General features: G+C 34.5%; 11 protein-coding genes and 1 non-coding gene across 14 annotated transcripts in view; 6 read left to right on the top strand and 6 right to left on the bottom strand.

Annotated features, from left to right (window-relative positions):
• Nucleotides 1–4,198, top strand: part of LOC125841310 (protein HLB1) — an 11,119-nt gene extending 6,921 nt beyond the window's left edge. The window contains exons 12-14 of the mRNA XM_049520418.1: nt 676–795; nt 2,334–2,519; nt 3,773–4,198. Coding sequence (XP_049376375.1) covers nt 676–795; nt 2,334–2,519; nt 3,773–3,883 — 417 coding nt within the window. The 3' untranslated portion in view covers nt 3,884–4,198. The remainder of the gene's footprint in view (nt 1–675; nt 796–2,333; nt 2,520–3,772) is intronic.
• A 624-nt stretch (nt 4,199–4,822) lies between these two features.
• LOC125841147 (metal-nicotianamine transporter YSL1) lies at nt 4,823–7,673 on the bottom strand. Its single transcript, XM_049520161.1, has 8 exons — nt 7,524–7,673; nt 7,066–7,446; nt 6,815–6,987; nt 6,634–6,728; nt 6,426–6,560; nt 6,059–6,248; nt 5,855–5,969; nt 4,823–5,776 (listed from the first exon to the last, which is right to left on the bottom strand). The coding sequence occupies exons 2-8, from the start codon at nt 7,436–7,438 to the stop codon at nt 4,839–4,841; spliced, it is 2,019 nt and encodes a 672-aa protein (XP_049376118.1). The 5' UTR covers nt 7,439–7,446; nt 7,524–7,673; the 3' UTR covers nt 4,823–4,838.
• An 8,680-nt stretch (nt 7,674–16,353) lies between these two features.
• Nucleotides 16,354–17,329, top strand: LOC125841748 (uncharacterized). Its single transcript, XM_049520921.1, has one exon. The coding sequence runs from the start codon at nt 16,524–16,526 to the stop codon at nt 17,256–17,258; it is 735 nt and encodes a 244-aa protein (XP_049376878.1). The 5' UTR covers nt 16,354–16,523; the 3' UTR covers nt 17,259–17,329.
• Nucleotides 17,330–18,260: 931 nt separating this feature from the next.
• On the top strand, nt 18,261–29,299 carry LOC125841280 (uncharacterized). Of its 2 annotated transcripts, XM_049520379.1 has the most exons (23): nt 18,262–18,713; nt 22,008–22,262; nt 22,344–22,468; nt 22,577–22,621; nt 23,327–23,408; nt 23,503–23,571; nt 23,775–23,945; nt 24,028–24,093; nt 24,762–24,830; nt 24,938–25,009; nt 25,091–25,152; nt 26,088–26,366; nt 26,859–26,992; nt 27,128–27,222; nt 27,289–27,327; nt 27,414–27,473; nt 27,622–27,723; nt 27,901–27,952; nt 28,061–28,113; nt 28,271–28,335; nt 28,435–28,486; nt 28,712–28,814; nt 28,900–29,299. In XM_049520379.1, the coding sequence occupies exons 1-22, from the start codon at nt 18,546–18,548 to the stop codon at nt 28,769–28,771; spliced, it is 2,175 nt and encodes a 724-aa protein (XP_049376336.1). In that variant the 5' UTR covers nt 18,262–18,545; the 3' UTR covers nt 28,772–28,814; nt 28,900–29,299. The 2 variants fall into 2 exon arrangements, with proteins under 2 accessions (XP_049376337.1, XP_049376336.1); XM_049520380.1 differs by lacking the exon at nt 27,289–27,327 and having other exon boundaries at nt 18,261–18,713.
• A 1,303-nt stretch (nt 29,300–30,602) lies between these two features.
• LOC125842498 (uncharacterized) lies at nt 30,603–33,616 on the top strand. The gene is made up of 6 exons (XM_049521799.1): nt 30,603–30,911; nt 31,028–31,231; nt 31,414–31,493; nt 32,135–32,210; nt 32,867–32,968; nt 33,055–33,616. The coding sequence occupies exons 1-6, from the start codon at nt 30,786–30,788 to the stop codon at nt 33,181–33,183; spliced, it is 717 nt and encodes a 238-aa protein (XP_049377756.1). The 5' UTR covers nt 30,603–30,785; the 3' UTR covers nt 33,184–33,616.
• Nucleotides 33,617–34,093: 477 nt separating this feature from the next.
• LOC125841535 (uncharacterized) lies at nt 34,094–37,724 on the top strand. The gene is made up of 6 exons (XM_049520690.1): nt 34,094–34,413; nt 35,010–35,310; nt 35,920–36,078; nt 36,703–36,998; nt 37,175–37,288; nt 37,397–37,724. Exons 1-6 carry the CDS (start codon nt 34,216–34,218, stop codon nt 37,406–37,408), a joined length of 1,080 nt encoding a protein of 359 aa, XP_049376647.1. The 5' UTR covers nt 34,094–34,215; the 3' UTR covers nt 37,409–37,724.
• Nucleotides 37,725–37,871: 147 nt separating this feature from the next.
• On the bottom strand, nt 37,872–40,540 carry LOC125841536 (uncharacterized). The gene is made up of 3 exons (XM_049520692.1): nt 40,116–40,540; nt 38,613–38,973; nt 37,872–38,168 (listed from the first exon to the last, which is right to left on the bottom strand). Exons 1-3 carry the CDS (start codon nt 40,485–40,487, stop codon nt 37,966–37,968), a joined length of 936 nt encoding a protein of 311 aa, XP_049376649.1. The 5' UTR covers nt 40,488–40,540; the 3' UTR covers nt 37,872–37,965.
• Nucleotides 40,541–46,380: 5,840 nt separating this feature from the next.
• Nucleotides 46,381–51,362, bottom strand: LOC125878228 (oligopeptide transporter 7-like). The gene is made up of 7 exons (XM_049559435.1): nt 51,160–51,362; nt 50,463–50,956; nt 50,286–50,383; nt 47,863–48,432; nt 47,452–47,707; nt 47,129–47,311; nt 46,381–47,018 (listed from the first exon to the last, which is right to left on the bottom strand). The coding sequence occupies exons 1-7, from the start codon at nt 51,194–51,196 to the stop codon at nt 46,407–46,409; spliced, it is 2,250 nt and encodes a 749-aa protein (XP_049415392.1). The 5' UTR covers nt 51,197–51,362; the 3' UTR covers nt 46,381–46,406.
• Nucleotides 51,363–52,929: 1,567 nt separating this feature from the next.
• LOC125878230 (probable serine/threonine-protein kinase WNK10) lies at nt 52,930–56,507 on the bottom strand. 2 transcript variants are annotated; one of them, XM_049559436.1, is made up of 7 exons: nt 56,018–56,491; nt 55,106–55,143; nt 54,769–54,996; nt 54,448–54,668; nt 54,203–54,360; nt 53,730–54,123; nt 52,930–53,652 (listed from the first exon to the last, which is right to left on the bottom strand). In XM_049559436.1, the coding sequence occupies exons 1-7, from the start codon at nt 56,102–56,104 to the stop codon at nt 53,009–53,011; spliced, it is 1,770 nt and encodes a 589-aa protein (XP_049415393.1). In that variant the 5' UTR covers nt 56,105–56,491; the 3' UTR covers nt 52,930–53,008. The 2 variants fall into 2 exon arrangements, with proteins under 2 accessions (XP_049415393.1, XP_049415394.1); XM_049559437.1 differs by lacking the exon at nt 55,106–55,143 and having other exon boundaries at nt 56,018–56,507.
• A 149-nt stretch (nt 56,508–56,656) lies between these two features.
• TRNAV-AAC (transfer RNA valine (anticodon AAC)) lies at nt 56,657–56,730 on the top strand. The gene has a single exon. It is a non-coding gene; the product is annotated as a tRNA-Val (tRNA).
• A 381-nt stretch (nt 56,731–57,111) lies between these two features.
• On the bottom strand, nt 57,112–60,953 carry LOC125841696 (plant UBX domain-containing protein 10-like). The gene is made up of 4 exons (XM_049520862.1): nt 60,066–60,953; nt 57,990–58,160; nt 57,688–57,891; nt 57,112–57,497 (listed from the first exon to the last, which is right to left on the bottom strand). The coding sequence occupies exons 1-4, from the start codon at nt 60,855–60,857 to the stop codon at nt 57,267–57,269; spliced, it is 1,398 nt and encodes a 465-aa protein (XP_049376819.1). The 5' UTR covers nt 60,858–60,953; the 3' UTR covers nt 57,112–57,266.
• Nucleotides 60,954–61,365: 412 nt separating this feature from the next.
• LOC125842692 (uncharacterized) lies at nt 61,366–65,794 on the bottom strand. Its single transcript, XM_049522022.1, has 5 exons — nt 65,538–65,794; nt 63,449–63,521; nt 63,104–63,257; nt 62,638–62,679; nt 61,366–62,509 (listed from the first exon to the last, which is right to left on the bottom strand). The coding sequence occupies exons 1-5, from the start codon at nt 65,615–65,617 to the stop codon at nt 61,629–61,631; spliced, it is 1,230 nt and encodes a 409-aa protein (XP_049377979.1). The 5' UTR covers nt 65,618–65,794; the 3' UTR covers nt 61,366–61,628.
• Between the last annotated feature and the right edge of the window lie 2,917 nt (nt 65,795–68,711).

The following is a 68,711-nucleotide window of genomic DNA, read 5'->3' as shown; positions in this document are numbered from 1 at the left end:
TTATTTTGTTGTATTTGTTTTATTACACTTGAAACTTAGGAGTATATTTGAAATTATATGCAGCTAAAGAGAAGTGCACCCAAACAAGAGATACAACTTATTTTTTGATAGATTTGAAATCTTATAAGAATCAAAATGAGAGTTTCGTTTATCTTTTTAACAATATAGATGAGGGGAGAAGGTTTCCATTCAAAAAGAGTGGAAAGCATTTTGGCATATCATGGAATAACAATTTTTCATTATGATGATCAAAATTCAAAATGGTTGAGTATAAAAAATGTAGTACTCCTTCTTTATTCGTATATTCAAGGGAGCTCTTTAGCACAGCAAAAGCAAAAGGAGAAGGGTCAATGAAAAGTTGGTTTCACCTCTTAAACTAATCTCTCTCTCGCTCTCTCTGGTCGTTGAGAAAATAGAGAAACTAATTTTGTAATTCTAATTTTAATCATTACTAAGTTGGATCCCTTCCCTTTCTTTACTAAAAAAACCTCTTGCTTTGCCGTCAAATATCATTTTCAGTAGTCTAGTGAAACAAGTGCTCTTATTATGATTAATATTGATTATTGAGATAAGCATGTGTTGAAGCTTTTTCTTCTTTGGGTATATTTGATCTTACTAGGCCTGTAAGTTTGTCAAATAATGCAATCAAGTTCTAAAAGCACTTCTCTGTTTCAGCTACCTCTGCCCTACCTAAAGGTCGGATATCTTACGTCACCACCTGCTGGTAATCCACTCACACCACACAGTGACTGGAAGCGTTCTCAGTTTGTTTTGAATCAGGAAGGACTTCAACAGGTGAAAACATTCCATGCCTCAGTTTGTTAACAATAAATGCACAGTACTTTTATGTACACGATCCTGGTTCTTTTTTCTTCACGGAGAGTTTGAAAGTCTAGCTTCATATGGAAACTGTCTTGCATTCAATTTTTTTCATGCTATGAGGTTTCACCACAATTATAGTAGCATAGCTAAATTAAGCTAGCGTTTGGCCATAGATTTTCCCATATAATTTTGGGAAATCAGATTTGGGTGAAGTTTGGATTGAAGTTTCAAAATGTTTTTGGCCAAAGTTTTTGGAAACATGTCACCTTTTTTTTTTGAAAAACATGAAACATGACTTATACCCATAAGTTCTAAAAACTAAGCTAAAATATCCATAAGTTCGGCACAAAATTATCATTTTTATAATAAACTAGATAATACATTATCCTAAAATCATAATACAATATTTTAATAAAAGTTACTAATAACACAATTACTAGCTACTATAATTCGTCATATTAAAATTTGTTACGAAGATCCATTAGTGAAAAACTAAATAATAACAATAGTACTAACTAGCTATATTTCAATATAATCTTTCCACATTCTACGAATACTCTCTTCACGGTGAGCATGCATTTCCAGATTAGATGACTGAAAAGGTTAGATAGGAATTAGTTGGGGTCATAAATAGATGAGCTTCTTTATAAAATATAGAAGTTTAGGGTAAGTTTTAAAATTTTAAAGGATATCATTAGCTATATTTTGGTCCCAAAACAAGTTTTTAGTAGATTTTGGAATTTGGTTTTCAAAATTTCACAACAAAACTAGACAAATTCTATGGCCAAACAGATTTTGCCAAAAAAAAAAAATAATCTATGGTCAAATGGGTCCTAAATTGTTTTCAACTATGGAAAAGTATGACCAGATCCGTGGTTGGACCTTATTATTGCTTATCATTATTTGCATGATCCTTTTGAACTTCTAGCCTTTCATATCAGTTATGTAAAGCTTACCATGTCACAGGTTTGTGACTATTTGCATTTGCTATTTTGTCCTTGTCATCAAGTTCTAGTCTCCCACTTGAACTTGAGAATGCTCTATTTCCCTAAAGGTCAACCTTAAATCCATTTGATGCACACAAAGTGATATGTTCTTCTTTTATATCGATCAAGTAGATGACAAGATATTTTTGCCTTTTAGTTGTGATGAATTGTGACCATTTCATCTAAAAGCTTAAGTTGTTAAAAAGAACACATTTTCATGTTCTTAGTTATGACTTCAACACGTTCCTTCACATGCTATTTGTTTCATGGCCAAGCACATGAAAATTCTTTTTGATAATCGGTGGCAGTGAGACTCGAGCATAGGAGATCAACCTTCTCTTATACCATGTTGAAGTGTGTGACCAACTCATCTAAAAAGTTTAAAGCTATACCGAAAGAGAACACATTTATGTTCTTAATTACGTCTTCAACATGATGGATCTGAATGTTCTTGCATGTCTAAGTTGATACATAATTGTAGATTCCTTACTAGTAATTAACTAATTCCTTTTCCTGCTTGGACAGATCAGCAAAGTTGATCAAAGACACATGTCAAGTAGCCTTTCATCAAATTCAGCAGATATGAGTCCTAGTAGACAAGCAATTAAAGTTGATGTGCCAGATATCATCTCTGTATCAGCCTGTGCAGATCTTACATTACCACCTGGTGCAGGCCTGCGTATTGATACGATTCATGGGCCAGTTTACATGGTAATTCTTAAAGCTTTCTCAACTTACATTTTCCACTTGTGATGTCTCCTGCGGCTACTTCTGATAGTTATTTGAGCTCATGGATAAATATGCCTTAGAGAGCAGTAGAAATTTGATTGCTATATTCTCTAACTTGATGATAATCAGGGTCAGAACACAAATCCAGTCCTATACAAACCTATAAATTGGAGACAGCAGTACATATGTTTCTTAATTATTTGAGACAGTCATATTCTCTGTCAACACAGCCAATGAAAATTACAAGTCATTTATGGATTATTTTAAATGGAGGGTGACTAGTTATAATTCATCAACAAAAGCTAATGTTTTCTACATAGGGTGTTTTGATTGCTTCCTTTAGCAGATGATTTGATATTCTTAAAGTCATTGCCTCCTTTGCAAAATGGGCCCATCCTTTCATAGTGCCTTTGCCTATGTGTTTGGAATTTATGGAATATTATTGCCATCAAGCCTGGACCTACCCTTTACTGTCCTTGACCTGTTTGCTGTGATGACCCACTCACCTTTCTTCATCTTGTGATGGAAATTTGTTATCGTTTAGGAATGAATTGACTTTTATGATCTATCTACGTCCACTTTTATTATGTTAAATCTACTTTTCTCTCTGTGGTCATAGTGAGAAACCTTCCATGATTGTAATGCCCTTCTTCCCTCTCTTACTCTCATGCCACAAAAAGGCTTACTTTGGTAACATCTGAAAACTGCATTTGGGTTGTCTTCAGATATTACCTTCTCTTTGAACAGATCCATTTGTCATATCTTTATCAGTTTATCTCACATCTAACCCGCTCAATTACATTTTCACTCCGGACTTTCCGAGTTGGAGATAATTACCTTTAGATAGGACTTGTTTTCAGGTTTGTACAAAGATGTTGTGGTAATTTCGCAAACTTTAAGCTACCATTACAAATGGTGCTATACTGCTATCTACATTTGATCTGTTCAGAAAACATATAAAATGGTTTCCCAGAGGTGAACATGAACATTGTGTGCAGATCGTCATTCTCCTTATTCCTGAAACATAACTCATTAGTTTTATGTTCTCCATGAGTTCCTTCCTGTAGGTGAAGGGGTGAGAGTGGGAAAACGAAGTTTTAAATATGTTCATTTTAAGATTACTCTATTGATTGGAACACCTCCTAAATTTTACATTCAGTTTTGGAGTTATAGTATTTTACATTCCCTGGAAAATTTCCTTTTGCATGATCTTGTGACATTCTTCTATTTCTCAGATTGCTGATTCATGGGAATCTTTGGACTGGTGGCTTGATGCAATTCGTTTGGTTTACACGATAGGTGCAAGGGGCAAGAGTGACGTTTTGGCAGGCATCATCACTTCATAAGCTTTTTGCATGTAACTATATGATCAACCTCAAAGGTGGGATTCCTGCTCGAGAAAAGCCTGATTTATTAGCCTCTGGAGTCTGTTGCTAATGTACACTTGTATATTATTTGATTTTTCACATGAAATGAGGTTCATTGAAGTTCCTCTTTTAAGCGGACGTACGTCACAGGACTACAGATATTTGAGCTTGTACTGATGATGTTTCATAGATGTGGATTAAGGAAGAGACTTTTTTAATTAAATTCTTAGAGGGTTCTTCTTGTGATCGTCTATCGAGTTGATTTGCTTATTTAAATTGAACGAGGAAATGCTGCATAGCTGTTTTAGTTATGCATTTGGTAAGGATTTAAGATATATTCAGAGACATTGTAAACACGATTGATCCTTAATCATAGCAAGTTACTACCATTTCTCAGGTTATTCATGTGTTTTTACTGTAGATACCTGCAATTGACTTTTAATTAATCTGATAGAAAGCAAAACACTCTAATTGTTTAAAAATCAATCCCGCACCCTCTATTTACTCTAAACTAATGAATGCAAGCTTGACAGTTGACACACATACTTATGCCTAAAACATGGTTAATTAATGTGTACTTTCAATGTAATTACCCTCACCTCTCTTTCTAACGTCTTATTCTATGTTCTCTCTCTCTCTCTGGAAACAAAGGATCCAGATAGCAATTGAGGATTTGTTTGAATGGATTTTAGTAATTATGTTCTTGGATGTACAATGCTTACAGAAAACTTGTAATATTTTGCACAGGATATCGAAATTTATTGTAAATGAATGCCACCCATTCTCATTATAAATATCATCTGTGAGATACAACTTTATCAGTTCCTACACTAACAACACAGAAAAAACTAAACGAAACGAGCTGTAGGTGACTTTAAAATTCTCCTGTAAATCAGTACATTAGTTTTTTCATTTTTATGGGCACTGAAATTCTTCAAGAAGCCAAGAATTTCATGCAGATTGGAGGAGCTACCCTGGCCAAAGCAAGTATAGATGCAGGAAGAATCCACAGACCTTCTCCACAGATCAAACCAGAAGCAACTGCTGGAACCATCACCTTAGCCTTTTTAGAGTTAAGTTTATGCCACACAAACACAACCAAACTCCCTATACACATATCAATACCAAAATAACCACCAATTAGAAAAGGCACCGCCATCGCCATAGGCAATGGCATCCACTTCCCTATCTTCTCTGGAGAAAGATCTTTCACCAAATTTATCGCAACAGCAAATGCAAAGAACCCATAACACAGCTGCAAGCAATGTTGAGGTAATGCCGAAACACCTTGAACACTGAGAATCGCCATGTTTCGATAGATCAATGCATAAGGTGCTTTGAATTCACCATTTGGATTGCCAATATCAAATGCATTGTAGAACAAAAAGAAGCATAATGGACCTATCACACAGCCTAAAGCTGTCCCTATAGCCTGGCTAAGAAACATAGTTTTTGGAGATGTCAATGTTAAATGCCCTGTCTTAAAATCTTGCATTAAAATGCAAGAAATGTTAACTACTGACTTTATCAAACCACAACCAGCTAAACCAGCAATGACACCATGTTCTTTACCAGCCAATGCAGCCATCATGAAAAGTCCTACTTTACCATAGTTATATGCCATGTTTATGTCAGTCAAACCTGAGCCATACGCGTTGCAGAAAGCTAAAGACGGAGCAAAAAGATAAGCTAGGATCACCCAATACCATCTGATCTCATGGAAAATCAATGGAATCATAATCACAGCAATAGTCCCCAATGCTAAATACCCTACACCTCCAATCCACATTGGAATTCTTTCTCTAACAAACGCTTCATCGCATTTCACATCCTCTGATTTCTTCTTCTGCCTCACCCCTGCTGCTGATATATCTAGTAATCCAAGTATTTGATTAATCATCATACATACATACATTACAGTACTTATAATAAAGCTAAATTGAAGTTTACCTGGACTTAGATTTTTGCGTTTGTACCTCTCGTGAACACTAGACAGTGTGAAATACAATATCTTGACAAAATTGTAGAGCCCATCACCAAGGAGGAGCGCGATGGAGATGAAGACCTATATACCAAGAACCATATAGTACTATAAAATGAAAAAATCTGTAGCAAATTCAGATTAAAATTTGGAGAAAGATTATAATAATTAACCTTGTAACCATTAAGGCTTTTCATACTGGATTCTGATATATCAGCAGGGAACCATTCTCCTTTAAGTTTTGCAATGAGAGGCCACATAACACCCCATGAAAGAATTGCCCCAAGAAGCAATGATATGTTTACTATATGCGGACATATCATTCCAGTTCCCACATAAGTCAAGCTAAAATCAAAGTAAAATCTACACCACAACAGAATCTATATGTTAGGCCATCCTCAAGTTTAAGCAGAAAAAGAAGAAGCAAAATACATCGACAACCCCTAGTAAATTTCATGTAGACACTCAATATGAGAACCTGATAAAGTGTTCCTATCAGATACTTTCAAGGGGTATTCAGCCAAAAGGAAAAAGACATACGTTTGTTTCCATGCTTTTAATCCAAAAGTAGGAAACTGTTGAAATCCACAATCTTGTTTGCCAGTATAAAACCACTGAAAGAGAGCCCAGCTAAAACTATAGGAAAAAAACTTGAGGAAACCTTTCACTTGCTTTCTGCAAAAATAATCAACAACTTTTAATAATTTGACATTACTATAAAAAGAAAGCTTTTTCAAAGTAATCTTACCTAGCTTTTTTATCATTCTTTCCATGAAATCCATTAATTAGAACAGCAGTTGCCATTCCAGTTGGAAAAGTCAACTTATAATCCACTATCAAGACCTGTGTATAATTGCAAAACAATGTTGATTTCATCAATTAATTATGTAAATTTAAATGATTAAAAAAATATTAAGAATGTAAAGTACCTTTCTAAGTGGAACTAATACAAAAAGTCCAATAAAGCAAACTACAAGAAGATATCCAATCATCCAACCAATTTCAAGTTTCTTATAACTATCTGATGTATTTCCAACTGTTCCAACCCCTGCTAATTCATATGTTTTCTTATCCATTCCCAATAAATAAGATCCTAGTCCACCTGAAAATTCAAATATATTATCACAAAAAGTCGCGAAAAACATAATCAAAACAACACATTATGATAATATCATAATACCTCCAAGAGCAATGCTGTAACACGCGACAGAACATGTTTGTATCATAGTATTTTCCTGTCTTGTGAAAGGAACAGAGACGAACCCGAGCTTTTTAATGATCTTAGTCCATGCCTGAATGAAAACATAGGCAAGAAGAGCAGCTGATACATTGAGATTAGGATTGATCCCAGTTGTGAGGTTCATTTTCATTTGTATCACACTGTAAATGCTACCAATAATTGTACTAGCAATTATTCCTCGTAAAGTGATCTGTTTTGTCCAAGGTTGAATTCTCATCGCGCTCTCAGCCAACTCTTCTTCCTCCTCCCCCTCCACGCGTTCCTCCATAGCTAAATCACGAACTTGCTCTAATTCTGTGTTGTTATTATTCATGACTTCAACTGCAACAATTCAAAAAGAGTCATAATTTAAGAATACTACATAATTACTCCTATTTTTTCAAAAAAAAAAATAATACCTTGAGGAAGAGCTAGCTAGATGAAATGTTAGCTTCAATGGTACAAGTTACAAATAAAATTAATACAAGTAAAAAGGGAATATAATGAAGTACAGCTACTAATAGTTTTTGGGAATATTTTTACCAAAAAAAGATATTAAACTGAGAGAATGACACTTTTTATTATGAAGTGAACAATTCCTAGAGATTTTTTATATGGGATCTGGTCCCAGAATTTTGGATTTTGTACATTTTTTTTACTCATATTATTGCCTCCATACTGTAAGTTGACTATTTTATTTTTGAGCCGAGTCTATCGAACATAACTTCTTTATCCCATAAAAATATGGGTAAGATTGGTATATATCCTATCTTATTTAGAATTAACTTTTGAAATTATACCGAGTATGTTATTGTTGTTGTTTGTAGCGTAAGTTGACTAATTTTATGATGAATATTAAGAATTTTCTCATGTTACTATGAAAGAAAAATATATATTTATGTATATACCCACAAACACACAAAAAGGAAGAAAAAATAACCACCATATATGGAGAGAGTTTATTTAACAAGTATCTTGCTGGCATGCAGACCTTATTATTGACCTTCTACATGCATTATTGGGATCATGGTTGGATGAGTCGGAATTTAAAGCTGGTGGGTTCGAGATTTTAATATTTTTTTCAAGTTATTAAAGTATAAGTTAATAATTAGTATATATTTAATAAATTTTTAAAATATAAATAAATGAAAATTATTGATTTCGACTTCGCTAATCCGTAAATAATACTTAGGATATAATTTAATTTCTATGCACTAATATGATCAATAAAGCTATGATAGAACTTGAAATTTTACTTTTGAAAGAAAATAAAAAAGACAATGAAATTCAATATGTTTAAATATGCAACATAATTTTTTGAAGAAAAGGTGTCAATGTTTCGATAAAAATGACTCTGCTATCTATGATAGTATAATATATATGATGTGGATCATATAAAATTATCTTATAGTTACAACTTACAAGAAACTTTTTAGAAGTAATATAACATTTTATATAGGCATAATAAATTAATGTGCCCTTTAACTTGGTTTTATTTCATATGTATGTCCTCCAACTTTGGGTGTTCATAAGTAGGTACACTCAAACTTGTATAAAGTTGAACACGTAGACACATGAGTCCTACGTGGCATAGATACACATAAGACACCATGTAGGATGCAAATTGCTATGTAGAATGTCACATATGATGTATTTGTCTATTTGTGCAACTTTATACACGTTTAAGTGAAACACTTGTGCACACCCAAAAGTTGACCAAGTTAAAAGGTAAATTTATATATTATGTCTTTTATATACAATTATGTTAATACTTATAATATAATCTTTTTTGATTGTTTCAATATTATATAAATAAATAAAACATGAATCCATAAAGATAATGTACTAGTAGAGGAGGTTCTTCCATCATAAAGTAACCCAACTTTTGGTTCATGTCTCTTTCTTTCTTTCTTTTGTGTTATTTTATTTATTTTTGATTTTGGAATCTACAAATAAACTAAATTTGAGCTCTTTAAAAATAAACCTTTTTAACATTTTTGGACAAAGATGTGTATTAACCTGTAGTTCTCAAAAGGCTATATAAATATATTCGAATATCATGATTGTGAATTATTTTCGAATATAATGAGTGATATGTCAATAATATATGAATAAAAATAAAAGATGAATAAGAGAGGTGGGCAGTGGAAAATTCATTCATCTTTATCTGATTGGCTAAAAGAGTCAAAAAGATTCTTCCTGTTGGTTGCTTGACAAATGACAACTAATTAAATATTCTTTAGAAATTAAAATATGTTTGATTAATACCAAAATTACATAAATAATCAAATTTAAATTAATATGTATGTGTACATAGTTAAGTAGTAGTTTTGTATAAAATGGTAGTAATAAGTACCCTCCATTTATAATTAGAAATTCTGACTTCAAGGATTGCGAATGAAGTCGTTTCTAATAGAAAATATTTTATATTAAAATGAAACTAAATTAATTGAGTTTCAAAATAAATATATTCCATTGAAGAGAAAAAAAAAAATGATGATGCTTTAAATTGGACAAGTTGGAACTACCTGTTCCAGACAAAAATAATAAAAGAAGAAACTGAATTCCTCTCATTTTAATTTGTTCATTTCTAGAAAAAAATTATCTCTCTTTTTACATTTCTTTAATTCTAGACTATAGATTAAAAAATATTTTGATATATATTATATTTTTTCAATTTAAGATAATAAAATTCAAAAATCTTCTTAAATTTAATATCAAATTAAAACAAAATAAATAAATGAAAAGGAAGGGAATATCTAAAACATCATACTCCCTCCGTCCCTTTTTAGTTGTCCACTTTAGAAATGGCACACAGATTAAGGCAACAATGATTAGCACAGTGAAGTTACAATTTTACCCTTATGACAACTTTTCACTTCAAAATTACAACCACTTATTTGAATTCAAGTGAAATAAATTGGAGGGAAACAACATACACTTTTACAATTTTCAAGAAGTGTAAATAAGGGTTATAATAGGAAAAAATTTGTTGTCCTTTCTTGATTTGTCAAAATGGACAACTAAATAGGGACAACTAAAAAAGGAAATATGGACAAGTAAATAGGGACGGAGGGAGTACTATATACAGACTAGCTAGGGAGAACAAAAGTTCAGCCTAGCTAACTAGCCGAATCCAAACACTAGNATGCTTTAAATTGGACAAGTTGGAACTACCTGTTCCAGACAAAAATAATAAAAGAAGAAACTGAATTCCTCTCATTTTAATTTGTTCATTTCTAGAAAAAAATTATCTCTCTTTTTACATTTCTTTAATTCTAGACTATAGATTAAAAAATATTTTGATATATATTATAATTTTTCAATTTAAGATAACAAAATTCAAAAATCTTCTTAAATTTAATATCAAATTAAAATAAAAAAAATAAATGAAAAGGAAGGGAATATTTTTTTTGGGGAAGTAAAAGAGTAAAATGTGTCACAGTATATATAAAACATCATACTATATACAGACTAGCTAGGGAGAACAAAGTTCAGCCTAGCTAACTAGCCGAATCCAAACACTAGTGAAAATATTAATTACTTATTACATATAGTCATATACTTCAAGAATAATATTTTACTTTGATATATATACACTAGTGAGTGAGAGAAATAATTGGGATATAAAAATAATCTTGTTTCATTTTGACTGATATAATTCAAACAAGTGGGCTATAAATATCTATCTATAGGTATGGCCCCAAATTGGACTTTTTGTATTTGACTATTTGATTAGTAAAACAAGATCCAAACATTGTTTAATGCCATAATTAGAGTGTTTAAACAATTACTTAGGAAACATTTAGCTGAAAATTAGGCATAAGAAAGAGAGGAAGACGTGGGGACTGACACCTAGCTACTTAATCATCCTCCTTTCTTTACTCTTAATCAATTATTACATGTAGTACAAAATTTGTACTAATCCACTTTAGTTCTCAAGCTTTTTCAGATTAGAGATCTTCATTTTTGCGTAAAAGTGATCTCATTTTCTCATGTCCACCTTGTTAAGTTAATATTCAGATCTATTTGCTTTGTTATCTTTTACTTGTTAAATATATTTTAAAAAAACAAAATTTTCTTATACTTAATTTACATGATCAATTTAAAAGAAATACTCTCCTAATTATTTTCTCCAATTTTATCCTTAAATGACTATTTCTAAAATGTATTAAAATACTTGTAATCAAATTTAGATTTTCACAATATATAGTGAAAAATATATTATTTGACAAGTTTATAATAAATAGCTAAAAGTCAATTTTATGTTGATCGTCAACTTACCATAATTAATGCTCAATGACATACATGGAATTTGTGCAAATGGTATATACTATCTTCTTTGGTATGGCAAATCAACTTATATGCTTTGCAAAGCTCGAAAAGGTAGAGTTGATCTTTTCCATACTTTATTATTAATCTCGTAATTAACAGTGTCAAGTAGCTTCTAATTACAGTTAAATTAGTATATAATTAATGGATTGATTTATCTTTTTATTTGTGCCTACCCACTACTTTTAGTGGAGTATCATCATCATCATCTCCTTGTTGAAAATAACAAGAATAAAGAATATTATAAAAATCAGAAAGATGATAGTACACAAAAACAAACTATAATAAAATGCAGTTAAGATTATTGTACTTAATAATTTGAGTCAATGAATGTTTCAGTTATATGGGTATGGGGCATGGTACCATAATACTATATTTAGATATTTGAACTAAGCTATTCTAATTGAACATCTTAATTGATCCTAATAAAGTGTTTTAGTTAGATATTTTCAATTCAAATCTTGAAAGAAAAATAATTTGTGTGTGTTTTCATTTGTCTATTAAATAATTAAGTTAACCACATAAAATATGTTATCTCTGTATAATATATCAACCTCATAGATATCTTGAGTTTACGACTTGTTAATACAAATGCGTATAATCAAAGAAAATAATATGATATGAAAGTTTGTTTTTTTTATCCACAAACTAGTTATATATGGTCCAAGTTGAAAACACCCACAAAGACACTCAACATGCATGTGTTAGCCATGAACTAAAGAAAAAAAAGAGTTGAAAACATCCACTATTAGTTAAACTAGATCCCTCCTATAGTAGTGTGGGGTTAAATTTTGAGTCCACATTTTTAGAAGCATATCGAATCTATTGACTTGACTAATCCGAATTTTAGTCGTATACTATACACTTTTGAAATATGATCAATCACAAACTTTTTGTTAAGAAAGAAAAATTTATACTTTTACTATTTTATCATATTTTCATACGCGTGCATTTGTTTCTTTGACTTACATAGAAAGAAAAATAAGTATTCGATCGAGTGAGAATCAATAGAACACATCCTTGTTGCGTATAGAGAAAATTATTCTCATAATTTCTACAATGACTTTAATGGTTACAGGAAAATGTTTATAGAAGAATATATAAAGGAACAGAAATAAAAAGGTGTTTTATCTTGGATTTGAACAATTGCATAAAATGTCTACCTTAGAAATAGAATACAAACAAAAAAAAAGAATATGATATTTGATAATTGATAGTTGATTGATTTGTAAGGGAGGAAAACACACGCCACTTGATGGATGCTTCCACAATGTTTCACTCTTTAAGTCAATGGTTTATATCAATTTGCAACTATAGATAACTCATAACATTCCCCACTTAGCTACTAATTTTATTCACCTCCCTTCATTTCCTCCATTATTATTTTTCCTTTCTAGAAGTTAAGTCTCTTTCAGGTTTAATTTCATCTCTAACTATTAATTTACTTAATTATTCATATAACAGAAATTTAGAAAATCTGATTTTATATCTTAAGAATTTGACTCAAAAGAGGTAAAAGGATCGAGTGAAAGAAAAGAGAAATCTCGATAACTCAAAAATCGCGAAGTCCGTACCTTTATATATAAGATCAAAACTGAATGCTAGGACAAATTTGATATATTGTCATCTTTGATCTTTATTATCAAACAATTTCATGATCAATGAAGTTAATTAAGAAACAAACACGCTCTACCTCCATACTTGTCCAATATATACCTAATACCTTCTCTCACTAAATACTTGGTCACACGTCCGTCAAATCTTACAAATAAATTTTGTTAAATAGGAAATAAAAAACGTTCATTGTTGAGTTTTGACAAACTTAAAAGTGAACCCAAGAACCTTTTAGCTTTTTTCTCCTTTTCTTGTTTGGTGACGATACTTGAATAGCCATCAATCAGTTATTAATTAGTTGATACTACATGATATATATAATTATATATAAAGCTCCAACAATTAGCTTAATGTTCCCAAAAAGCACAATTGAAGATACAAAAAAGTATAATGAATATATTTAGGTAAAGCTACACGATACTTTGAATTTTGATGGGGTGATATTAACATTTAACATATATTGGCACGACAAGTGTTTTTCCATTTTAGGGGAAACCGTCCACTAAGAATTTATCAATTTCAATATCGTGAACTTAAAATCTCGTACATCCCACTAGATGATATGATTTGAACATTATGTTAATAACTTTAGAGGTGACCATTCCACTGTACAAGTTAGTTGGGGTGGGGGGATTCCCTCACCTCCCCACTATCCATAAAAAAGTGGCATACCAAGTTACCAACTTTATATTTGTCCAATATCTCCCATAGAGCTGGAAACAATGTGATGTAACCATATACAAATCTTACCAATAATATATTGTGTTCATCCCTAAGCCTTAACATATGTGTCTAATAATAATAATAAAAAGATTTAAAACAACTTAGGTTGGTAACTCTCTTGTGATTTCCAGTCACTTAGATTTACTAGTATCCAATTTCAGTGCCATGACCAGACAAAATTATTCAAGGCCTAGGTAATCCATTTCACAGAAGGATGGCCCAATATACATTTTTGAAGTGGACCTGGTGTTGTAATACCCATAACTTCAAACAGGCCCAAACCAAATGTTTCTAGTATTTGCACTGCTCTATTTATTAATTGGCAAATCCAAAGTGAAATGGCAATAGCCAGTGCCAGCGTAATCAGAATTTTCAAAATATAACACATGAAGAAGATTCAATATCTATTATAGATACATTAAAAATAATTTTAACTTTATATAGTTTCCGATAAAAGAGGTTTGGATATATCACTGCCTAGTCCCTTTGAAGGGTATATAGATTTCTTAACTGTTTCAATCATTGCTGAAAAATCAAAAAGACAAAGTGCAGAGCAAATTGCGCACAAGTACACACTATGAGTACAATGTATGGCTACTTTTTGCGACTACGGTTAAGAAAAAGCCTTAGCACGCGGCATATCAAAACTCTGTTGGCCTTCCTACTTTGTCACCTTCTATACTCTTTTAGGCTCAATTTATTATATATGCTCTCATTTATTTTGTGATATATAAATAGATTAAAATCCTCCAAAAATTTTCATATTTTTATTAGTTTCAAATTACATTACCCTATAAATATGACACCCCAATGAAATACAGGAGATATGTTGAATATATAAATAAGCAAGTCTTAATAATTAGTGACGCGTTTTAAAGTCATGTGGACCTAGACCCAAAGCAGACAATATTACTAAACGGTCTGAACCGTTAAAATGATATCAAAGTCAGTGTTAGCCTTGGCTAGAGTTCAACTGACTTTAGATAATTCTCGACAACGCTTATGTGATGCCCCTTCTTAAAATTAGTGGAGAGATATTGTGTATATAAGTAAGCATGTTCTACATGCAACCTTCTCGATATATGAATTATCGACAGACAAGTGTCATGTCCCGCCACTATCGGAGCCAAATTTTGCAGCGAAGAAGGCATAGAGGTTTCTAGAGACAAGTAGAGAACTCTAGAATGCCTTAGACATTTCAAGAAGGCCTTGGAGACTTCTAGGCTATGTAGAATTCTCTAGAAAAGGGGCCAATGTGTAAATACTTTAGGGACTTCTCATGTAAATATTAATTACACTTTAGTCCTTGGAGAGTAGTATAAATAGAGGTGCCACCATTTGCAAAGGCACCAAGCAAGTTTGTAAGCAATCTTCCAATGCTCAATACAAAGCCTTCTTAAAAAAGCCTTCTTTGTTCTTTCCAAAACTTTCCTTAAACATTCTCTTAGCAATCCTAGCCCTAAAGGCTTCCTTGAGTTTACAAGATCTCGAAAGATTAGTGAGTAAACCGTCAAGGGCCACACGGAAACTTAGCCATCACTCTAAGTCTGTGACAACGTGGTATCAAAGCAAAGGTTCGATACTAAGGGAATGGCAACCGAAGGGGAGATAAACGCTGCTAGCACCNTCACCTTCTATACTCTTTTAGGCTCAATTTATTATATATGCTCTCATTTATTTTGTGATATATAAATAGATTAAAATCCTCCAAAAATTTTCATATTTTTATTAGTTTCAAATTACATTACCCTATAAATATGACACCCCAATGAAATACAGGAGATACGTTGAATATATAAGTAAGCAAGTCTTAATAATTAGTGACGCGTTTTAAACTCATGTGGACCTAGACCCAAAGCAAACAATATTACTAACGGACTGAACCGTTAAAATGATATCAAAGTCACTCCCGTATTAGCCTTGGGCTAGAGTTCAACTGACTTTAGATAAATCTCGACAACGCTTATGTGATGCCCCTTCTTAAAATTAGTGAAGAGATATTGTGTATATAAGTAAGCATGTTCTACATGCAACCTTCTCGATATATGAATTATCGATAGGCAAGGCTGGCCTAGATTACCAACTTCGAATGAAGGCAAATTTGACCCATTTTTCTGAGTTTTGAATATAAAAAAAATTGACAAGAAAGGTATTTTTGAATTATTTACTAGTTACAAAGTATTTTGAGCCAAAAAAATGTATCGATAAAGATATTTTTAAGCAAAATGAATAAATTTAACTAATTTTGAATAGTTCATGTATTTGACTCTTTCCCTTGCTTATACGGTGGTTAAAAATGATATCTTAGATTTAATGTACTTCAGCTAAGAGTCTTTTGAAAACCTATCTTCCTTCACGAGATAATGATAAAATTTACATACACTCTATCCTTTTCAAATCCACTCATTAAGTAGGTTGTTACCTTTATTATATGGTGTCGTTTAAGAGAGAATAGATCAAAATCCTTTTTAAAAAAAATCACATTTTTATTATTTTCATACTTACAATAGGTCTTAATTTACATAACAAATGAAGTACTATTTAATTCGGTAAAAATTGTCGTTTCGTCAAACTGCACCTTCCACGTCCCTAACCTATTCTGTCTGCTGAGCATATGAAATTGTCAAAACCGTGTGCTCTCCAGACTCCAGCCCCAAGATTCATTCCAAAACAAACGTCGCCTCATTCCTTAGCCCTTCATAAAACCCCTTCTTAATTCATTCCAATCAACAAAGCAAAATTACGCAAAAATGTGTAAAGGATTTCAACCAAACGAGAAAGATCGCCTGAAAATCAAAGGCTTTTATCTCCATTTATCATTTTCATCACCGACTGAAACCGTCTCACCCGATTCTCTAACTCTGCATTATCTCCCTCGAATTAGTGAAAGTCCATTAGAGATTAACGAATCCAAAATCCGATCTAATTCCCCCGGTTTCGTTACGCTCCACCGGGTCGTATCAGCTGAGAAAGTAACAACAAAAGGTGTTATTTACGGAAGCAGAGACAGAGTTAAAGCGAGTGAAGGAGTAAAATTCGAAATATTCATGGCTGATGTAAAGCTCATAAAAGGTATTTTCATGAAAGATCTAGAGAACTGGAGAATCGATTGCAAGTGCGCTTTGGAAAACGACGATTTAAAAGTGAAAGGAGCAGAGGTGTGTGTGGCAGTGGAAGGACGCACCGCCGCGGAGGTGATTACTGAGAAGGTGGAGATGACGGTGAGGAAGAGGAGAACACGGCGGAGGAGCTGTTTTCAGAAGCTGGAGGAGATTCCTGAACAAAGGGAAGTTGAAAATGATGAGTCTACTTGTTGCTGCTCGGAGTGTGAAGGTGAAGAAGACGATTCGGACGGCAGCGACACGGCGGAGGGAGTTGGGTGGGCAGTAGATGTAGGGATATGGATGATGTGCCTTGGGGTAGGGGTGGGCTATTTGGTCTCTAGAGCTTCTTCAAAGAGCTTAAGAAGAAGGAGATTCATATAATTATAAAACATATAGTTTAGTTTAGTTTCCTGCTAGTAATTTCTAACAAATTGGATGTAGCAGCAAGTTTTGTACAAATCCTCATATTGCTAATGAACACAATTTTCCGGCAATTTTCTACACTAATCTCACTGTGCGGCTCGTTTAATCCAAAAATAAATTATTCTTGAATTGTTTATTTCATCCTGTTTTTATAACTTTGCTTTTGAAAGATTACAAATTTACCAATTGTCAATCACTCAATTGTTCCACCATATTACATTTTTTAATATAAAGAGATGAAAACACACATTTTGCTTGTGTTAAATTACAATACAATTTGGCGAAAAGTCACGATTAGCACTTTTATGGCGTGAGGAAGCTCAGAAGTAATGGCTTCAGTTGGGGTGGGGAGATGATGTAATTCAATTTTGGTAATTGTCACGCTTCCGTTTCACGGTCTAAGGCCTTTAAATTCATGAAAAATGTTTTGACTTTAAAAATTCTTTAGACATTTAAATATCACTATTCATGCTTATGTGTATTAATTATAATATTTATAAGAATTTACTTTTTCCAAATTCAAACAAGTAAATTTATACATATATATAATTAGTCTAAACTTTCAAAAAAAAAAAGATCTACTAAATTCGTTTATTGCAGAACAAATCAATCTTCTGTTAATCTTAGACTAGACAAGCTAGATTATTACAATTATAAATTAATCTAGGCAGTGAACAAGGACTAATTAACTATTGCACAAGTAATTTGAATTCTCATTTTCTTTTTCTATTGCTAAAACATGTAAATAAATTGAAACGCGATTAATCGCTGCACGTGGCAAGGACCTACGTGTCATCACAGAGATGCATGTATCCACGTCAGCGTCTCTACACCACCCAAGTTATGATCCGGAACCCAGACCCGAATTACTCGTATCCATATGCTGGCTGGCATGAGGCATCTCCTTCCTTCATACATATTATTTCTGTTTTTTTTTTTTCTTTCTATATCCCTTCTCATGGCAGTCAACAGATCCCCCTAATGATAAAATAAAAGTAAAATCACTTTCAGTAAATTATTTATCGCCTAGAATTTAGAGAAAAATAAAAAACAAAATAGGTAGTAATAAAATCTGTAAAATATTATCGATAATAATTTGTCATAGAATAGTTCATTTGTGAGCTACATTCAACTGCCAATACTTTCTCCGATGCCTTTCCCTCAACTTCAATAGCCATTTCCACAATCGGCGACTTATAGTTCAGTTTTCTAACACGCGATTTTGCTTATTCGGTCGGAGCGGCGATGGGCGGCGGCGGTCCCAGAAACTATTCGGCCAATCCAAATGATTACAAGCTTCTCGAAGAAATCGGTTATGGAGCCAGTGCAACAGTTTATAGAGCGATCTATCTTCCTTACAATGAAGTTATTGCAGTCAAGTGCTTGGATCTCGATCGCTGTAACAGCAATCTGGTTTGTCTATATTTCTTCTGCTTTGTGCTCTTCGAGTTTGCTGATGGAAAATTGACTTTGACTTGCGGATTAGTTGATGTTTTGCTTTGTGATGTCTAGTATAGAATTATAGATGCATTTTTAGTTTATCTTAATGGATATAGGTGGTTAGAATTGCAAATTGGCTACAGAGATCATAGAGTTGAAAGGACGAGGCTTCAATTGTGATTTCCTTGTTTGCTTTGACTTGTCATACGTCCGTGTTTTTACTCCTTGTAGTTTGTCAGCAGCCAATATAACAAGACTCATTTCTGGTGGCTCCAAGTGATGTTGATTGAACAAAGTCACTGATTTTGTATTTTTGTTGACCCTTTATTAATTTTACACTGTTGGAGTTCATTGGCAAGCAGAGGGTCTTTCCAAAACAGCCCCTCTACCCCTAGGAGGTAGAAGTAAAGTCTACCCTCCCCAGACCCCACTTAGTCGGATTTCACTGGGTATGTCGTTGTTGTTGGTGTTCATTGTCAAGCCAAGGGTCTTTCGAGACAACTTCTCTACCTCCTAGAGGTAGTGGTAAGGTCTGCGTACACTCTATCCTCCCCATACTCCATTTAGTCGACTCCATTCAGTCGGATTTCACTGGGTATGTCGTTGTTGTTGGAGTTCATTGGCACTAAACGCTAATGCACGAATAGATATATGGAATGAGAGTTAATTTGTGTGTAATCAGATAACAAAGTATTATCGATTAACTGGGTTAAGTCTGAAGTGACAGCTGGTTTTACCTACCAGTAAGGCAGTAACAATAATCAGGTTTGGAAGCTTTAAATTCTTTTCTTGAACTCCTTTTGGATTGCGCTTTTATGTCAAAGATTCTGGTTTGCTAGGTGTTCCACTGATGATGTATGCATATGAAGTTCTCTTCAAGGGCATAAAAAGAACATATAAGATCTTTGGCTATTTTGAAATGCGATTTGCTCCACGTCTATGGCAGTTCATTTCCTAATTTTGTTTTTCTTTGTTATTGTTGTTCGGGATATTTTCAAATATGCGACAAAACTATTTAGCAGGGCAAAAGAAAAGAAAAGAAAAACAATACACAGTAATGTAATTTTTAGTTGGATCAGATAACAAAGGATAGAAAATGAAAGAGCGACTTGTATTTAGCGATAGAATGGACGACAATGAAATGGACAACAAAACCAAAACAGTTTCTTAATTCATCTTTGATGGACGTTATCTGAGAAGCCCGTGGATTCTCTCTACAAATACCATCGCATTATAGTATTCAACATAAAATCACATTATTCCAGTCATCACTAATCCTATTTTATCAGGGGATTTGTAGCTATCAAAATTCAAAGAAGTTCTCTTTTTTTGTTAGCGGATTTCTCATTAAGTTCTTGTTTGACTTGTCGCTAGTAGAACCCCACGATATTCATCTGTTTGAAGTTATTATTTTCAGTAATGAATTGATCTTTGTTTCCTTCTTAATAAGGTAAATACAGATTTGGTAAGCAATTAATAGACCCCTTACTATAACCAGCCCGAGGAAAATATTTGAGAGGAAGTATCCCTGAAAGTAACCATGACCATTTGTGCTTGGTCTATTTTCGACTTTTCATGCCACCCAGCATTTTTGTGCTTCTTTCTACTTGTGATAATAGTTCATTTTCGTAAGTTGATCGATGCATTCAATGTAAGCACCCACTAAAATTATCAGGTCAGTGTTGTCAAAGGCGAAAAACATAGAAAACTGCCAAGTGTTTGCTGGTGTTGTAGCTTTTAACTAAAGCTTAAAGCATGAGCTTTAGTGTAGTAAGGCTTCGACGAGAAAAAGTAACTTAATATATAAAGAACAGTTATATTGGCCAAAGAATTGAAAAACTACGATTACATAGAATATACAAAGTATAAGTCATATCAACAAGTTCAAATCTATTACATAGAATATTTAAGGACTAGCTTGTCATATTGCAACGTCAACCAACAATTTTGGATTGAAAATTCTGATAGGGGGAATTGGTTGTGGATGTCGCTAGATAATTTCATTTCCATGTTATTAAGGAACAATATATTTAGTTGGTGTATGTGAAGAGACGGAGCGCAGACGCCCCAGTGAAGAGGTGCGAGGGGCTGGTTGTAGAGGGTACGCGGAGGGGTAGAGGTAGGCCTAAGAAGTATTGGGGAGAGGTGATTAGACAGGACTTGGCTCAGCTTCACATTACCGAGGACATGACTCTAGATAGGAAGGAGTGGAGGTCGCGTATTAAGGTTGAAGGTTAGTTGGGTTAGCGTGTTGTCTTTCCTTGCGAGGGTATGGGTTGTTAGCGTTTGTAGTAGTCTTAACATTGCGCTTGTAGTTCTTGTCTGTGTTTCCCATAGCCTAATGTGTTTACTGCGTTCACTTCTCGCATTATTTTCTTGATGTTATTGTCTCCTTTGTTGATTATACACTATTTTCTTATTGGATGTTATGTTTTATTTATTTCTTGTCTTTTACTTGGATTTGATGTACTTGAGCTGAGGGTCTTCCGGAAACAGCCTCTCTACCTCCACGAGGTAGTGGTAAGGTCTGCGTACACTCTACCCTCCCCAGACCCCACCTAGTGGGATTTCACTGGGTATGTTGTTGTTGTTGTTGTTGTTGTATGTTCATTTCATGTCATAATAACCTGCTAAACTAATTGCCTTTTAAACTTGCTCTACACTCCTATCCAAAAGAAGGAAAAGATCCTAATATATTCTCTAATTGGGATATTATATTTTCACTTATTGATTCCTTAATGTTTTCAGGGGGCCCCAATCCTCCTCCAGTAACAACGTCATGAATTTAAGAGTAACAAATTTAAATATCAATTAATGAATCCCAAACTAGTTGGCATCAATGATATGAATCCTCTTTGTTCGTTCAACTCTATTCCGGCTAATTTTTTAATTTCATTTTAAAGATAAGTTAGAGGTTTTCTTACAACAACATACCCAGTGAAATCCCACTATCTCGTGGAAGTGAGACAGTAACAATTAAACCTTAATTGCAGCATTTGTATCTTTTGCGTCCATAGGGTTCTGTTTTCAGCAAGGTTGCATGCATTCTGAGAAAGTTTCAAGTCTTTTGAGAAAATTATTCTCAATGTGATTTTTGGTCTGCGTCAACTCCTTTTTGAGGAGTAGAAGTGTCAAGGAAGGCTTCTTAATAGTTACAAATTGAGGTGTTATATTATAAGGACTGTATTTTGTAATTTCATTTTTATTTGGGTAGGATCATGCTACTATTTTGCTATAGGCAGTTGAAAGAATTTTATTTCTCCACAGGATGACATACGCAGGGAAGCTCAAACTATGAGTTTGATAGACCATCCTAATGTAATAAAGTCATTCTGTTCATTTGTTGTTGAGAACTACCTCTGGGTGGTGATGCCCTTCATGGCTGAGGGCTCTTGTCTACATCTCATGAAAATAGCATATCCAGATGGATTCGAAGAATCTGCTATTTGTTCTATGTTGAAGGAAACTCTCAAGGCGTTGGAATATCTCCATCGACATGGGCACATACATCGAGATGTTAAGGTTTGTTAAAACTGATGTTCCCTTGTTTCTGACCCTCAAATTCTGATATTTGTGGTTTCTCTACCACTTTTCTCATCCTAGGCTGGGAATATATTACTGGACACTAATGGGGCAGTAAAGCTGGGCGATTTTGGTGTTTCAGCATGCATGTTTGACAATGGTGATAGACAGCGGTCTAGGAATACCTTTGTAGGAACTCCGTGCTGGTGAGCATATAGGCATCCTTTCAGTCACTTTCCATCAATAATTGTTTCTATGCAAGTTTTTTCGTGCTCTACATGTCCATCAAGTCATCAACTACTTTTATTTTGTAGGATGGCACCAGAAGTTCTGCAGCCTGGAACTGGATATGATTTTAAGTGAGTTTTCTCTGTCACGGTGTAAGATCTTGATGGTTTCATATGTTATGATGTAAATTTTCATTTAATGGTTGACTGAGAGCTATTTGAGAAAGCTGAAGTCTGAATTCCTTTTGAAATTGTACCATTGAATTACTTTAATGAACTTTTAGTGCTGAAAGGTATTAAGTTTATGCATTTTAATCCCGTCACTGAATTCAAATATGAATTATCCTCTTTAGTATTTTTTTGAAACTAAAACTGAGTATATTAATTTATCACTAGATAATGCTAGCTTCTTGGACTTAATCAGGTTGTAATGATGAAGCTTCTATCATTCATGATATAACATATTCTAAGCATTTTAGTTCATGTAATAAGCAACTATGGTTGATTAGAAACTTGTTTTCGGATATGTGGTCTTTCAGACTTCAGTGATGACTAAATTTTGGTTTACTTGAAGTTGGTAAAGCAATTTAAGTGGCACATGGAGTATTACATGATTTTTAGTTTATGTATAAACAAGTCTAAATTTTTAATGACTTAATCTGGTAATTTTAAGTGCTTAAAACAGTTATCAAACACGATCTTAGATGAGATTCTGAATTTTGACATAAAGCTCTACATTTTCTTCTTGTCTAAGTGAAATGCTTGTGTACTTATGCAGGGTCTCTGAGAATATTTAGATTATCAATGCTATTGACTCTAATTTTCTTCCTTCTACAGGGCTGACATTTGGTCATTTGGAATAACTGCCCTGGAGTTGGCTCATGGTCATGCACCATTTTCAAAGTACCCTCCAATGAAGGTATCTATTCATTTCCAAGAGGGGACAACAACAATACTTTAACTTGGTGCTTGAGTATGCATTATTTAAGTTACCCTCTGTTCTCTCGCCGCAGGTACTTCTGATGACAATACAGAATGCCCCTCCTGGACTTGATTATGACAGAGACAAAAAATTCTCTAAGGTATTAATTCCATTTTTTCATAAGTAGGTATTAAATTCTGGTTTAATTAAACTGTACCCCCCCCCCCCAAAAAAAAAAAAAAAGTTAGCTGTTTCATTTGCATTTGTACATGGAGATATTTGTATGTGTTGATCTGCTATGTGCTTCAATCTTTATTTGTGTCATGTACGGAGAACAAAAATGGTTTTTACTTGTCGTAACAGTCATTCAAGGAAATGGTTGCGATGTGTTTGGTGAAAGATCAAACTAAAAGGCCAACCGCTGAGAAGTTGTTGAAGCATTCTTTTTTCAAAAATGCCAAGCCCCCAGAGCTCTCTGTAAAAAAACTCTTTGCTGACCTGCCACCACTTTGGAATCGAGTTAAAGCCCTACAGGTATTTCATAGTATCGTTGTTTTAGGGTTGCTTAGTTTTCCTACTTAGCATTGTCTATTGCTGATTGATGAAATTATTGCAGCTTAAAGATGCTGCTCAACTAGCTTTGAAGAGAATGCCTTCTTCCGAGCAGGAAGCATTATCACAGGTTTGTGGAAATTGTATTATCAATGACATTGTTCATTAGTTCTGAATGGTTATGCCATCTAAGTTCGCGTGCATTTACTTGTTCCAGTAGCTGCAATGCTATTCTTCTGTGCGCAAAAATGCCATTTTGCTCTTAAATTAGGTTTCCATCGTTGATGAGAAAATGTAATCAGCCTCTCAATTATGAATTCCAGATCTTTGGATCTCCATTTTTCTCGTTTGAACTTTGTGCATTCCATGAAAATCAGAGATATCAAATTGGTAGGTGTATAATTGCTATTTATAACTGTCAAATTCATTCTGTTGATTATTTATATACTTTTAAAGAATGTTGTACTTTCTATTCCTGTCCACTTTCAATCCTTTGGACATGGGGATAGGATGTTGATGATGTATCTCTGGTTTTGGGTGACGATGTACTCAGATAATGTTTTGATGTTCTTAGCTGAAAGGATTGCTTCTGACATTGTGCCTATAGCCCTGTTTTTTATCTAAAAGCAAGTAAACGCATTTTCCATCATCTTTTTCCCTTTTGCAAGTGTTTACTTTGCTTACGCCAGTCCTTCTCTTTTCATAATTCTTTATCTGTGGCATGTGAGTGTGAACAAGGTGAGGAGTTGCCTTCTTCAAAATCTCCCATCTGTTTTAACATTTTGTTGTTCTTCACAGAGTGAGTACCAACGGGGAGTTAGCGCCTGGAACTTTGATTTGGAGGATTTAAAGCTTCAGGCTTCACTGGTATGTATATGAGAGGCGTCTCTTTATGTCTGATAAAGATGCTCTTTCACTTTTGCTCCATGAATTTTGCCATCCTAAATTTAATAGTCTCTTGATTTCTGAGGCAGGTACAGGACGATGATGAAATACAAGAAATTAAGGAAGACGATGATACCAGGAAAGCTTATATGAACTACAAGGTCTTTGCCAGTCTTTTCTGTGGTGCTTTAGTCTATTTTCAAGTTATTCACATCAGCCTTGAACTGTTCTCCTATTTGCAGGAGAAATCTGTTGCCCTACAATATGCTGGAAAATCAACCCCTAGAAAAGATTCTATTGCCAGGTATATTCCTTTTTCATTTTGACCAGCCACATAGAATTTGTTGTAGAAAGATATCAAAATTGTAGCTGTTAGTAACTTAGTTTGCAAGAGGGAATTGATTCCTTGTTTGAATTTTGACCTTTTGTGAGCTTGAATTCCTTGAACTTTTAGGTGTTAGAACTAGTTAAACCATTTTGGGCCAACTATTATACTCCCACCATTTCATTTTTAAAAGTCGTACTTTTTGGATGCGGAGTTTAAGATGTTAATTTGACATATATATTATATTGATGGAATAAATATTAAAGTAGTGATTGAAAATTAGCATGATACTGAAAATATCATGTTGAAGTTCAAAATTTGGATACTTAAACGAATCTTTATCATAGGAAGTTGTGAAAGACTTATTGTATTATGGGATGGTGTCAAACATTTTGAATATCCCACAATAGTAAGCATGTCATACAAATAGAGGTGCAGGATGTATGTGCTTTCATGTTAAATATTGTTCTTAGAGTCCATATTGATGTATTTAAGTTAGTTGTTCGTATTTACGTTAAAGGGTAGAAGGGTAGAGGGGTGATTCATTATCCACTATGCATCAGTAACCTCAGGTGTTTTTCTGTTTTAAAAAGTAGTTGTTTTATCCATGATATTCACTCTTCTGGAGTGTATATTTTTTCCTGTGGAATCAAGTGGAAACCAGGTATTCTCAATGTAATTTTTTATCTTCTTCAGAAGATATAAAACATCAGCATATTTTGTGAGAACTGCTCTCTCCAGGGGAGAATGTTAATAATGGTTTTGTCATCACCACCAAAATATGATAGTTTAGGTAATGGTTATGCATGGGCTAGATTCTGTGAGCTATAAGTTAAAAATTTATTTTTGGTCAAGGTATGCCTTGGATTATTATCATCTCAATTTTAGTTTTCGTTGATACATCTTGTTCCCAGTGAGCAAGAAAGTATTGGTGAAGTGCCAGTAGCTGAATATGAGATCAAGAAGGGAAAAGATTTGGAGAGTAGTACACCAGATTCTGATCCTTGGGAGAAAAATGGACTGAAGAAGAATGCATCAAAAACAGAGTTGCCACCCCTAACCTCAGAAAGGGATGCCTTACTGGCAAAGAGTAGAACTCAAACAACAAAAGCTCGTCAAAGTCAGAGTGGACCACTTATGGCTGGCGCTGTACTTAGTCACTCGGCATCAGAAAGAGTTCGAAGCTCCGAAAGGTTCTGTTTGACTCATTGTTTTCTTATTGTACTGTATCTTACATTGCGCCAAAGACAGATTATCAAAGAAAAGCATTGCACCAAAACTTTAACTGTGAAGCTTTATTAATATGCAGGAATCAAATAGCCTTTCTTTTCATATCGATTTCAACCATAATAGGGTGAAAGGAAATTGATCAGAACTGAATGCTCAAACTTGGTCTCTCTACCAATATGGCAGGTCCCCGATTTTTAAAAAAAATGTTTCTTCATTGAAACAAAACAGATTTCCATTGGAGAAGGAATTCTCACAGGCATTTTCTCTAAAATTAGTGTGTTGGATTCATTTTATAGAGGCTAAAATCAGTGTGTAAATCATCCAATAGCATTCTAATGTAGACTGTAGTTCATTGTGCTTTATTTGATCATTTGCATATCGAAATATGACTGTTTATTTGGACAACTGTTATCAAATGAGAACTTTCAGTGAACTAACTTATGCTGCTCTTGCAGAAGTGAGATTGAAAACCAACAACCAGGAGATAAAGCTCATCCAGTGCGAAGAGCACCCAGCTTTAGTGGGCCTTTAATGCTGCCAAACCGAGCTTCAGGAAATAGTTTATCAGCTCCGATTAAATCATCTGGGGGTATTAATGCTTTCAAGACAAGTTCATTTTTTGCTATTGTGTGCAAGACTGACAATGGTTTATAGAAAAAATCTCGGTGGCATGCTATTTAAGGCAGACTTCTCTTTGCAGTAATGATAATTTTTATATGTTCAGGATTCAAAGATTCTTTGGATGACAAGTCGAAGCCGAACTTGGTCCAAATAAAAGGCCGTTTCTCTGTAACATCAGAAAATGTAGATCTTGTAAAGGTAAATCATATTTTGTCATTCTCTTTCTTTTAGATGACTATTTGCTAACTTAAATATGTATGTTAGGATATTCCATTATGTACAGTTCCTCGACGATCTTCTCAAGTAAGTGGTGTGGTGTTGCCTTCTCAAAACAACTCAAGTATTTCACTCCTGCTGCATCTTTGACACAAGATTTCTGTGATTCACAGGGATCACCACTTAGGAAGTCTGCTAGTGTTGGAGAATGGCTGATCGAATCTAAACAAATGGTGTGTGTATCGTCCCTTACTTTACAGCTGTAGTTAAATGATATGAATATGTTAAAACTTGAGCTCCACCCTAATGGTGCTATTTTGTCTTAACCAAGAGAAAAAGCAAAGAACTTGTTGTAATACTGCATTTTTCATAAATTTTCAGCCACCCAGTCAACCGCCCAAGGAACTTGGCCTTAATAATGTTCCTGCTTCAGTTCTCATGCCTCACTTACAAAATCTCTTTCAACAGACGTCAATTCAACAGGTAAGGCATCAGTGTATGGTAGGGATGCAAGATCCGTGTCCCCCACCCACCCAAATACACACACAGGAAAAAATACAGAACAAAAACAAGAAAAGAAATGTTAAATTCAGGATTAACTAGTCCATTTCTATTTCTATGGTTGTTCTAATGCTTAATTTCTACTGCATTTGTTATCAGGATCTCATTGTAAATCTATTGAGTAGCTTGCAACTATCTGAGGCAGGAGATTGTAAGTATGAGGAAGAAATGTCTGATGTCCTTATGTAAAGAAATATGTTTTTCCAATAGTAACATGGATTCAGATTTATTTAGATTGAAATTTCTTGTTCTGTCTCAGCTTCTCAAAATGGGAAGTTATCTCCCCTACAGCGCCCAGAGAACAATGGAATTGTAAGTACATGTTTTTGCTTTGAAAATATGCCTAGCTTTAAGACTTTAGAAACTGCAAGTGTTTACATGGAGCTATATAAACATTTGTCTCTTATTGGGAACTTGTCTTTATCACATGGCAACCATTCATTTTGATTAAGACTCTTCCATTTTGCAGGTTGAAGCAGCTGTTTCTGAAAGGGAGAAGCTATTATTAGTCAAAATAACTGAGCTTCAGGCTAGGTCAGTCCACTTGTGGACGCAAATCAACTGTGGTGCATTTTTCTCACAGTTCTATGTGGAATTCTTAATTAAAGAACTGATCTTCTCTCTACTTTGCAGGATGATTAATTTGACGGATGAGTTAACTGCAGAAAAATTAAAATACTGGCAGGTGAGTGCATACTCGTTTCTTTGATGCAAAGGCCTATGTACTATTTAATTGAATTGAAGAAAATGAAAAGTTAATAATAGAAGACCAACTGTGTGGAAATATCTCTCTACTTTGATGAGGTTTAAAAAACTAGGCCTGAAGTTAAAACAATTGAGGGGATGAACTGGAGAGGTTTATTAATAGCATCCAAGTGTCTTGCTAACAATGGTTTTTCACCTGCTACAGTTGCAACAGCGGATGTCAAGTTGCGGAGAGGATGGGGACAGAAGAGAATTGGAATCCTGATGACAAATGATACATTTCATATGTAAACACCGTGTATATTCAGGTGTCTATTTGATGTTGCTAGAGCAGATAATTTTGAATTCTTTCACTCACATGTGAAGAGACTTAATTGTCGTTTGGTTTTGCAGGTTGAAGTATAGGAAGAGGCAGAGTGTAATTATTCTTATGTCACTGAATCATGCACTTGTCCTTGTTGAATAGCTCGTGTGGGAAGAATCCATCTCCAAGTGGCAATAAAAAAAATAATCAGCGCATAGATAATTTCTTCATGTGTTTGACAAGTACGAGCTGAAAACAAGCTTCTTGTGCAGATTCACGTCAAGGGATTATTATTTTTATTTAGATATAGAAAGATTGTGGAGGAAGGGCTCAGCGGGAAGAGGAAGGCAGAGACTAGAGAGTGGGTGTGGGGAATTCAATTCCCAATTTCATTTGTAGATCCTTAGTTTATGGTGTAGTCATATTAAGTTGTAATTTTGTATCATATATGATAACCATGAGATGTGTTCAATAAAGCTTTTAGCTTCACAAGCATCCCTCAATCTAGTTGATGCCTAACATATTTGTGGCCGTTGCCAAATTGCCAAACCCATAAATGGAGAGATGGATCTGTTACTGTTGGATCCAATTTATATTTGGATATCAAATCTTTTGTTGGATAGAAATTTTTTTTGGCAAAATAAGCGTGGTGGGATATACCTTTTCAGGATTACGCTACTGCTGGGTATGTTGATTTTGGTTTGTAAAATAACGTTTATATATGTTATGTGTATCATATCATATATATATATAAAAGAGAATCTTAGGTCTGCCTATGTGGCGCCACCACAAATCAGAATTACCTTTTAATTTATTTATTTTCGAAATTAGCCTTCCCCCTTCATGAAAAATTGTGACATTTATGCAAAGTTGTGACTTTTATGAAAAATTGCTACTTTAATGAAGAGTTGTGACTTTTATGAAAAGTTGTGATTTTTATGAAAGGTTGTGACCTTTTCGAAGGGTTGCAATTTTTTCAAATAGTTGTAACCTTTTCGATAAGGCACAAATAAACATTTGTTCACACTATCCTTTATTGTTTATAAATAAAGAAATTTCCTCTCATTTTAAAACAACGAAAATTCTGAACCTCTTCTTCTTCACAATTAAATATCTGTACACTTTGCTCCTGTTGAGTGGCTCACTGATACCATTACTTATGTTACAGATCATGATATGTATTTTTACAGTCATTAATTTATGCTTATGTTATTAAAGGATAAATAATAAGATGTAATAATTTTAATTTTCCTTTACATTATTATTATTTGTTACTACGTAATCTTGTATGTAAGATAATATAGTATTTTAGTTTTAATGATAGATATATTTTAAGGGCAAATATCACATACTTTTAAGGAAAAAAAATACAATTTATCCCTTAAAAGTTTATAATTACAAAAATTCCTCAAACGGATACAATAATATAAGCACTGGTACATTAATCTTATGCGCAAGATACATTAATCATTAAATAAGATACATTACATTTTATAGATGATGCACTAATCTGATGTACATTTTATACATGATATACTAATCTGATGGGCGAGATACAATAATATAAGCGCTGATACATTAATCTGATGTGCGACATACACTAATCTGATGCGCGAAATGAGAAATTTTGAAAATTTGTAAAACTTATAGGGGATAATGATAATAATTAAACTAAAATGTGAGATTTTTGTAATTTTTTCTATATTTTAAGTATTATTTTATGTATATAATAAATAATGAAAATGAACAAGTTCGTAATGTTTGTTTGGCAGTGGACCCGCTTTCGAAAATGAAAAGCGCCAAACAGGACCCATAAGATATTCCTTTATTTTAAGGGGCACTGTTTTCAAAAACGTACAGTATTCACGAATCCTTTTCTGACTAATACTAATTCTATAATCCTAACTTAGTCCAATCACCAAACACTTCGCCGGGACAGATTAGATGCTGCCGTCGCCGTTCTCTATCTCCGGCGATGAAATCTCTCACTTCCACTTCAGCTCTACTTCTTTCTACTTCGTCGCCGTCTTTACGATCTTCTCTCTTACCAACTCTCCGACCTCTTCTTTATCGAGCTCGCCTCCGCAACAAGCTTAATCTGGTAATTGACTTAATTACTACTTGTTCTAATCTCATTTTAACTTAAATACCTACCTGTATTGGAATGAAAATGAGCTCAATAGAGCTGAAATATGTTAATTGTTATTGATTTTGTAGAGAAGATTGAGAAATGGAACTTGCCGGGCAGAGTTTGCAAACGATGTGCCATACGCCGCTGCTATTGGTGCTTGCATTTTGAGCTCGTGGGTTTTCCCGACTACTTACACGGAGGAGGACGATGGTGAATCCACAATTGATTCTGCTGATGCGAGGTTTGCTGTCATGGGAATTATCAGCTTCATTCCGTATTTTAATTGGATGGTGAGATTTTTCTCATTGCATATTAATCACCATTTGTTCTACATTGGAATTTAGGCGTTTAGGGTTGAGGAAGGTGAAGAGTTGTGGTTGTTTGGAACCATTTAGGGGATTCATATAGCAAAGCCCAACTAACTTGGGATTCAGGTGTGATTGATTGATTTATTTTCTGGTTTACTTTGTAGAGTTGGGTTTTCGCGTGGTTGGATACTGGGAAACCGCGTTATGCTGTTTATGCTCTTGTGTATTTGGCTCCATATTTAAGGTACGGAGCTCTTAAAACTTTAGTTTTCTAGGTGATGTTTTAATATCATCTCTTGTCAGCACCCTGAATGTGCTTTAAGGAATGTATTGAAGTTTGAACAAGCAGAAAGAAAGAAAACACATAGAGTTCTATTCTGTCATCTATATTACAAGGATCCTTCACGAGTCATGGTAAATGAAGGATTGTAATCTCTATTTCCATGAATGACTGCTTATCCTTCTTGATTTCCATTTTAAGCTTCCAACTTTGATATGATTGTAAGATTTAAAGTTTATTGTTGGAAGACAATTACCCTAACTATTGAACTATAAACACTTGTAACATTTTAAAGTTCACTAACTAGTCTGGGTTGGCCCTAGGATTTTCACCAAGGAACTTGAAAAAATGCAATGAAATGGTGCTAGTGAAGCTTGAATGTGGGAACCTGTACAAATTTTGAATCTTTTTAACCACTCTCCGAAGACATCCTTTGTTCTTTTTGTCCTTTCTTGATAACATCAGATTCTCTAGAAAGCTGGCATTCCCTGCTGCTATAAATTTAGGCAAAGGCATGATCAACATTTTCTGATGTTTAGTTGAGTCATTTTGCCTTGATATTTATAACCAAGCATTTCATTCTGATGCTCTTTTATCGTTTGCAGCACCAATCTGTCTCTATCTCCTGAGGATAGCTTTCTACCCGTTGCTAGCATCCTCTTGTGCATCTTCCACATTCAGGTAATATATTTTAAGTCTATCTCAAACTCTATAAATCAATTATGCTGAGGTTCTCTGATATGATCCTGGATAGCCCAGCTCACACGGGGTTTATTGCAAGCAGACTAGAGCATCTCAACCGTAATTTTTGTTTCCTTTCAATAGTGGGAGTTCTTGAATTCTATTTTTAGTAAATTTTTCCTGTTTCCTTTTCTTTTTAGATTCTACTTACTATAGTGTTTAGTAGATTTGGGATTTGCTTTTCCTTGTTTTTACTTATTTCCTTTGTTGATTCGGATAGGGACATAATAATTATAAATACTTGCTAGACTCATAGTTTAGGAGGAGATTGACAGTTGTGAATACAAACAAAATTGTGAAGTTGGAAACCTTATAGTTAGGATTGAACTTGAAAATTACTTTCAAGCTTGAAGTCTTCATGGTAATTCTTTTCTTCCTTTGATCTTTATATCTTTGGTTATGTCTTGTCGTTCTAATAGGGGTGATTGATTTCAAATATCAATTTGTATTCTTAACGTTTGGTTAGGGTCAGAGATTCTTTTTGTTCTTCAATTCCTTTGGTAATTTCTATAATTCCATTTCATTATTTAGTTTATTACTCCGCTTTGTGTAACCTGAATTGTATCATCCTCATTGAAAGTTTCATCTTGTTCCAGCTGGAAGCATTCCAAAAAGATGGAAACTTTCAGTTGTTGGATAAATTTACTGGTACTGGAACTTCAATTGCTGGGAAGAAAGATGTAAGAATGTCAGAAAAGGTATAGACCGCGTGAAGCACTTATTAACACATGTAAATGATTTAGAAGTTTATCATTCCTATATAATCGTTCAAAATGTCATGAAGGAGGAAACATATGATCTTAAGAAGTTGCCTTCAGCAGATGAGAAAAGGAGGTGGGAAATTTCTAGAAGACCTGAAAATCCCGAGCACTTGAATGAAGATGGAGAAGATCCTAGTTCAAGGAAGCATTAAATTTGGATGTTCAAGGCTGAGTTTTGACGGGTCTAATGCCAATCCTTGGAAGGAGCACATCATATGCTGGAGTGTAACTGTGTAGGTAGTTCACTGACCAAACAATAAGCATCTTCTGTACACAACAGATTGATCTTAACGTGCTATGATTCAACTCTGCAGCAAATATCTGAATGGTCTCTTATCAAGATTGGACCAGGGCCTACCATCTTTTCACAGTTGTATGTTGTTTCTCTTCCCGAGTTCTATATATCAAGGGAAGTTTGTAATCTTAGTATTTTTACGTTGAACAGAGGTTCATGCTGTATTGGCAGGTCTGAGCTCATAAATTGTGTACCCTCGTGAAGATTTTTCTTCAGTGTTTTTGATCTGCAATCTTAAATTCCAGTGGATGCAGAACACTATTTATCACAATTTCATAGCTTATAAATAAGCTTCAAGTGTGAGATACGTGATGGTGTTACTGGAAGAATGTTATGCTAGGTTAAAAGAGTAACTAGAAATATGGGTTAAGAGTTGTGGTAGGATCCCTCTAGAGATCTTGATTTCAAGAATTAGATATGGAAAAAATCTTGTTAGGCTATGCTTCCTCTTGACGAGCTAATACTAAATCATGAAAGAGCTAATATTTTTGTTTTTGATCAAAATATTCCTATCCAATCTTTCATCATTTACTTCTTCCTCTTTTGAAGCCAACTAAAATAGTATAATGTCCCCTTTTCACTCTTGGTATTATACCAAAGTAACGAATGTAATATAAGACATGTACGTTTCATATAATATATTTTTACTTATAATTTAACCACGATGAAGTAAAATTATTTTTCATTTTTCATTTAATTTTAATAATTTAATACTCCATCCTCTGTATAAATTTAGCTGACTTTCCTTTTCTAAACGCAGCGGCCTACCTGGCAATTGGCCTCAACAAAGATTTGTTAGTTATATTCGTTGAACTTTAACCAACAAAAGAAGTTAAATCTTACCTATTCTCATCATAAAAGAAAGACGAAGAAACCCTAAAAAGCTTCAATGGCGGGAAGCAGTAGTGGGAAGCTGATACAAGACCTTATACTGTACGCTGCAAGCGCAGCATTAAGCATGGCTGTGTTATTTGTTGGGCTTCGCCATCTCGACCCGAATCGCGAAGCTTCTAAGAAAGCTATTGAATCCCGCAAACACCTCTCCAAACGCTTAGGTCGCACTCTTATTCACACCACTCCCTATGAGGTATACGCATCTAATTTTCACCTCTATTCACAATTTATTTTTGACAAAAGGAAATTTAGTCTGTAGTGTCATTTGATGATAATGTAAAATAGAAATGAGTAGATTAAGGCTTAGTAGTGATACTGTGTTTATTTTTTATAACTCAGAAAACACCCGGGGAAGTGGTAAAAAGTTCTAAACTTGATGGATAATGGACCCGTTCTACCCTTCTCCACTTAAATAACAGTGGGGTTCGAACCTATAACATGCACCTAACCCACGCATCACAAGTGAGATCTTACCATTAGAGTTGTGATACTTCACATTTATTAGGAAAATTGGGGAATCATTAGTATCAGGAAACAAGAAGTTATTATCGGAATGAAATATATCAAGGAACTAAAAAATTATAGACTGTTGGAATGAAATGTGCCCAAATAGAGTGACATGGCAGTGTGGGTTCATGCACTGACCCCAAGTAGCTTGAGATTGAGGCGTAGTAGTTATTCTTGGTAATATTTTACAGGATATGTTGCATGCTTTCTTGTGGTTTGATTTTCTTGGGTGATTTGGTCTTCTTCTTTTTTTCTTCTCATTTATTGGGTAATTCGTTGCAGGATATGATAACTGGGGATGTTGTGAATCCAGACCACATAGATGTGGAGTTTGATTCGATTGGGGGGTTGGATGGTATTAAGGAAACTTTGTTTCAGCTGGCCATTTTACCTCTGCGAAGGCCGGAGTTGTTTTGTCATGGAAAATTGCTTGGTCCAATGAAAGGGGTTCTATTGTATGGACCACCTGGGACAGGGAAGACGATGCTTGCTAAAGCGATTGCCAAAGAGTCTGGTGCTGTGTTCATAAATGTCAAGGTTTCTACTCTAATGAGCAAGTGGTTTGGTGATGCCCAAAAGCTCGGTGAGTCTTTCACAATGCCTTTGCATAGCTAAGTTTGTTGTAAATTAGAAATCTAATTGGACTTTTGTTCCGTCTTTTTATTGAAAACTCCATATTAATTGCTATGATCTATTTGGTTGGACGACCAAGAAATTGAGGGATGGTTTAGCATGCTAAGATTTTGATAAAAGAAATAAAAACTTTCCTCTCACACTCGAGGAAATATATTGCTTAGAATAATGTTCTCTTTTTTCTTTTTTGCTAGCTTTCTGATTTTGTTTTAATAAAGGAGCTATTCCAATCAGCCTTTAAAGTTCCATGTGGCACTGAAAGGAAGAAAACCGAAAAACTTAGGAGGTTTTGAAGGGGGTAGGTTTTAAGAAGTGGGGTTTTAGCATGCAACATGCTATCTTCCTTCATAAGTGATTTTGAAACGAGGGTTTAACTTTCTATTGCTAACAATTGCAGTTATTCTATAGTGGGAAGGAAGAAGAAGAAACTGGATAAGACTAGACTGCACGTTCATTTTCATACTATGTTGGCATTTACTAGCTTTACTGTTCAATTTTCCATAAGAATATGACCTTTGTTTTTCTCTTTTCCCTTCCCTCTTCTTTTTTCTTTTGGCAGTTGCTGCTGTTTTTAGCTTGGCCTACAAGCTCCAGCCAGCTATAATATTTATTGATGAAGTTGACAGTTTTTTGGGCCAGCGTCGTTCAACAGATACTGAAATGCTGACTAGCATGAAAACTGAGTTCATGGCCTTATGGGATGGTTTTACTACTGATCGTGAGTGTAACAATCTGCATTTGGTTTCCATTTTGCCTTAAAGATGATTTTAAGAAGTCCTGTGAATAGCTAGTTTCTTTTTTTCCAACTGCTCTTCATTTTCAAGTTCATATATAATTCTAGCTTTACCCATGGAAATTAAACCAATCTTTGTATTTGCACATTTGTGTCTTCTTTGTTTGAAAATTTCTGTAGCATCCATTCATGGTGTTTTAAAAGTAATCTACATACATAATTTAGAATGTTGTTTTTGATCGATACACCATTCTGTTTCAGTAGTTTACATACTTCCTTTATGCTGTAGGTACAGACATATTTAGCTGCACTGGTAGCATGTCTTACTTTAGTACATTATAACTTATCCCTGGTTTGACATGCCATCCCCTTTTTACTCCATGCTTTTTGTATGAATTCCTTGCAGAAATGTGGCCCTGAATCTGATCTCTCCACTCTCAAACTCATCTGTTCTAAAGAAACTTAGGAAGTCTCTTTTGTTAAGCATTCATTTTGACTAATATAATAGTCATTGATGAATGATATAACACTTATAAATATGTTGTTTGATGAATGCCATACCACATATGACTTATAAGTGACAAATGAATGAAATTTCCTTCTCTGCAGAGAATGCTAGAGTAATGGTCCTGGCAGCAACCAATCGCCCAAGTGACCTTGATGAGGCAATAATTAGACGCTTTTCTCAGGCATTTGAGATTGGTAAACCTTCTCTTAGTGATAGAACAAAGATACTGAAGGTAGTTTTGAAGGGTGAGAGAATCGAAGATAACATTGATTTTGATGGAATTGCTAGCTTGTGTGAGGGATACACTGGTTCAGACATTCTTGAAGCCTGCAAGCAAGCTGCCTTTATTCCTCTTAGGGAGTATTTGCAAGATGAGAAGAAAGGAGAGCAATCACAGGTGGCTCTCTCTCCCTCTATATATATACACAAACTCCCGCAAGTTGTTTTGTTCTTTGATTATTATTATCTGCTTTTCCTGCAAAATCACACATGGTGGCATGCATGTCATAGATCAAATATCTGTGCATTTTGTTCTGACTTATAGAAAAACACATGGTAACTCCTCTGTTACAGGCACCAAGACCATTGTCACAGTCTGATATAGAGAGAGCATTGGCTGAATCAAAGAGGACGAGGGTTTCTGCTAAGAAACCAACTATTGTGAGCTTTCGGTTGGATGACTATGAGGTTCTCACTTCTACTTTTAGGTTATATCAAAATGTTTATTTGTTAAGTCTGTTTGACAGATCATTGTTGTCTTTTCTTCAAATAACAAGATATTTTTCATACTTTCAGGATTTAGACTGAGACTGGCTCCAGTTGATGACGCACTTGACATCCGTTGAAGATATCATTCTTTAGGCGTGGCCGCTTTTTGAATCTCAATGCTCTAACCTGTTTAGGAAATGGAAGATATATAGGTCATTTAACTTGCATTGTTTCAATGTTGTAAATACCATGAACAAGTAGTCATTGTTACAAGGTTCAGTTTAAATTTATCCTCCACGAGAGTTTAGTCTTGCGTTTAGCTGCAGCACACTCATGTGGACGCATCCCATAGTTTTTTGAAGACGTTATCATGTAATATTGTTGTTGTTATAGAGGAATTGTCTTTGGAAATACCAAATCATAGCTATTCCACATAACTTGAATGCCGGAAAGATACTCCAAGTGCAGCTTTATCCCTTCTGAAACTAGTCTCCTGTGAATGGCCTGACAATATTTTACTGGATTTATGGATAATTGCAGTGAATGGCGCTTATAGACAGAATTGTCAAGTATAATTCTATTTATAGCAATTGTTACAAAGTTAATTTACTGGGTGTGTATATACACTTAGAAATAATAAATAGGCAACAAGGTGTTTAAATTTTATCGGTCTCTGAAATTGATCTATCAATGGGGAAAGGGCTCAAAATCCTCAGCTTAAAGCATAAATCCAGGCCAACTCCAGCAAAAAGGAAGATCAAAAGATTCTCCGAGACATAGACCGCGCCATCAAGAGCATGGGACCAGAAGCTGGCTGCATCCAACTCCAATGGTGGTCCACCTCCAAGTGTAGCAAGGCCTGCATTGAATGCAATAGAATCCTTTAACTTAAAAATAAATAAATTATCGCGGAAACTTTTTTTGGCAAGACCAGGATCATATGTACAGACAAAAAATCCAGAATACTTCAATTTATCCCAAGGCAGTAAGTTGGATGGAACTGAATACGTGTGCATCAATAGCAACGAAACAAAGAAACAAGCATCCGAACTCAGCAAGGAATAACCTTGAGAACATTGTTTCTCAGCACATTGAACCCGTGATCTAGCCAATCAATTACTCGGCCAATTGAACCCTTGATTTAATCAATGTACGCCTTGGGTAGGCCATGCTAAACCCTTGACGCTATAAAATTCTCAAGACTTTGACCTACTCCTTCCTATTCCGAATCCTCTTAAAATTACACAAGAAAATGGAAGGAGAAAGGCGACACATTACAATGCCTAGCATGAGAGTATAATACCTTTGACAACGCCAAATGCTGCAGATGTTCCTGACTTGAGTTGAAAATTATCCAAGTCTCTTCTTACAGCATAGCGGAAGGTTACACCAAACAAAGCACAACTAATAAATGTGATTGACAGAGGGAGTATTAGCTCAGAACTGCTGGAAATCCGACTTAAGAAAATGGGAAGTCCTGCAAGTGTGCCAACAATTGCAGAAAGTGAAGCTGCTTTTATGGATTCTACTCTTTCCTCATCTCTATTCACTACATCCCCGTCTGTTGCATCTCTCTTTCTAGCATCACCACTAACGTTGAGGGAACGCTCAGCCTCTTCAATCATTGCTCTTGCTTCTAAAATATCTTTCTGGCATTCTGCAATCTTCAATTGCATCAACCAATCAGTACCTTAACTATTAGAGAGGACAAACAGTTGATAAAAAAAAGCTTTAATGACATCTTTAGAACATCTGAAATACTAAGAACAATGTAATCATTCTTGAGACGTTCAGACACTTGAAGCACCCTCCTTTTGTAAAGTGCTAAAACATTTCAATCAATCATTCAACTATGCGTCAATCCCAAAGTAATAGATATCAGTTCTAAAAATCCTTTGTATCCATTATGCTCTATTTACACAATGATCAAGGGCCGGGGGACAAGGTTCCTTAACGGTTTCCTGAAGTTAGACGTTCTGTAAGTCTCACTTTAGAGTCCCCTTTGCCCGGGTATAAAGTAGTAAGAAGTTCGTTTACAATCCCCTTACGACAATGCATTAGTTTTTTTGAGCATATAATCAAGTAACTCTATTATGGTCTCGAAAATTCATAGAATTTACACCTACAGTCTATTCTAAAGCTTCCAAGTAATTCAAATCATTGCTCTGGATTTTACCATGGTTAAACAATTGCGAATTTGCAATTCAAAACAATCTATGGATAATGACAAAAATCTAGGATCGAATAATAATCCCTATCAATATAAAAAGAATATCCAAAACTAAGTTCTCCCTTTCTCTCAATATCTAGCTAGACTAATACGATACGATGCATAATGAGATAATGGCATACCATTGAACAGCAGAGGGCTGCCTATGCCCAAATGCATCAATTCACTTGTTCCTTTGTACATAGAGTTATCTAGTTGTATTGCACATATGTTTATTCAATAAAATTACTATGCAAGAATAGCTAGGCGAAATAGTTAAAGTCCAAGGAAGAATGAAGAAAAAAGATATAATTTTTCTTAGTGTTCAAGTCAGCTTTCACCCACCTCGACTAATTCCACGCAATACCTACCTAAAACCTCCCAACATCCGGTAGCACACAACTCTATCCATCAAAGCCAAGACAGATGTAAAGAAATCACAGTATTTTTGTAACCATTGAGATTTAAACCTGAGACCTTATAGTTCTAATCCCATGTCGAATTCACTGATTACTTTTCCTAACATGTATACAATTATTATATATCAACCAACTATTCAGATCAATTCTTCAAAAAAAAAAAAAACAAATAACAGACCTCGGAAGTTCTAGTTTCGAGCTGGGTGATATAAACCTTTAGCAATTTAGCCTCCAATTCTTGTCTTTCAATTTCAGCAAGTTCTTTCTTTGCCATTTCTACTCTCAGCGTTGCTTTCTCCAACCCATCAAGTAAGACCCTATTTTCTTCCCTCTTCAAAAGTTCTTCTACTCTTTCGTCCACTATACCAGTCAATGCATCCTTCAAATTCCCCATGTCACCATTTTCCGAGCTATTACTGCAATTTATGCTTAGAAATTTTACCTGCCCTGAAAATGGAGCTGTGCTTGAGAAATTAATTGGGGGAAATGCTCTTTTGCTGAAGAGGATTTTTGGGTATGGAAGTAATGAGGAAATTGATGTGCTCTTCATACTGAGCTTTTCTTCTTATCCTCTTGATTCTTCAAAAATGAAAATTGATACACTGTCTTTTTAATTGATTGGAATGTGTACAAAATATAATTCTTTAAGAAAATTCAATATTTACTCTATTCCTATGCTATCCCTTCATAATTCAAGTCTAAATAAAATTGGGGAAAAACTCAAATATGTCATTAAACCTTGAGAAAAATATCATTTATGTCATTTTTGTTTGAAAAAAGGCTCATTCATGTCATTATTTATTAATTGAAATGACATAGATGAGTCAAAATTTTAACAAATGGCATATATGAACCTTTTCTCAAAGTTCGATGACATATTTGAGAGTCTTTTCTAGTTTTAAAAAGAATGATTCAATTAATGACGTGGCCGAATCATAATTGACCATATGTAAAAAAATAGTTTTGCAAAATCGAAACTGTTTAGAGTTAACAAATAGTGACATGGATAAAACTCTTCTCAAATGAAAATGGCATAGATGATGAACTAAACTTTTCGGATGCCTAGATGAATCTTTTCTCAAAGTTCGATCACATATTTGGGCCTTTTCCCATAAAATAAAAATATTAAGGGATATAAATGTGTAGGGTTGGTGAGTGAAGGGGTGAGGGAGTACAATCAGAGAGACGCTTGCGAAGGGATATAAGTGGTCATTTTATTTTGAGAAAAAATCATAAACTTGGCAACACAACTTACTTTAACACTTAAACTAGACGTTTAAATATCCTCATTAACATCTTTGTAATGAATTAAATACAACTCTGAAAGTAGGATACCACTTTCACCCGCCACATCATAGTCATGTAAGCACCACGTCACAACCATGTAAGCACCGCGTCATTAATTTTCAATTTTTTCTTATTCACCTTTTTTCTTAAACATTTTCTTAAAATTCATTACAGTAATCAATTAATTAAAAATGCATTTTAAAATCAAAATTGCCCCATCTTCTTAAACCCCTTNCCCCCCCCCCCCCCCCCCCCCCCCCCCCCCCTCTTCTTTCTTGATTTTCACCATTTTCAACCTTGATTACCTTTTTTTTCCCCGAATTTCTAGCCTTCAATAGTTATTTTCTTCTTCAACATTCATCAATTTTTATTTTTTTAAAAAATAGCATACTTACCTTTTCTTCTTCGAGCCCTACTCTCTCCCACAATTCTGCTCCTTGTCGAATAATATTTTTTGAAAGTATTTTTTTCTTAACAACTCAAATGAAAAATGAAGGTTGTGTAAGAAAGTTTATAGATCCACATTTCTTGTATCACAACTAATAGAATTCAAAATAGGCTACTTAAAATTCAAGAAAGTTAACATTCAATAATATTAATTAGGTGTTGGATTTTGTGATTAATGAAGGGCGGGTGAGGTGAGGGATGAAGATGAAAAATTTTTATTATGAAAGAAGAAAGGTATAAGGAGTGCTTCAATGGAGAAGAAGACAAACGATAAAGACAACAAAATAAAGAGAGAACAAAAAGATTGAATAATTTTTTTAAAAAAATTGAACCCACAAATTTCATTTACTTCTAAATAAGAAATTTCACATTTTTTTTAACTTTAACTTATAAAAAAAATTTAAAAATTATTAGTTATATATTGGCCAATAAAAAAATGTCATGTGTGTGATTTTACCTTTCAGTTTTTTTAATTTTATTATTTCACGCGCTTTGAGGAGAGTGAATACACTCACTTTGCCACGTCAGCTCTTAGGGTGATATTTAATCAATTCAAAATTGTTAAGGGGTATTTGAACACCCATATAATTAAAGTACAAAAGTAAGTTTTGCTGTCAAGTTTAGAGGGATTTTTATGTATTTTCTCTATTATTTTTGAGCCCATCAGTCCAAACCTTCCAATGGTAAACTCTATTTTGCCACCAGAACTCATCACTGAAATTCTCTCAAGGCTTCCACTGAAATCTCTTTTGAAATTTAGGTGTGCTTCGAAATCATAGTTATCTTTAATCTCTAATGGTGAATTCATCAAGACCCATCTCACTTTATTTGCTAATAAGGAAGACACCCTCCATGTACTTATTAGGGATATTGGTTGAGAGAAAAAGATATATAAAAAATGTCCTCTTAAATCTTTATTTTTCCATCCTGTTAGTGAATCTTTTGAATTGGATTTTCCCATTGGGAACGACAGTCATCGGCTCTTTGTTAAGAGTTTTTGCAATGGTTTGGTTTATCTTGCTGATAATTACGTAGAATATTCTCTCATATGGTATCCAACAACTAGAAAGCAAAAAAATATGCATATTTTTAGACCTAGGGTGTGTTTGGTATAAACGAAACTATTTTTCAATTTTCTCATGTTTGGTTGACATAAATGTTTTGGAAAAAATGTTTTCCAAGTCAACTTATTTTTCTCAAATTTAAGAAAAATGTCTTCCCATCAAAAAGTAAGGAAAACATTTTACAAAATCATTTTGAACCTCACACCTCAACTTTTCATCCTAACTTAAGTCTCGGGTATCGAGTCTCAATAATAATCCTAGATCCAACTTCTGATTCTCAATTCAAAATCGGACTCTCGACCTTGATTCGAGACTTAACTCTAGAGTTTTTATTGAATCAGGGTTGGATCTTGAATCATGTGTTGGAATAGGTTTTCAAGTTGTGTGTTGGGGTCGGATGACAAGGTCGAATGTTGAAGATAGATCTTGTTTCAAATATTAGGTCCTTGGTTGGGGTCAAGCCCCGATTTGAAATCTAGTGTCGATTCAGATGTCAATGTCAGTCACACTTTGGAAATTGGAAGTTGAGTGTTGATGTTAAGGTTGGATAAAAGTTTGAAATCGGGGTCGGGATCAGGTGTTAGGTCGAGGTCTCACGTCAGGGTCTGGTCTTGTGTCGGAATCTAAGTCAGGGGTCTCGGGTCGGGATCAGAGTCAAGTCTTAGGTAGGGGTCAAATATCGAGTCAGGATCAGGGTCAGGTCTTGGGTCGGGGTCTGATCTCGGGTCGAGGTCAGGTTCGGGTCTCAAGTAAGAGTCTAGTCTCAAGTAAAGATCGGGTCTCAAATTAGGGTCGGCTCTTAGGTCAGGGTCATGGTCGGGTCTTGAGTGAGGGTCTGGGTCAGGGTCTCGGAATGGGGTCTCAGGTGGTGGTCGGGTCTTGGGGTCGGGTTTTGGGTCGTGATTGTAGTTAAGTATTGGGTCTTGGGTCTTGGGTCTGGGTCATATATCGGGTTGGGTCTCAGATCAGGGTCAGGTCTCGGGGAGAGAGGTGAGGGTCGGGGTCGGAATGAGTCTCGGGTTGGGGTTTCAGTCACGGTCGGGATCGAATTAAGGTTAGGTCTTGGGTCGGGGATATATCTTGGGTCGCGGTCGTGTCAAATTCGGGTCAGGGTCAGATCTCGGGTTGGGTATCGAGTAGGGGGTCTTGGGGCGAGATTGGGGTCGGGGTCGGGGATCAGGTCTTAAGTTTCAGTTTGGGGTCGTGGTCTCAGGTTGGGTTTTGAGTTGAGGTTGGGATCAGATCTAAAGTAGGGTGTAGGGTTGAATTTTGGGTCGGGGACAAAATTTGGGTCAGGTCGGGGTTCGGGTTGAAGTTGGGTGTTAGGTCGCGGTTGAATGCTGGATCAATTATCAAGGTTGGTTTTCTAGTTAGAAACTATTTTTCGAAAAAGTATTTCTCATATCTAATTTGCGTAGTATCATAAATCTTTTAAGCGACTACTCGTTCATATATGATTTGTGTAGCACCGTGTATCTTTCTGGTGGCTACTTTCTTATATTTGATTTATGTAGCAATGTGGATCTTTCTGATGACCACTTTTTTATATCTGATTTGTGTAGCACCGTACATCTTTCCGATGACTACTTTCTCATATTTGATTTGCATTGCAACGTGCATCTTTTATATTACACTATGCATCTTTTTCATTGCGGCGTGCATCTTTGGCATTGCACCATGCATCTTTTCAAATTACTTTCTTGAATTTGAGTCACGTAGCACCATGCATCTGTTAAATGACTTCTCAGATGTGACTTACGTAATTATATGTGCATCTTTTTGGTGACTTACTTCCTAGCGGCAGTCAGGGTGATGCCAAAAAATGTGATTGATTACCTGAAGGAGGCTGGAATTACCCCCATCAAACAACACTCTTGTCAATTAAGGCCGTGAATAGTAAATTGGTTGATAACTTTTTCCGGTTTGCACTTCTCTTGGCAGCCATATATTTCATCAAGGCATACTCTGGCTGAGCAGCCATTAGAGAAACTAGACAAAAAACTGTAACTATGAAGAACAACTCCATAATTAATTAACTTGCAATATGTGTGATTATCAAAAACTTGTATGTGTGATTATCAAACACTTGTATGTGTATGTGTGACTATCAAAAACAACATATTTATAAGGGCGGGAGGCAGGGATAATTAATTAAAGATTAGTGTGAGCATATTTAATTATACTTGATTTAGTGGAGACAGAGAATTAAATTATTATTATTATTATTATTATTATTATTATTATTATTATTTTGGCTAAAAAGAGGGTATAATTTGTTTGGAAGATCAGACTTTGAACTCATTTATCTACTTCTTAATTAATTATTATTTCATCAATCCAACTATATAGTGAACTATTATAAAATGAAATTCATCATTTAAATTTATTTTTGAGTGGATGAATTAATAATAATCAAATGAAATTCATCATTTAAATTTCTTTTTGAGTGGATGAATTAATAATAATCAGGTTAAGAAAATTATTGCATAATACATTAAAGTAAGAGAGGTAATCATAATATGAACCACAAATGAAATAAGTATTATAAAATTAAATTTAAGGGCAAATTCATGTAATTATTCTTTCTTTTCTTTTGGTTATAATGATCTTTTGGAAAAAATTTGCCTAAGTTGATTTTATAATTAGAAATTGAGTTAGGATTCTTTTAATACTATATCTTTTATGTATCAATCTTTTACATATTTTTTTTTCATATTTTATTATTGTCTAAAAAGGTCGTAGAATATCAAATATTTATACATTCATAAATTTTCTAAATTTGATGACAAATTTTATTTTGTGAACTTACCGACTAATTATTAAATATGCACATTCAGCTCTTGAATATTTCAAAAATAATGAGAAGAACAATTGAGATTGAAGAGCAACTAATAATACAAATATCGTTCAACTTTTACATATATATATATTTGACAAGGTTACATAAAATTAATTCTAACACGTTTATGAGTAAAAATTTTCTATTCTTAAAAATAACGATGTGATTCAAAAATCACTTAATATTTGAATCAAGTTAACTCTGTAAACGAAATAAGATTAATTCAAATTGAGATTATTGGATCAAATAAGACGGCGATTGAGAATTAAAAGGACTGACAGTAGGAAATAACGTGTTATGCATTGTGAAGTCAAAAATATATGTTTGTATCATATTTTCATTAATGTTGTTTTACTTCTTTAATTAATTGTAATTGTAATTGTAAGCAAGGAACAAAGGAGATACTAAAGGATATATAATTTGTTCTATTTGCAAAAGGTACATATTTAGTTGTTTGACACAGTACTACTTGTGAGGAATCAAATTAACAAAATATAATGCATCAACTTGAAGCTCAACCACGGAATATAACCCAATTGACTTTGTTTATAATAACATAGAAAGAATAAAATATTAAAGTAACAAAGCACAACCTTCATAATATTAAAAAATAACAAAGCAACTTTTAAATTATAGATGTAAGGTACAATATTTCTTATTCGAACTATTCTGAAATAATCTACAACTCCCCCGATACAGAGACGTTCATATATATAGCAAGTGTTTACGATATATGGGTAATGATACAACCATTGATGTTCTGTTTTAAGAAAAAATGGGATTTACACAAATTAAAAATAGTTGAAGCAAATTTGTGGTTGTTATTCACAATTCAATAAACAACTGGGCAACCCTCTGTAACAATGCCTCTAGCTGTTGGACAAGCAGCATAAGGACATCCATCAAGATCATTTCCCCACCAGTTAACAGTTATGTTCTCCAAGCCCAAACACAAATATATAAGTACTGCCATAAATGCCAAACCAGCATCAAGTGCACCCGAAAGAACATAGTTATGTCGTTGCCACCAATCTGGTCTATACCGATAAACAACAAAGCCAGATAAGAACCCAACGATGATCCAGGTCGTGTAGTTCACAGCTGTGGCTGGTGGCATCATTCCTGTTGCTCCTATTAGCACTGGCATGCTGATCAGTTTGATCCATTCTTGCTTAGGAAATGCCCTGGCTGCTAACCACACAAGTACTGGTGCTATCGCGCCAAATAAGAAGAACCAATTCACCATCCCATAAGTTCCTAAGTCTCCGAAAATCCTTCTTGGTGCAATCAAACCCCAAATCACTGATGCATCATAAAACACATGATCCGAAGGACAAGTCCACACCGTGTTGGACAATGTCTTGTTGCATATGTCTGGAATCGTTTCCATTAACCACCATGCTGTTCCCAAATACACAAACCCTGCTATTAGAGTACCTACTACCTGCATTGTACATTTTCTACTATTGTAAGTACTTATACATGCATGATGGTAAGCATTAACAGGGGCAGAGACAGAATCATCTACGTTATCCATTCTAGCGAGTAGCTTACCTGAGCCATAAACATTATTCTTGGAGGAATTTTCATGTAATGGCCAAGCTTGAAGTCTTGGAGGAAAGTTATAGCTTGTGTCATACTAATGTAACCATAAACCTTGAAGCACATGTTAGCGACCGGATATCCTGGATAAAGGTATCCTATGATATATTCTGTGATGACATTCAACCCTGGTGTCTACAATGTTCAAAAATATAAGTAATTTAGTGACTTTTCTGTTACAGACAAAAGAAACATGACTTTACTAGGTAATTTCATATAGTTGATTGATCTTTTGAGTAATTGGATTCGTGTCCAACTCCAAGCAAAGATGTTACCTGGTTGGTAATGGCAGTGATGATTCCTATAGGAAGGGTAAAGAAAAAGGCAATGACACAAGCTAAAATAACTCCCCACCAAGGTAACTGAAGTTGTTCATTGTAATATTCACAAGCAAAGATAGTGAGTGTAATGTTCGCTACAAGAATGCACCAAAACCACCACTCAGGTACTTGGTTATACTTGCTCATTAGTCTAGTGTGTATGTCCATTTTCTGATCTTTGAAGCTTGATTTGCTCTGCTCCCATATCTCCCTGCAATCGATAAAACTCGTTATAGCATAACTTTCCCTTTTTCATGTATAGCATGTCAAATTAGTACAACAACAACTACAATCACGCCTCAGTCCCAAGCAAGTTGATATACCATATCCTCTATTTAAGCTCGCCCCAAACCCAATGTTTCTTACCTTCCGTGAAATAAGAGAACATGCATGACAGTAGCACTGAGAGCAGCAAAGCCAACTCCATAAGTAACCGCGAAAAATGTACTAAGATAAAGATGTCCTTGTTGCTCGTAGGCACCAATATCAAGATGAAAATTAGAGTCAATGATACTTGATATGTTGTAAACTTGGCCATTGGAAGTGAACATTCCATCAGAGAAAATTGGGAATGTTTTGGCTTTGAAGATATCTAACCAGTAACATAGTGGAGTCAAAACATACATAACAAATATGAATCCAGCAGCAACATTAGCTGTAGCAAACCATGGGCTAGCTAATGGGCTTCCAAGGTAGGACGAAATAGAGGACCAATCAAGGCCTATAGCTCCAATTCCAAGCCCCTTTAGGCCCGAACCAAGTTGTTGGGCAAACACTGATTTTGGAAAGATCCAACATACCCATGACAAAGATGTCAACATTGAAAAGAGATATCCAGGGAAAATGTAGTATGCAAAACTGCAGATAAAGGCTACTATAAAGAACTGAGTACGTGTTAGCCCTCCTTTAGAACGTTCTTCTTTCTCGTGTAAAGCCCTGCAAATGAAGCTCTATGTTAAACTAAAAATAGCTGACCGATGTATAATCTATATATAACAAGTGTATAATATGTGAATACTTGTACGTGTAAAGATCCCACAAACATATTCATGTGAAAAAGAGTAGTCCCTTCGTAGACATTGAAATTTTGTGGGCCTCTGCAAGACGTGTTCAATTCAAATTAAAACTTTAGAAGGTGTGTTCAATTCAAATTGAGAATTCTTAGAGGCTACTCAATCATAAACCCTAATTTATGCCTATATAAAGAGTACTAAATTCTCTTAAAAGGCATCTCAAAAATTTCATAAAGGGATCAAGATCTCGATATATTCCATAAAAGTCATGGAATATTCATATAGAGGTCAAATCAAAATCATCCTAGTTCGAGAAATATGTCATTAATGACCCTCGAATCATGGATAAATGTTATGAGAGGAGAATCAAGGGAAGAATCGTACCCGCAAACTTGATNAATTTCATAAAGGGATCAAGATCTCGATATATTCCATAAAAGTCATGGAATATTCATATAGAGGTCAAATCTAAATCATCCTAGTTCGAGAAATATGTCACTAATAACCCTCGAATCATGGATAAATCTTATGAGAGGAGAATCAAGAAAAGAACAGAATTGTACATGCAATCTTGATGAATAAAGTTATGTTTCTTCTTATTTTATTGTGATTGCAATTTATTTTCTGTCACTTTAAAATTTGTTGCAAACAAATTGACACATCCAGTAGGACCAAATTTGGCCTTCATCTCTTCTCTCATAAATCAAATCTAAAAACCTGAAGCTGTAAAGGTGGAAGAATGAGTACTTCAAGCCTTGTCTTTGAGTTTCATCAAGTCTACACTCCGGCAAGCCTTGAAGCAGGGGGCATTTGTAGACATTGAAATTTTGTGTAACTCTACAAGACGTGTTCAATTTGAATTGTGACTCTAGAAGGTGTGTTCAGTTTCAATTAGAATTCTTAGAGGCTACTCAATCATAAACCCTAGTTTATGCCTATATAAATGGTACTAAATTCTCTTAAAAGGCATCTCAAAAAATTCATAAAGGTATCAAGACCTCGATATATTCCATAAAAGTCATGGAATATTCATATAGAGGTCAAATCTAAATCATCTTAGTTTGAGAAATACGCCATTAACGACCCTCAAATCATGGATAAATCTTATGAGAGGAGAATTAAGGGAAGAACAGAATTGTACCCGCAATCTTGATGAATAAAGTTATGCTTCTTCTTATTTTATTGTGATTGCAATTTATTTTCTCACTTTAAAATTTGTTGCAAACACCCTTGTGGAACATCGCGGTCATGATCTTAAGGTTATAATTTGATCATAGTGTTACAAGTTTGAATCTTACTACTATTTCGTTCGCAACATTCATTGACATGTCATTAACGCTAATTAAATGTGTGTATTCAAGAAAAATAATTTTATATATCTAATTAACTAACATAATGAAATTTCCATTTAATATCCCATATAAATATCTTCTAAAATGATTTATTTTTCACCTAATTCCAAAAGATTATTTAAAAAAAAAAACAACTTGTGGGGTCCAAGTGTCGCTGTCATATTTATCAGCCGCAACCTACCCAAAATAATAATCGTGGTCTCAATTAACAATTTCTCTCAATTTAAAATTTATATTTGTATAAAAATCATTTTTATCTCAATCATGCCATATAACTTTTCGACGTAGAAGATCGATTGAACTCCCTATGCTGCTGATTTTAACATGTAATGTGATGACTTTTATTCTATATGTTATTAATATGAACGATTATTACCTCTCTCGAGTTATTATTTGATAGTGTAACGGCGATTACGAAACTTACCTGAATAATGAGACTTGGACAAGATTGGAAGGCCACCACATGGCTGCTGGCTCAACCAAATACTTTCTGAAAATTCCAGCCCATCCAAATCCCAACACCTACCATTCAAAAAATCTTATCAAAAAATTACACCGTTTAAGTTATATACATCGTCAATCAGTCGTTACGATTAATTACCTGTGTTGTGATGATAACAATAAGAGAAACAAAGAAGGTAATGTCTTTCTTATAAAAGACTTTAACAGCAGTGACAACATGAATAGCATAAACAGTTCCAGCACCAGAATTTGCAAAAATGGTGATGAGGACATGTTCTTTAACATTAAAAGGGCCTGGATTTAAAGTGAATTCCCATTTAGATCCTTGCAAAAATACCCTTTTTGTTATCTTTGCAGCCATAAGTTGACCCAAAGGAACCACAGCAATTTGAGCTGAAATTGCTGTAATTGTCAATGGCTCTGTTCTGTACCAAAAAAATTGGTTCAAAAATGATAACAGAACACACGAAAGTGTCCCTAAAAACCACATTCGGAAAGTGAGTACAGGTAGTGAAGGATCATCAGTTGTTGGAACTGTAAGAGCAACTTGTTCGATTGGCGAATTTTCATCTTCATCATCCTTGTTGACTTTGACATTAGAGCTTGATGCAATGCCATGATCAAAATTGGATACTACAAAACAGACACAGTTTTCAATTTTGGATCTCAAATACACCTATGTTAATGTTCGGATCCTTCAGAATTGTTGTTACAACATGTCAGATCCTATAAAAATTCATTCGTTTTTTAGGATCTAATACAAATGGATGTACTGACATATTTAAAGAACCCGAGCAACACAGAATCAAATTGAGTTAGGAGAAAAAGAGTCTTACAAAGAGGAGTCTTGATTGAAGATGCAGATTCTTCCATTGGTTGAATTTGTTTCTTTTTTTTTTTGTATGTGACAAGTGATAAATATGAATTATTACCTCTACCTAAATATTTGCATTCAAATGTTGGAGAATCTTTTATTTTATTTTTGTTTCTGTATTATTGGATTAGGTGAATTCTTGAATAGTACAAAGAGAGAGAGAAGGATTAGATTCATTAGAACCATATGATTTGCATTTAAACGTGGAAGAATCTCTCTACCTAACACGTAACACGATGATACGGGAACGAGCAATGAAAATAATTTTTTGTAGAAATATAATGTAAGACCGCGTACAATAGACAATCAAGCAACTTTAACTTTAAAAATTCCTTTTTTAATCATTAATTAACTAAATTATAATCCTCCATGTGTTTACATTTGTTTTAGATTATAATTATAATTTTATTTTTTTTACTTTAATGTCAAGTCAAATGATATATATCTATAAATTGAAATAGGGAGGTAATTTACTACGTTGATGGTGTAAAAAATAGATGGTTAGAAGAACAGTAGTATCTTTTCTTTGAAAAGAACATGAAGATGACATTTTTTCTTGACAACTAAAAGTAAAAAGTTACAAGTAGATAACAGATTCAAGAATATTGTATTTTTCTATCAAGTTGTGCCACGTCATGATTCTTCAACATAATTCGGAATTTTGATACTATAATGAGTTTAATATAAAAAAAAACTTTAAAATTAAATTCATTTAATTTAAATTATGAATCCATTTTTAATTATCTCCTGTCTATATATGCATGTGATGATGACTGCTGTGGTCCATCATAATTACATACACAACTTGTATTTTGTTTTATTTTTGTGACGTGAAAACGACCACCTAAATAAAACTCTTTAAAACTATATAGTATGTATGTATATAGACAAAAGTCGAATTGATTTAACGAACATAGACATTTGAGTAGTAATCTATAATAGGAAATGTGTGTACTCAAAGAACTAGCCACTTTTCATTTTTCAATCCTATAATTTGAAAATAACCATATCATATAATTTCAAATTCCATATCAAAAAATCCATGATAATATCTTGAAATTTCAATTACATATACAAAAACTAGACTATTATTGACTAGTTGTCGATCGTGTACAAATCAAAATTTTCATTCGAATTATTTTATAAAGACATGTTAGAACAAGGAAAAATTTACGATCAGTTATTTATATTAGTCAATCAACTATGTATGAGATGGATCGACCAAATGAGTTTTCTTTTCTATGGTCGATTAAGAGTTAGGTTCGTCATATATTAATAATGTTTATGTTGAACGTCAAAGTAATTGCAATCTTAATCATGTGCTAATTAAGACTTGAAATGCATTCAAGTTTATCGTCACTTAAGCCTTAAGGTGTGGAAAAGTCTATTCAATATCCAAAATTTCGTGTTCTTCAGTTGCAATGTGTAAACACACTTTCCTTTTTATTGGATTTGTAGTTCTTGATTGTTGAATTATATCTTATTTTTTAAATTGTTTTCAATAATCTAAGTATATTGTTTATTGCTTTTCGATTATCACTCTCTCTGCTGTCTCCTTCTTTGTACTTGGCGAGGGTCTTTGAGAAACAGCCTCAAGGTCTGCGTACAATCCACCCTCCCAAACCTCACTTGCGGTGGGATTCACTGGCTATGTTTTTGTTGTATGTTCCCGGTGAGCAACTCACAAGTCAAAAGGAAACACTAAGCTTGCAAAGGCTCATCTAGGAGCATGTATACAAACAATTCACTTCATTAACACTGCTAGGTAGTTTGATAAAGGATGAAATAAAACCAAAATACGTACCAAACAGTTAAGTACATATTTTCTTTTTACCAGTCCACTTCTTTCTAGCATTTTCAATTGCCTCCTCTCTCATTCTCGAGAGTTCACGACAAGATTGTTGATACTGTATATCGATGGCATCAAGTTCCGACTTGAGATCCTGCAATTGATTTTTGTCATTTGCCCCGTCGATAAGAGAGTTAGAACTGAAATCATTAGATATGACATTCAGCAAGCTATCAAAGGAGATCCCTGAAGTTTTGGTGGTACAATCACTCATTACAGCATCACCTACACTCCCCTTACTGTTGCTTAGAGTATGGATTTTGGGGACATTGATGTTATCTGACTCATTGCCAAGAAACCTTAAAACGTTGTTATACTCCACATCTGAGGTTGATGCTATCCCTTGATTCAAAGATGTAATGCCTTCACCGATAATATGATCTTCTGTTATCAAAGTTGAATCATTGGATGAGTTATTCACTGCAGACGAACTCCCAAAAGAATATTTCTGGCTTGTTGAGAGTTTGAAAATGAAGTCGGTAATCAATTCAGCTATTGTTGCCACATCGTCATTCGACAACTCAAGCTCCTCTGCCATCTCACTAGCTATTGACATCACAGTGTCAGCATCAATACAAAATACAAAGTGCACATGCCTGATCCGACCTGTTAAAAATAGAGAAAAGAGTCAAACATTTGCTTGCAAATACTCCATGTATTATTCTGTAAGAATGATCAAATACCAGTCAATTCAGCTATTCGCAGTGAAAACACAATTGAACGATCATCATGCTTGTCACCTTGTAACCTAAATTCGTTTCTCCCATTTCGTCTCACGATATCTAGATTAGAAAAACGAGGAGATGCAGTCTTGCTTTCTATGGACATGTCACTGTGTAACTTTTGTGCAAGGTCTACATCCATGAAACTTGACTTTGGCAAGCTTTGTGCTTCAGGCACAAAATTTGTGGGCTGCAAATGATCACATACGGGGTTTTTCAAGCTCTCAGATGAAAGAAATGGGTCTTCCAAAAGTTCAGCTGCACTCAATCTTACTGATACTGGGGCCAAACATTTCTCGACAAATTGTTTTACATGAGGATCTGCTATTTTTGCTAAAGACGCTGGCTTTATTCCCTGAAATCAAATATTTTCCTTAGCATTGCAATTATTTTCAAGTAAAATAAAGTAAAAGCCCAAAACAACTAAAACTCACAGACGTGACTTTCTTATAAATTTGTGCTTGATTTCTACACTCATTATATGGATATTCACATGTTATTAGCTCCAAGATGCACATGCCAAAAGAATAAATGTCAACAAGTTCATTATATTCTTCATCATATAGCTCAGGGGCCATAAATTCAGGGGTACCTGACGAAGAGAAAACACAAAGAATGGTAAGGGGTTAACAATTAGTTTTGATGGAGCCAAAACAGCAAGTCTAAGTCAAATAACTACCAATAACACTTCGAACAGTAGGTTGCTCCATAATTGTCGCCAATCCAAGATCTCCAAGTTTAACTTCTCCATGGTTTCCATTGATGAATATATTGTCACATTTCAAGTCTCTATGTATAACCGGTGGATTGTGACTATGGAGATAATGTAAACCTTGGAGAATTTGTCCAGCCCAATGTTTAATGGCTTTTGTGTCAACTGTCTTATGCTTTTTCCGATAGCTAAGAGGGAGAGAACGCAAAAGATATAAGAATAAAAAGATCTGGAGGTTGCATGAAAGATAAATAAGAAGGGCAAATATGAAAGAAATATAGTACTCACTGCCTTAAGCTCCCTGAACTAAATAATTCGGTGATCATATTAATACTTTTGTTCACATCGTCCACCCATGAAGTATATAATTTTATAATGTTCTCATTCTTCAACATTTTCAACAAGTGAACCTCAGAATATGTTCTCTCCAAATGTTCAGGCGACTGCAAAGCATCATCTATGCAAATTTGATTCCAGGCAACTTCTATTCCATCAATATTGTCAAACGCCTTATAGCTACATATGAAAAGATTTGAAAATTGCTAAAAACTTGAAAATGTATAATGCTGATGAGGTTAGACTTAAAATGCAAGAAAATAAAAGGAGATGGGTGTCGGAGCCATACACAGTCTTAAATGCTCCACTTCCCAAGATTTCACTATACTGGAGGAAGAGAAACAAAAAGAAGGTGACAATACCACCAAAACCCACAAATGAAACAGAAATTAATATCATATGATAACCAATCACAATCATGTCTCAAAATTAATTTAAAGTTTAAAAAAATATTACTATCTTTAACAAGTTGACAATCTTTCTTCCTTTTATAAAGATTTTGAAGCTTTTTTCTGACCTAAAGTAAACACTTCATGAACCTCTCAACTCTCTTCATAGGCGCTTGAAGAACCCTTTGCAGAAAGGCAAACATAAGGAATAACAATAGTGATACACTCTATCCACCAAGGCTAGGACAAATGAAAAGAATCACCTAGTTATATTATCTAATAAGTGCTTCTGAATTTATCTCATCTTTTAAGAATTTTATTTTTGCTTTGTTGATTAATAACCTTATCATTAAATATAAAAAAGGTGCTTTATAGCAATATCACGTCCGGGGTTCTCCATTCTTAGAGAGATTCAACTTCCCCACGTGTGCGCAAGCAAGCTTGCAAATAATTTGTGCGATCACTCTACATAATTTATTAAACTGGTTTATGCTTGTAGCTACCCCATGGGGGAATACGTGTAATAGCCCCGCAGGGAACTCCTGAAATCTCATGACTCTCAACCATTTCATTGACCACTACACCACACCCTTGAACACAATACGCTCACCCTTTATATGGGATAAGCCCTTTTTAACAAGACTCACTTTCAAATCAAATGATACAACTACCACAATTTTCTAGCATCAACTTATAAAATGAAATGAACAAAGTACAACAAGCAGGACCTACAGTTGGGTTAATCAGATAATCCTAAAAATAGAAACTTGGCAAATATAAATAGAAACCATAAAGAGAAAAACAGAAATTACCCGAATGTATCTCTCGTCTGGTGATACTTCAACAATTTCAGGTTCATCCAATTTCACTTTTTCAAACCAAGAACTCGCAGAATTCATCTCTCCAAACCCAAAAACAAAAAAAAAGAAAAAAAGAACTAAACCTAGAGAAGAAGAAAATTAATGAAATCAAAGAAAGGGTTCAGAAAATGCTTCACAGGCGACAGAATAGGAATCAATAACTCTTCCAAATCGGAATTGAAATTGAAAAAGCTCAGCTTTCAGCAAAATTAAACCGGAAAATTTGAGAACCCCCATTTGAAGAATTCAACTAATTAACAGTTCAAACACAGTATTGAAACGCATATAGCTAGCTAGACTAATTAAGGCAAACAAATTTCAAAACCTAAATCTCAAAATCCCTAAAAAATCATAATTTGTTAATAGAGAATTTAGGGGAATGGAGAAGAGAGAAGCAGCTGGAAAAATGGCAGTTTTTGAGTTAAAGGGTTAGTAATTTGTCAACTTTTGACAACTAACATTTCGCTTTTCAGATAATCAAGTTGCTAATCGCCGTTGATTTAACGTTAATTAGCCACGTATTACAATCTTAAACGTAATTAGTGGCTGAAAATTATAATTTATTAACAAATTTGGTACTTTGAACAACAAGGTTTCGTGGTGTAGTTGGTTATCACGTCAGTCTAACACACTGAAGGTCTCCGGTTCGAACCCGGGCGAAGCCATTTTTGTATATTTTGTTTTCTCCAAGCTTGCTTGCTTGTGTCTTGCTACATTTTGGTCTTTCTTTATGACAATGGTGTTCGAGTTAACTTTCATGCATGATCAATTTCACCGAGTATAAAAAAGCAGCAAAGATTTTGCCAATTTCCCATAATCACTTGGTCTTCTTTTCAGCAATCGTGCAAGCAACTTGCATGTACTTGTTGGATGGTTTTTGCTCATTCTTAGTTGTTAGATTTGAGTAACATTACTCTACCTATTGAAAAATGCAATCAAAAGACGGTACCTGAATCCATTTGCAATCTGGAGTTTCATGTGAATATAACGATAATCTGCTAGATAAAGTGGTCATTGATTTTATAGCCAATTACAATTGAACTATATATGTATTAACAGAAACTTAACGATAAAGCAGTAGAAAATTAACTAGGGTACAATAGACAAAAGTGCATCTAATTGAATTCATTGCCCAATTCTAATTAACATACAACCATTTTCAACAAAAGTTATTATCTCTAGCACAAGACAGCAATCGTTCTCATGAGTTCAATTCAACAAAAAGGCTGGCCTGAGGGTGTAATCCAGCATCTTTCAAGGACAGAGCGAGCTTCTCTGAGCCATAGACTGTGCGAGGGAAGTTGGACACGAGGCTAAATTTTTCAACCTCCAGGCATCCAAGAGAATCGACATAGTCATACAGAGATTGTATAGTTGTACTACATTGAAATCTTCTCTCTTTGCGCTCACCAGTAGGAAACCTTACCAAAACCTGCAGGATACAACAAACCAACAAAGAATTTAATCATCTGAAAAGTAGCAATTTCTACTGCATTTAATGTGTATTTTACTCGCAAGTTTTCTCGTTACTTACTCAAAACCAATAGAAACAACCATGTTTCTAGAGTTATAACATAGACTGATGCACGTTTAAATAAAAGAAACAAGAACAAGATGATTACTTGAGTAACATCGGGACCCTTTGCAGGTTCAGGGCCCAGTGACTGTAATTTCTCCTCACGCATTTTAGCCAATGCAGCTTCTCTTTCAGCAGCTTCACGGGCTGCTCTTTCACGAGCCTCTTCTTCCTCCTTTCTTTTCCTTTCAGCTTCAGCAGCTTCCCTTTCCTGCCGCTCTTGCTCTTCTTGCCTCTGGCGCTCTCTAGCCTGGTATAGGATGAACAGTTCAGCAGCTCACAAATTACTTTGTACCCTTTCTCAAAATTAAACTGCTAAAGCCTATTTTAAAACCTAAAAGTACATACCTGATCAGCCTCTAGTGCAGCACGATAAGCAGCATCCTGCTCCTCTCTTAATCGAATATTATTTCTCCTTTCTTCTGCTTCAAGCCTGGCAGAAACAAGCACAGGTGCACTTTCCTCGAGCACCCTTTGCAGTGCAGTAAGCAGTTCATCAGGAGATTTTGGTCCCTCAACCTGCAAAGTGCTCATCAGACTATGATATACAAAAAGCCATCAAAGTAAAGGAGAGGTCAATGAAGCAGCTTTAATAGAAAAAGGTGGTCCAGTAAGTTCGCTTCTACACTAAACGTTAGATAGTATCTGGCATGAATTTGAAGTTCTTTTGGTATATAACAAGGCAAATAGAACTTTAATTAGCTTTTCGCAACAAAAGACAATAGCCGCCATATCTAGCTTATGGTAGATAGCTAAGAAGGATTAAAACAACAGAAAAGGACAGATCTAACATAAAACCACAGGAAAATCTGCACGTGATATGTACCCACTGAATGACAAAACATTTCCTATTAAGTCGAATCGACTAGGCCAAACCATGAAGCACAAAATAAAGCAGGGCCAAAAGCTAACCAGTGCTAATCAATGTAATGTCTTTTAAGATAGTCACTAGAGACAGAAAGAGATATCCCTAGACCACACCCCAAAGAAACTAAGCTTGCAAGAAACAGTGACGCATAAAAGAGAATTAGGGGTTGACCCAAAAAAAGAAAGAGAATTGAGGATAATGTTGTCTGCAAGAGGTAATCAGCCTGCCTCTAATGACAATCATATTATTCATACCAACGCACACTCTTTTTACTTAACAAAAAATACTAGAACATTGTTCCAAAATAATGAAACTTTTGTGACAGTTACTTTTTCCCTTTTCTTTAAGGTGTCAAGTTTGTAGAAGCCAGCAGATATTAACCAGATTACTGCTTTATACATATATGCCCTGATTTTTTAGACTTTTTTTTTTAGAATGGAACAGCCCTGATTTTTATTTCTTTTACAAGTATATGTGCACTGATATCTATGCAGGAAGCGCAAGGTTTGACTCTGGGTAGGAAAAAGGTGACAGAGAGTCATAGATTAGCCACATTTCTCTCTATTTCATCCAAGGTTATAATTAAGTAACAAAAAGAGGGACATAACATCCATAAGCCATCAACATATCTAAATCTCAGATAGCATCTTAGTTAAGCATACAACAATTATATACACTCAAGACACACTATAAGTCTACATAATTCGAAAGAACTTCCAGATACTTACTACTATAACAGTATGACGAAGTTAAAACAAATAGCCAGAAAAACCTACTTGGAGTTAGATAAGCAATCATAGCATCTTATATCCCATAATCAATTTGATCCTCTTGAACTAACCAACGTTGCTAACAAAAAGTCTCTCATTTCCTCATATGTACTTCATTATTAGTGACATAAGAAATAGCGGCTATGCACCGTGTGTAAGCAAATACATCCTAGGCTTCTAGCCAATCCATTAGGCTACGCGTAAAAGATAGTTTTTTTAAGTAAGAAACAGAACAAAGTTCAGGCCTGACGATAGAGGCTTGAGTGCTTGACAAACTCAAGAGCATCTCATGCAAAATTAGGTAGGTCAACAAACTGGTTAATGTCATCATTGCTTTGTCCCAGTCCAATATTGTCGACCAAAGTTCTTATACAAAATCATGCAATCCATAAAAAAATCATATTTTGACATGCATTGTCTTCTGATATGTCATATGGGTTCTTCTATACAGGGTTAACCAATATAAAAGACTGTTGACAAGTTATAGAGGACTCTATCACACTAAAAAGATACAGATGCTCGAACTTGTGGAAGGAACAGCTTCAAGGATTTACTTCTCAAGCAATCCCAAGTTTATCCAGATGATTCTGCTGACTGCTTTTGAGTTAGTGATCCCTATTCAGTCTAGAATTTATCGTTTCCAACACGTAATATAAAGCTAGTCTCTAACTAAATAAAGCAACTTCTAGATCTGGATTTAGTATTTGCATATACTTCAACCAAAATAGAACTGCACCATATTATACAGCACTATAAAACAAAACAATCATATAAGTTTTTGTTTACCTGCTGAAGCAGAGCAATCCTTTGGTTTGTCGCAGCCATTACAACAGCACAAAAAGGAAACCTTGATGCCTTCAAGCTATTACTCATCTTGAAACCCTCACTAGCTCTAATACTTCCGCCCCAAGCAACAAAATTCTCATTGATAAATGCTACCAATGCTTCATTACACAAAGTCCTTTCACAAAACATAGGCGTATCTGGATGCTCAGGCGAATGTAAATACACAAAAAGCAGCTTAAACTCATGCCTAGACCTCTGCAAAGCATCCATAAAACCTTCAGCAATAAAACTCGGCCTAATACTCCCAAAATCCCTATCAAAACTATTCACGAAACTCATTGCCTCCACTGCTGATGCAGATACAGATACCAAAGGTGAAGAGGATTCACCATTTCGCCCCAAATTGAAACCGATCATTCTCAACGAATATGAAAGTACACCACCTGCCGCCCATACACCCAACCCCACAGCACCTGAAATCAACCCAAGACTACCGGAAATGATGGAGAAGGGGAGAGTAATAATCTTCCAAGCTAATCCCGGCGGTCCGCCGCTGCCACTGGCAATGAGTCCAGTTTCTGCCGGTGGTTGATTCGTGCTCGTTGGTGGTGTATTGGAGGTGGTGGGTTCGGATGCATACTCGGTAACAGGATGGTGATTTTGCGAGGTGAAAACAGAGATCGCCAGTTCGAGATCCCAGCCATGTGCGGCGAGGATCTCAGTGCACAAATCGGCGTCTTCCACCCCGGTGATCGCTTGAAAATACGCTATCTTATCAGCTACATCACCCATTTTCTCCGATTTCTCTACCAATTTCCGGTGAAAGTTTTTGCTCTTATGTGTTCATTGAGAATTTTCCGATTCGATGAAATGACAATAAGAGAAAATCGCGCCAGAAATGGGCTCTGACTAACTCGAAATTACAAATCTGCCATTTTCACAAGATTGCAATTTATAGCTTTTTTTAAAAAAAAAGTCTTCCCAACATTTAAATATTAATTTAATTTAGCTCTAAAGAGTAGTCAGATTTACAAATATGACAAGTCAAAGTGAATGGAGGAAGTATAGTGCTACTAGTTGAGAGTTAATATCACTAGCAGCAATTACTCCATTCTTAAATTGTCCAATATTAACTTGACACAACTTTTAAGGAGCAATAAAGAGAATGGCAATCTTACTATATGCTCCCTTGAATAATGAATTTAATATTTCAAGAAGAAATAACTATAGTTAACAAAGAGGAACTAAATCATAAATTATCTTTTCATTTGTATACAAACTGACAAATTGAACAAGTAAAAGTGAACTCTTTTTTTTTTTAACAATAGTACATAAGTAAAAGTAATAAGGCATATAAGTAAATTATCTCTTTTCCATATAAGCCTTTTCTTTTCTTCTCTTTAATTATTTCAGTGGCCCATGAAAAAGTTCCAAAGAGAGTGAACAAAAAAATCCAGGCAATGATACAAAGTCAAAACTCGGTGATCTGAACTTAACATCTTTACAAGCATCACTGATTCTAGTGTTTTCTGCTGCAGCTTGTCATGCAGAAGGAACAGACAGTTATTCAACCTCCTTAATCAGAGGCTTGCCCTCATTCTGTACGTTCTTCATTTTCGGAACACTTGTCTTACTCCCTATGAATTCCACTAGTCGGCTCTTCTCTGCCTCGACCATGGCTGCTATGGAAGACCATGCTTCTTGTGGCTGCTTGTGAGCCCAACACATGATAAAATAAACCTTCCTTTCTGCAAACTTGAGCTTCGTTTTGATTTCAGAACTTTTGGACTTGCGGGAATTCTCTGACTTCAAATCCTTCTCCGCATGTTGGATTAGCCTCCTTAGATCACAAAGCATGCAAACTAAGGCTGAAGTATCAAGATGAAGAAGGGTTATTGTGTCGTTGATTAGCCCCAATGCGAATTGCAGGCCACCCATGTGTCTGAAGTCTGGTGAGCATGCTTGCTCCATGCAGTGGGATAGAGCTTCCAGGACTGTCTCTGGCTGCCCCCCTTGACCAAGAACAGAAGAGACGCTCAACAAAACTGTGGCTGATCCTATGGGATCTGATTGCCAGTCACCATTGTAGAGGCGAAGAGTAAAGCAATAACTGTACATGATATCAACAAGGTGAACAGCCAGTAAAGGGGATGGCCCGGCTGCACTGAGCTTACTAACTGAGGGTAATGGAGAGTCGGGGCCAAGTGGAATGTCGTGCAAAGGGTCACTTTCTATTCCATCTTCCGAAGACACAGCTGTATCCTCCTTCACAAGTGGCTGGACTAGTTGAGTTCCATCCTGACCAAGAGATATGTACTTGGCAGAAGGCTTCGACCACCACGGCTCCCAGGGCTTAATCAATTTGCTCAACTCACCTGAGGCAACAGCCCTTTGGAAATGTTTCTTTTCTTCAGCAGACAAATCTTCAAAACTTATCTGGTTTCCTGCATACAAAAGAAGCGACCACAACAACCCACCCGCAAAAAAGAAGAAGAAGAATTTAGCTTGAAGGAAATCCAAAGAACCAAGAGGAGAAAAAATAGAATCAAAATCTGAAATTTCGGGAACATACCAGATAGAACTTTTTGAATAGTTTCCTCAGACAACGGGGAATCTGATGTAACAAGATCAATAAGGGAAAGTTATGGTTAAGAATTGCAGCGATAAAAAATGTAAGTCGTGTTGTCCTCTATAATGCATGTATCGTCAGTTCAATAATTTCGTGAAAATATGGTAAGGTAGAGTGAGTATTATATAAGATTCATTCATACAACCACATCGCAAAGCAACATGATTGATGATACATGGATACAACAAGAATCCCCTGAAACAAAATTTGTTGAGCAAATCAAACATCCTTATTGTGAAGTACAACAAAAGTAGTATCAATGAAAATTTCTTTTTTTTTAAAATTGTAGAAAACAAAAACAAGATTCATGTTACTCCTCTCAACACGATAATAATTAATGAAATGTCATTCTGTGGAAACGCATCAAGCAGGAATAGATTCATTATTGCAGACACAAATCAATGCTTACCATCTTCATCCATAATGTCTGCTTCATCTTCTGAGTGGAATCGTTTAAGTATGTCCAGCATTTTCTGCTTACTTCCATCATCAGGTTGCAAATGCTGTAGTTCCTCCATGACATTCTCTCTCATAAAGGATTCGGTGCAACGAAGACTATGAGACTGCCACCAATATCATTAAGAAAAATCAGGGACGATGGTTCAATAGATTCTCCACAATATATGGGACTTATAGCCATCACATGCTAACAATAACAACTTTCAGCGTAGGTAGATTTCGGAAGAAAAAAAAAAAGGAAGTGCAAAAAATCATAGTTTTCCCAGCTTCATTTAGGAGCGGAATTTTCACTTACCTTGTAACAAGGCAGAGAGCAATAACGGGTATTACACCGAGGGCAGGTATACTGCGAAAATTGCTTTTGACAACTGCACAAAAAGTAAGCTTTGCTGTTATTATAGCCACTCACAATTTTGATAGATAAGCAACTTGCTAAGAAGAAATTATGAGATTTTCAATTTTCCCATAATATTGAATAAGCATGGGAAAAAATACGATAGGAATCAATGCATACACAACTTTTCTTTTGGTCTTTCCAAGATAACCTCAGAATGTGTGTATTTTTTGCTAGTTTTTTGGCGCAAACTGGTAATCATAAATGATGTAGATTCCATGATAGAAATGATCAGAGATTTGCACAATCTGAAACTTTTGATGAGACTTCTCATGTGCAGCATTGGTAGAATGTAAAATAGGCAGGTCAAAATAGAAAATGATGATGAAGTCAACATATTCGTCTTAGTGAATAACTTCTCGTACGCCCAGAATGTAGAATAGGAAGGAACTAAAGAATAGATGAACTATGTAGGTGAAACTTCCATGTTCATGAGTTCAATTCCAGGAATTGATCCCCTTTCACCTGAAATAATGTTTCAACCTTCACATATCCTACAGTGAAGGAAAAAATATTCGCCTCAATACCATAGGAGGAAAGTATTAGGTTTATATTTTTAGATCTTTAAGGGAGACAACTGAATACCCCAAACAATGAGGATTTTAACATGAAATTGTACAGTATCTTGTTCAATTTTCAGATGGACTCTTCATCAATAAAAAAAATCAGATGGACTATACACTAACATGTCTGATAATCACTTTGATCCCTCAAATGCTAAGCCTGCCTGTGTCCATAATTGTGCAAGCATAATACATTTATAAGATAGGCATCATATAGGCGCTCCAAAATCCCTGAATGGGGAACTAGTCAAATATGTTGGTAACGCATGAGTGAAAGTTCATCCGTCATCCATGCGGGTAAGTTCCATTTGGTGAATGTTTAGACAGATCAAGCAGTTCACTGTGACAAAAAGGCAACGTTTGTACTATTAAGCATCCATAACTGAGCAGTTTGCATTCTGGTCCTAGAATCTAAAAATCTGAATTTGAACTCGAAGTTGCAGATCAATAGCTTTGGTGCTATGAGACATGAACGATGTATGATTTCGTTTTGTTTCCCTTTTATTCCCTTAATTTTCTCTGCTTATCTCAATGAACTCTACAGTCTTGTCAAAGCATTATTATATTACTACTTTATACAAATCAGCCTAACCGCTAGCAGATTCAAATAGACTCCTTTCCCCAACCTTCCCACCCCAAAAAGTAACCCATAATGTGAAGACTTTTGGGAAATGCACTTATCCAACATTTTAGCATTCACTAAGAGTCTTCTGCAAACAAAGTGACCCAAGTACACCAAATTCTGGTCAACTTTGTTACACATACGGTTGTACTAAAGTTCATGTATAACAATCCATCTTTTGATTTCATTGTCATCTGAAAGAACTACACTCATTTCTATATATCAACATGCAAATAGAAAAAAAAAAATCTGTGACAAATCACAGATGGCATAACCCACAAATCAAAACTCTCAACTCAATCTAAATGTCAGGAAGATGCAAAGAAGGCTCGAACAAATCAATCAATCAACTACCCTTCAACCCCAAATTAGCTGGGCTCATCTATATGAATTCTCTTTATAAAAAAGAATTCACTTCAAATTTCGGACCTCAACATCCTATTGCCCATGCTATTTCACGACTAATATTCCGCTCTATTCGTCCATTTCATTCCAAAAAAGGTCAACCTGGTGCACAAACCATCCCGTGTTCACAGGAGCCACACCTAAAGAGGGGAGTGTAATGAAGGCAAACTACACTAACCCAAGCATGAGTTGCTAAGTCCATTTAATTCTAAGTTAATTCTAGTTTCTAATTTGAGCACGACAAGCCAAAAACCCAATATTGATAACATCCCAATTGAGTGTCTAAGCAGAAAACTCAAAAACTTGCTGAAGAACTGAAAAAATGAATCAACTAAAGAAACCAATAAAGCATAAAAAACTTATATATTGAAATTAAAGCTAAAAAATTAACAATACTTACACCCGACATATTATACGAGACGACGAGTTCAGCTCAGACGAACTTGAAACTGCCTCCGATGTTATAATTTCGTCGGCCATGGCAAAAAGTAAAGCAATGAATTAAGAGAAAAGGATCAAAACTTTGAAAGCTATAGGTTTTTGCTTGAGCAAAAAAAATTCGAACAATCTCTCTGGAAACCCCGCGACGTTTTTTTTTTTTTTTTTTCATATAAGGAAGAAGACGAACTTTCTTTTTCTTTCTCGGAGCTCCAGTGGGATACCTGAATGGGCCAAAGTTATTGGGCCAAAAATCACCAGGCGAAACCTTCTGAATTTTACAAGGATGATTTTAAATGATAATAATTGAATTTTAATTTAATATTTGTACCTATTTAATGAATTTATTAAAGGAAAAACTATATAACTATACATACATCACTACCATATATACTATATTTACCTCTAGTTTAAAACAATTACATATACTACCACTTTTAATATTTATACCATATATTTTAAAAGATTTAATTAGATACACAAATCCCTTAAATATGATATTGGATAACTATCTTAAATTTAAATTTCTTAATTAATGGTTCACATTAACAACTCAATTTTTTTATATTCACATAAATCACATCTCACGTCTACCGTTCCCACCCACACGTCCACCAACCCTTTTTCTTCCTTCATCTTCTCCCTATTTCTTCCTTCATCCTCTTATTACATATTTGCATGTTCAAATCAACATTATACATATATGTTTGTTTCTATAATTTTATTATTCTCCTGCATCTTGGTTTTGTATCTGAGTTAAAGTTCATAATGTTTTAACGTTCAATTTTAAAAAGTTTTACAAATTAGGTTTTATATTTTTTTATTTTGTTGTTTCTCAAATACTTTAATGACTGGTTATTCTCAAAATTAGATTATTCTTGTTATAGGTACTACACATTAACAATATTATACTAAATCAAATAACTTTTATTTGTTATTTTCACTCATTAGTTTCTCATTGCAGGGACTAACATTTCATCCGTTAACATTCAAGCCAAGAATAGATCTAAGTATAGGAACTACTCAATCAAAAGGGAAGAATTACGCCAAGCTTTACTTAACATAATAAATACATCATTAGATATGCAACAATGTTGGATACACATCAGGTGTACATGTATCTAGTTAAGAGTTGATGTATCTGAGTTAAGATTATATGTATTTGTGAGGGGGGAAATTCAGATCCTTAAAAAAAGGAAGAATGTTGATTTTTTTTTACTCTTTTTGGATCAATGATAAGACAGATATTCTAACATCGTGAGTTGTTCCTAAATTCGTGCGTTTCAATTACATGCCATATTTATATACACATAATTTATGTATATGCTTACTATGTATCCGAGATACATGTTTTTGAATATAATGTATGAAATTGATAACTGATACATCAAATTAATACTAGATACATATAAAAGATAGATGAAATTAAAATTAGATCATATAAATAGATACATAAAATTAATAATAGACACATATAACAAATACACAAAATTAATACTAGATACTAGTATGATACTCATGTTTCTAAGTATTTAGTTTGTAGGATACATCATCTATTAATAATAGATACATCAAATTAATGAATTTATTATTTTATGAGTAATAAAATGAAATTAATCAAATTACATGACCAAGATATACATGTTTTTGTTTTTTTATTAATAATAATATTAATGAATTTATTATTTCAAAGAATAATAAATAAAATTAATTAAACATAAATACACTCCTTTATTTCTGCCATATACTAAGTGATTTGATTAATTTAATTTTCAGAATTAATTGTCATGTATTCTAAAAATCATCATTTACTCCTCTAATTAAGGAAATCAGTTACAACCAGTTAGGGGTGTTCACGGGTCGGTTTGGATCGGTTATTGGTCAAAACCAAAACCAAACCAACTTAATCGGTTTTAAAATTATCAAAACCAAACCAAACCAAATAAAATATACATTTATCGGTTTGGTTTGGTTCGGTTATTAACCATACACAAAAATAAAAGAAAAAATTCTTTCAAAATGTGAAAAAAGTGACAACAATCCATTCAAAACAAAAAAAAAAAATAGTTAGAATGACTGAAATTATTGAACTTTCTATCACTGAATTTATTATGATTAAAGCTTTAAAATTCACTATATTGGCTTAGAAGGAAGAGACATTAACATTTTCAGTCCCACGGAGAATTGTCATTGACACTCTTATACATGAAATTAGGGGTGTTCATGGTTTGGATAAAAACTGATCCAAACCGAAAAACCAAACCAAACCGATTAAATGAACCGATTTAATCTGGGTTTTGATTTGGTTTGGTTTTAGATTGTTAAGAACCGATAGTATTTGGTTTGGTTATGGTTTTGTTCGAAAAAAATTGAAGAAATAACCGAACCGAACCAACAACTTATATACATAAATTTTATTATTATACATACATAATATATTATATTCATAAACAATTTTAAAGATTTTATATATGTTTCATCAAAATTTTATTTTTATAATTTACTTATGAAAGAAAAAATGTCCAAGGTGAGAACATTTTTCTTATTGGTTTCATGTATATGAGTATCTATGAAAATTCTTTGTGGGACTAAAAATGTCANAGGGGTCGTTTGGTGTGAAGGATAGTACCAAATAGTCCCGGGATTAAATTATAGTACCGCTTATTTTGTTGTTTGGTTGGCAAGTTCGGGATAACTTATCCCGGGATTAATAATTAGTACCGGGATAAGTTATCCCTCTCCTTGGGTGGTATAGTAATCCCGGGATAACTTATCCCGGGATAAAATAGGTAAATGACAAAAATGTCTCTTTCAACCCTTTGGTTCTATCACTTTTTACATTAATGAGGGGCATTTTTGTAATCAAATAAATTATTCTTAAACTTTATTATTTTGAATACAACAAACCAAACACTCAATAAAAAATAATCTCAACACAACTTATCCCATCATAACTAATCCCAACATAACTTATCCCATCATCACTCATTTTCAAACCAAACGACCCCTAAGCGTTTAGTTTGTAGGACATGTATCTAAGTGTTTAGTTTGTAGGATACATCATCTATTAATAATAGATACACCAAATTAATGAATTTATTATTTTACGAGTAATAAAATGAAATTAATCAAATTA

The sequence above is a fragment of the Solanum stenotomum genome, chromosome 10, assembly GCF_019186545.1.
Source record: "Solanum stenotomum isolate F172 chromosome 10, ASM1918654v1, whole genome shotgun sequence".
In the NCBI taxonomy this organism is placed as follows: Eukaryota; Viridiplantae; Streptophyta; class Magnoliopsida; order Solanales; family Solanaceae; genus Solanum; species Solanum stenotomum.
This window is presented reverse-complemented; position numbering and strand designations above follow the sequence as displayed.

Coding starts and splice junctions, on each gene's coding strand:
- LOC125878228 (XM_049559435.1), bottom strand. CDS start 51,196: ATGGAAGAATCTGCATCTTCAATCAAGACTCCTCTTT. Junction 50,384..50,462: donor TTGTTATCATCACAACACAG/GTAATTAATCGT, acceptor TTTGAATGGTAG/GTGTTGGGATTTGGATGGGC. Junction 48,433..50,285: donor GTCCAAGTCTCATTATTCAG/GTAAGTTTCGTA, acceptor CTTCATTTGCAG/GGCTTTACACGAGAAAGAAG.
- LOC125842498 (XM_049521799.1), top strand. CDS start 30,786: ATGAAATCTCTCACTTCCACTTCAGCTCTACTTCTTTCTACTTCGTCG. Junction 31,494..32,134: donor TATTTGGCTCCATATTTAAG/GTACGGAGCTCT, acceptor TATCGTTTGCAG/CACCAATCTGTCTCTATCTC. Junction 32,969..33,054: donor ATGTAAGAATGTCAGAAAAG/GTATAGACCGCG, acceptor AATGTCATGAAG/GAGGAAACATATGATCTTAA.
- LOC125841280 (XM_049520379.1), top strand. CDS start 18,546: ATGGGCGGCGGCGGTCCCAGAAACTATTCGGCCAATCCAAATGATTAC. Junction 25,153..26,087: donor AGAAAAGATTCTATTGCCAG/GTATATTCCTTT, acceptor TCTTGTTCCCAG/TGAGCAAGAAAGTATTGGTG. Junction 27,724..27,900: donor AACAGACGTCAATTCAACAG/GTAAGGCATCAG, acceptor ATTTGTTATCAG/GATCTCATTGTAAATCTATT.
- LOC125842692 (XM_049522022.1), bottom strand. CDS start 65,617: ATGGCCGACGAAATTATAACATCGGAGGCAGTTTCAAGTTCGTCTGAG. Junction 62,680..63,103: donor AGACATTATGGATGAAGATG/GTAAGCATTGAT, acceptor TTGTTACATCAG/ATTCCCCGTTGTCTGAGGAA. Junction 62,510..62,637: donor TATTCAAAAAGTTCTATCTG/GTATGTTCCCGA, acceptor TTTTGTATGCAG/GAAACCAGATAAGTTTTGAA.
- LOC125841696 (XM_049520862.1), bottom strand. CDS start 60,857: ATGGGTGATGTAGCTGATAAGATAGCGTATTTTCAAGCGATCACCGGG. Junction 58,161..60,065: donor GGATTGCTCTGCTTCAGCAG/GTAAACAAAAAC, acceptor AGCACTTTGCAG/GTTGAGGGACCAAAATCTCC. Junction 57,498..57,687: donor AGGGTCCCGATGTTACTCAA/GTAATCATCTTG, acceptor TGTATCCTGCAG/GTTTTGGTAAGGTTTCCTAC.
- LOC125841147 (XM_049520161.1), bottom strand. CDS start 7,438: ATGAATAATAACAACACAGAATTAGAGCAAGTTCGTGATTTAGCTATG. Junction 6,249..6,425: donor TTAAAAGCATGGAAACAAAC/GTATGTCTTTTT, acceptor GTTGTGGTGTAG/ATTTTACTTTGATTTTAGCT. Junction 5,970..6,058: donor AAAGCCTTAATGGTTACAAG/GTTAATTATTAT, acceptor CTTGGTATATAG/GTCTTCATCTCCATCGCGCT.
- LOC125841748 (XM_049520921.1), top strand. CDS start 16,524: ATGTGTAAAGGATTTCAACCAAACGAGAAAGATCGCCTGAAAATCAAA.
- LOC125841535 (XM_049520690.1), top strand. CDS start 34,216: ATGGCGGGAAGCAGTAGTGGGAAGCTGATACAAGACCTTATACTGTAC. Junction 34,414..35,009: donor TTCACACCACTCCCTATGAG/GTATACGCATCT, acceptor AATTCGTTGCAG/GATATGATAACTGGGGATGT. Junction 35,311..35,919: donor TGGTGATGCCCAAAAGCTCG/GTGAGTCTTTCA, acceptor TTCTTTTGGCAG/TTGCTGCTGTTTTTAGCTTG.
- LOC125878230 (XM_049559436.1), bottom strand. CDS start 56,104: ATGAATTCTGCGAGTTCTTGGTTTGAAAAAGTGAAATTGGATGAACCT. Junction 54,124..54,202: donor TTTATAAGAAAGTCACGTCT/GTGAGTTTTAGT, acceptor ATTTGATTTCAG/GGAATAAAGCCAGCGTCTTT. Junction 53,653..53,729: donor GCGAATAGCTGAATTGACTG/GTATTTGATCAT, acceptor TATTTTTAACAG/GTCGGATCAGGCATGTGCAC.
- LOC125841536 (XM_049520692.1), bottom strand. CDS start 40,487: ATGAAGAGCACATCAATTTCCTCATTACTTCCATACCCAAAAATCCTC. Junction 38,974..40,115: donor TCGAAACTAGAACTTCCGAG/GTCTGTTATTTG, acceptor ATGCAATTGAAG/ATTGCAGAATGCCAGAAAGA. Junction 38,169..38,612: donor AGCATTTGGCGTTGTCAAAG/GTATTATACTCT, acceptor CATTCAATGCAG/GCCTTGCTACACTTGGAGGT.